Raw genomic sequence first — 72,089 nt, 5'->3', positions numbered from 1 at the left:
AAATAAATCTAATAAAATACTATTATTTTAATTATTAAAATAAACTCTAATAATTTAATCAAACTTTACTAGCCTCTAATTACTCTCCATACTCTCACGTCAATGTCACACACCCTCACCACCCTTATTTATTTAATTAATATTACCCAATATTCAATTAAATACACAAAAGTCATGATAAATCAAATAACTTCAATAAATAAAAAATTGGGGTATTACAAATACCACCCACCCGGTTGGGCTCTCATTGTCCTAATTACCCAACAGACATGGGACCATAATAACTAACTAAAGAGAGTTAGTCAAGAGGGGGAACCCCTTCCTCCATGTTTATAGGAAGACTAAGTCTTCCCTTGACCATTTCCTTGGTCAAGAAGGTGGGGCATAACCGCCCACTAAGTTTACAACCTATGGCCAAGAAAGCCTCTATAAATATCTCCCCTCAGAAGGGAGAAATGGACAAACTCTCAAGGTATACACACTTGCTACTACCCATTACTATTTGGAGAGAACTTTTCTCCTAGTAGCCTTATCACCATTAATCGAATCGTCAATCTGCAACCCAACAGAGCCAATCGCCAACAGGGTCTCTCACCTCACGTGAGTTGATCCCTTAAACAACCTCAAAAACCATTGTACATGGCTACTCACTGTCGTGACCTAGACTTCATACCAAAATGTATAATATAACTATTAGGACATCTGAGTCTCCCTTCTATATATATAGACACACACTTGGTTCCAAGTTTTGACTTTTGCGTAAACTGTTGTTGGTTTCTATATGTTGAATTTGTTTGAGAAGTTGAAATATTAGAAACTTAGAAATCAACATCTTATATGAATTACTGCCCAGTAGAGACAAAAATTGAGAAATACATAATCTTAACACTCGTGATTGGATTGCTGCTAATTTATCATAATTTTGTTGTATGCGTGTATGCATATTAGTTAACAAAAGGATAAGATCACCTTTTATAAAAAAATGTATATTTTGCAACATGACTAGAAACTAATATGCTTCACAATCACACCTCAAATACACATCAAAACTATTTTTTTAACGAGACGAGAAGGAATTTCATTGAAGAAGGAAATGTTAAAAAATGAAAAATGATATTAAAACTAACAAGAGAACTTTAATCATGAAGAAGGTGACCGAAACAGAGCATAACAATGGTGTCGACAATAATAGAGATGGCGGATGATGAAAGCAACAGTTCGGTGAGAGAAAGTCTTTTTGACTTATAGTTTGGTGGTTGTTGTGGTTTGGGTTGCTGGTTGTGTAAACAAAGAATGAGAAGGGTTGGGCCACTGTAAAATTTGGTCTTAATAATGGACTGAGTAAAATATTAAATGGGTAACTATAGACATTGGTCTAGTTCATCGGTTTGACAATTCTTAAAAATTAAATCGAGAACCGGTCCAAACCACCTTGATTTTTATTGGTTCAGTTCAGTTTTTAAACCGAACTATTAAAAATCATTTTTTTTTCAATTTGGTTTGTCAGCTTAATCAAATTTTTCTGATCCATTTACGTCCCTACCCGTAATCAAATTGTATCCTTAATTTATTAAATGACTTCCTAATTGATTAGGATGAAATCTCGATCCTTAAAGCTCTAACCAATTAGACATTGAGTTTATCTTCTATAATTGGTTATAATTTCGTCTTAATTGATTAAGCACTTGTAACGATTAATTTTTAGGAGAAATGAAGATTAGATGAAGAGATTCAAACTATTTTAGTCGTGTGTGAACCAAATTAATAATTTAAGAGCTATTTTTTTTCTTATTTACACACTAATGATCCAACATATACAAAATACAACATAAAGCACATGATCGCAAGTGATCTTGCATAAAATTTAGTTCCTTTGATGATGTTTTTAGTAATTGAATCTCTGGCTCCAAACACTGGAATCTTCTCTCTTTTTGATTTTCTTCAATCTTTTTTTCCTTGATGATGTTCACGATAGTTTTGCCATGACTCTTTTTTTCATTATCAAAACATCTTATACTTAGAGTCCCCCCCCCCCCCCCCCCCCCCCCCATTTTGACTATGATAAAGCATTTCTCCAGGAGGTGACTAAGAATAGAGTTTAAGAAGAAGAAATTGGAATATAATCCAAAGGGATAAGGTATTTAGTCCAAAAAAGAAGGCAATAGATCACTGTTGAGGGATGGCAATTATAGGTGTATAGGACTTACGAGTCATTGGATATGAACTACACTAAAGTCTATCAGTAAAGGTGAATACAATGAGCAACTAGGTAATTCATCTCGTACCCAAAGATATTCATAATGAGTTAAGAAATGTTCCACTCTCATTCCTTCTTTACTACTTAAGGCTCATGGCATGTGATCCTCACCATAACTGGCAAGTTGCTGAAGAAGACTCTTATTGTTGCTCCTTATGATGAAGACTTGACAATCATTTGATTCGAATGAACCTAAAGTCTATGAACGAAGGCGAATACCTTGAGAAATTAGGTCATTCGTCTCGTACCTAAGGATATTGTAGACAAGTTAAGGATGATCCACTTTCATCATTCTTCATTACTTAAGGCTCATGGTGTGTAACTCTTATCATGATTTACAAGTGTTGAAGAAGGTTCTGATTCCTGACCTTGTAGTGCAAAGTTGCTTATGAAAAGATACTTGATAATCATTTGATTCAAATTGTGCTAAAGTCTATAAATAGAGGTGATTAGGATAAGCAATTGGGTCATTTGTCCCGTGCCTAAAGATATTCATAATGAGTTACGAAATGCTCAACTCTCACTCCTTCTCTCTTGCTCATGGCACACAACTTGAATCATTATTGACAAGTGTTTACCTTTATTGTCCTTAAGAAGTAGTCTACTTTATCTTCAATATGAAGGCCTTATACTGATATGAAGTTTTAAACTCTTGACCTTGAATCTTGAGGTCTTGAGATCCAGTACAACTTGAACACAAGGGACTTGCCCTATCAAGTGATCAATGGTCTTTTGATCACTTGAACAGGCTTAGGGAATTAAGCACAATTCAAAGGATTTGGTTAATCAAAGTAAACTTTGATCAACAGATAATCAGTGGGAAAAAGTCAGTGGAATTATATACAACCTAAAGGGTTAATCAGTCAAACTAAACCAACTGATTATACACAATCCTAAACTAGAGGAACATACAATACGGTTCAATCAATGCAAAAGATCATATGTTCAATGGTATTTAAAGTTAATGAGAAATAAAATCAATCATGGACAATTAAATGAAGAGTTAATATAATCACATGATCATGGCAAAGGAGATGACATACAAGGCATACCTCAAACAAATTTAAATGGCATTTTCAATTCACAAGATAACCAGAGGTTCAATGGACCATTAAAGGAAATTAAATCTATGGATCAAAAATCATCCTAAGCATGGATTATGAATTAAACAAAGGTAATTGAACTCAAGTTCAACAATTAAAGAATTAATCAATAAAATACAAAGATGACTCATCAAACCCTAATCTAAACATGCTCAAATTGATCAAGACTTCATGGTATCAAACATGTTCATCATACTCAAGATCAATAATCACATCTAAAAATTAACAAAATAAAACTCCACGAAAATTCTAATAAAAAACCAACAAGAAATGTCAAGTTTATTATGCCTTTCATGGTAAAAAAATTAAGAAAATATAGTGACCAATAGCATAAAAATAGTGCAAAATATATCAAGAAAAAACACGTAAAAAAACATGGAAAATGGTATTAATATTGCATAAAAGCAGGGGGTTAGATTTGTAAAAAAAAGTGTAAACAAGGCCCTGGCGCATGGGCCAAAACGGAGGCCCAAACCACAATTCAACTCTTCACTCAGGGGTGAACTAGCACTACTAAGGGCGATGTTTCAGCATAAGCATGTAGGACCAACAATACAGGCCCGCATGGTTCAGCATGGCAAACATGGAAATGGATAAGGTCAAAAAAATAGAGTGGCGGTGAGTCAGCAATGACCTGGCTATTGATGAGTATGATTAGTAAACCTAACAAAGAATTAATGCGCGTGCAAAATGTGGCAAATACATCCAAATGAAATAACACAAACGCGTTATCTCTCCTCTCCCATCAGCTCATTCCTCTCTCTACCGCACCAGAGGCCTCTTCGGTGGCGGAGTCACCACGAAATCTCAAATAAAGAACATCCCCCCACCCCGTTTTGCAACTTGAGTTCAAATATGACCATGAAACCTTTGAATTGTTCTTGAACCATGTGAATCGAAAGGGAACATCGATGAACCCTAATCTATTAAAGTTAAATTAAATACCAAGCAATGTTTAACTTGGCATTGGCTTCTTTGGACTTTTAAAAGTTGTTATGAATGCATGAGACTTGACTTGGGTTGCTTGGAATGTCTAGGATGATTTGGAGTACATCATGTGGAATTGAAATTTCATAGAGGTCACTTGGATTTTTTTCTTTTGCAGTGTTGTGGCTTGAAATAGGCTATGTAAATATGCCTTGGTCATGTGCATTGCTTGGTATTTTTATTAGTTCCTATTGTATTGATACATGTAATGTGAAGTGAACTATGTGTATTGTTTCTATTGATTGCATGGAAATGTTTGTATAAAACTTGATGTATGAATGTTTGTGACTTGTAAATGAACCATGGTTTGCGATTATGCATGGAAATGTTTATTTAATGAAAATATAACTTAATGAATCATGGTTTAACATAGTGATTTAATGTTTGAAAATTGGATTAATGATTGTATGGGATATAGCTTGAATGTATGTAGACAACTTGAAATTAAAATGGGAATTGTGGTCTAAATGTTAAAAAAAACGAAAAACTTAAAAAAGGCAAAAATCGGTAGGTCTAAAAGTTGGTCTGACCAGGTTTTAGACCTGGTCATGGACCAAGTTCCTTGGTCGAAAAGTTGGTCAGATCTTGAAATGGACAAAGCCCCAAAATCTTAAATAAACCAAGGAAAACAAGGATTTGATGATGAAATATGATAAAATGCATAGAAACAAGTCTTAGAGGGTCAAGAATGATGAGTTGACTTTGGTCAACTGGTTGACCAAAAGTCAGCTTATGCAAAAATGATGTAATTTGTAATCTTTTTTCAATGCAATATGGAAAATGAATGGAACATGAATGCAAGCATATCTCTGATCAATCAGATGGCACCATGAACTAGGGTTTAAATATGTCAAACCTCAAGTCAAACAACAATCAAACCTCAAACCAAGTGAGCAACAAATCATCAATGCCATGGGTCAAGCTAAGGTTTACAACCCCTCAAAGAAAACCACCAAATTCTCCAAACTCCAAGATTAAGAAACTAGGATTTGAGTAATGACTGAACACCATGATGCAACCTCCTAGGTCTCAAGCACCAATTATCCCTAATTAGGGTTTTGCATCTTTGATTGCCATGATGAACTCTCCATAATGACTATAGCATCACAACTCCTAGGACTTGATCTTCAAGCAAACCCTAGGTCCTTGTCAAGTAGAATCAGCCTCAAACCTTCGAATCTATGATGATGTTAGTACATTATATGATATGGATATTAATGAATGCATATGAACTTTAAACCAAAAGATTAGATAAAATAAAAAAAAGGGATGACAATTTTTAGGGTATGACAGGACATACATGAAATCCTTAGCGAAACTCAACAAATATGACAATGAGTTAATGAAGACAAAATATATCTTAAGTTGCAGTTCGACCAGTGATGTTTTGTAGGGGTCAATTGCCTCCGTGGATAACGAAACTAAGACTGATGTTTTAAAAGGAATTTTTTTTACGAGAGTGACAACAAATCCAACCATTAGCATAATAGAGATCATTCTCATAGGCAAGATACCTTCAAGCTATGTTGCTGACAGAGGTTGGATCGGGTTCTAGGGAACTAGATTTGAATACAGAGCTGGAATCCAAGAGGAAGAGTACACACATTTTTAGTGAGGACTAAATGAGTGCTAAATTATAGAGGTTGAATGCATGTATCATAGTGTGTTACATATCAATATGACATAGCTAGCAACCTAGATAAATATGTAAATACTTCGATCATTATTTTTTGTATCGCATATTTACCATCCAAATTTAATCATGGATTCCCAGCATTTACACAATTATTATACTAAGATAGATAAGAATTACATTAGAATAATAGATTATAGAATCAAACTTCTATTTTTTTTTTTTATAATCACTTGTATTAATACGCACAAGGGGTGCAACCCAATACAAAAGATATCATAAAAAATACCTGAAAATCGTGAGGTTTCTAAGTGAAGCCGCTAATTTGTCTTCAGCAGGACATATCATGTTAACATTAGATGAAATTAATAGTTAACTATCTTCATCATATTCTATTCCAAGCTCCTCCTGCCATGTTTGAACAAAATAACAGTAATAGTAATAGGTACAACAGGCATAAACCTTAAATTCTTTGGGATCCTTAGGTGAGTTCTCTGTGAGGATGTCCCATAAATTCGTGAACATTCTTTTGCGCTTCCTCCACTGACTTATTTTCTCTGACAACATTTTCTCAACTAACTCGTGTTCTTATGGCTTCACCAAAGTAGCACCTCCGTGTAACTTGTTCAACTTAGTCTCCAATTCTTGAGCCTGAAGCAGAATATAAAATTGATCATGCCGATTTTAAAATTGAAACTACGGATTTTAAAATTGAAAAAAAAAGTGAAAGTTGTTACCTCGTTCACGAAGTTCAACACGATCGTTGTATATAGGGTATATATAGTCTATGCGTGAACGACAGACGGCTCTGCTAAAACCGGACAAGAGAATGAATTTTGAGATTGCAGAGCAAAATACATTCAGTTACAATGGGAAGACTTTTCTCCTTTTTTTTCTTTTAGAATTAAATATATTTAGATATAATATATGAATGTACATTTCTATTAATATTTAATTAACAAGATTATATCCACCCAAAAACATATATTCATTTGAATAAACAGTACATCTTAAAAAGATATATACCAGTAGGTTATTACATTTAATTTATACAATTTTACTTAAAAAATTTATTTTATGAAAATAGGTTGTTTTTAGTTCAGCATAACTTTTTAATGATATTTATAATTTATTGATAAAATGTTTAAATGATTCCAAACAAACAAAAATATTTAAGTTTTAATAATTCAAATTTTTATTTTATAATATACAATATAGATACATTCATTGATTTTTTATTTTTAACAACTAATAAATATAAATAGTAAAAAAAAAATTTAATTAGTTTCCATAAAATAAAATAAAGGTGGGCACTAATTATCAATTAGAGTTTCAAGATCTAACTATCCTTTAAAGTGATGCTCGCGATTCTTCCTCCTCCACACCGGTGGCACTTGTGGCAAATACTACCACACATTCGACCGATATGTCTCCTTATTCCCACCATGTAAACAAAATGCACATCAGACCTGTTGCACCCCTCAACATTGATGTTTCACAAGGAGGAATTCTTAGTCCAGTGCCACAAGCAACTCTTAATGTGAATGCACACAACCCAACTGATATTGAGAATGTTATTCACACTCTCAGTCTTGCTCAAACAGACCAGTCTTCGTATATGGACATTGGTGCTAGTTCTCACATGACATTCTCGCAAGGTAATCTCTTGTCTTATTTCAAATTGAACAAAAATAATAAATTCGTAGTAGAAAATGGCCATTTAGTTCCAATCTATGGCCTTGGTAGTGCAAGCATACTCTCAGCCCACCCTCATTTTATTCTAAAAAATGTCCCACATGCCTCAAACTTGATTAAAATTATAGCATATGTTAGAAACTTCACTACAGATAATAAAGTTTCAATTGAATTTGACATGTTTGGTTTTTTTTGTGAAGAATTTTCAGAGGGAGATGACTCTAATGAAATGTGGGAGTATAGGCGACCTATACCCCATCACCACCAGCACAAATTTCAAATATAAAGTTGAGGCTACATCATTCTTTGCAGCTTTGCCATCTTCTCTTGGGCATGTTCGTTTAGGTCATTTAGGAGAAGAAGTTTTAAATTCTCTTAAACAAAATAAACGTAAGAATAAGATTTGGTTTTGCATCTTGCCTTATGTTTTGATGATAACAATTCATAGACTCTTAGAGAATAATTTTGTACCCTAATCAATTTGTTTAGTGGACAGATACTAGATTCATGTTCTGACTCTGAATGAATGACATGTGATGTCATCAGATTCTAAACCTATTGCACTCTGACTCTAAGATACGTGGTTTACAAGATAATCAAACTCTGAACCATGTACCTCAATGCTTCTGACTCTACCCTCATCCAAAGGTTTATTACTCTGATGCTTATAATGTTGATATGCTCTGAAGCCCTGCTCTCTCAACAACTCTGAACTGTATAATCAGACTCTGAATACTAGGTTTTGATGAGATGGATTAAGATTTTAAATATCAAGGTTCTGAAGTTTCTCTCAACAAGACTCTTAATCTTCTCTTATGCATACTTCATCACCTAACTATCAAAAGCCTCTGAATATTGAAGATAAGATCAAAAGGTTTTACATAAGGAAAACAATACACATACAAGATCAAATATTCCTTCCACTAAAATGATTTTGTGGGCTAAGGATTGTACTATTGTACCATTTTGCCTCCCATTTTCACAAGTCGTTATGCAAGGATACAACTACATTTGTCTATATAACGGAGACTTGGAAGAATGAAATAGAGCTACACATTCTAAGAGATTATTATTACGTGAACAGTGCACTTTGTGAAATATTTTGAGAGAAAAGAAAACACACACTAGAACTTTTGTTCATACTCTTCATAGAATATATTTTGTGTGAAAAAATTATATTCATTTGTGTATTCTGCTTTCTTAGAAGCATTTTGTAAACACACATTTGTATCTCAATATGTTTGATTGTATTTTCCTTGAGTGACTAAGATTTAGTCATAATACTCAAGAAGACATTAATTGTAGGTATTTGTGTTGTAATCAGTTTGATTATAGTGGATTAAGTCATTGTTGATAAGGCGGAATCATCTTTTCGAGTGGACTGGAGGTAGCTTGGTTAATAGTGAACCAGGATAAAAATAATTGTTTCATTATTTTTGTTCTTTGTTTTCTACTTGTTGTGTTGGGTTAAAAAAAATTATTTTTAGAAACTCAACTCAAACTTCATTTCTTGTGTTTCTCGTCACCTTCAATTGGCATCAGAGCTCCGGTTCTGGTATTTATTGCGTATAAAACACTTCACCGTGTCAGAAAAAGATCTAGTTTGTGAAACACAATGGATGCTATCCCACCTCCAGTTGCTCATGTTGCTGATAGATATCACTATAATGCAAAACCTCAAGTTTTTGATGGAGACAAATTTGATTACTGGAAATATATAACAAAAAATAATATAAAAAGATAAATGAGTAAACATAAAACATTTACTTACTAGTTTTCCCATACCCTTTCTTGATGATCGCGACGAATAGTATGCACATCATCGTCAGAATCATTTTCTTCATATGTGAGACATCTGTGTGTTGCAAAAGAGGGGGTATCAAAATTTAAATCTTGATTTTCATCACTATCAGAAATATATTTTCTTGGGATGCCATGATGAATGGTTCGTTGATATAATGCATCTTTCAAATATCAGCCTGTGTGAATCCTAAGTCATCGGTTTCTACATTAGTGTTATTGTCAATCCACTTGCACTTAAATAAAGGAACTTTAAAAGTAACATGAAGTGAAAGTTTTGTCATGAAATATATTATTTGTAGTAGTTATCAAAATTACTCTAATATTTTTACAGTACTCTTACCACTCAGACGCAGACCAAGTAAGCTTTCACACTTCCTCTCTTTCATAATATTTGAAGCTTCAAGATCCCTTCCTTTAGTCACCATATAATTTGAGACTTGGCTTATTATAAAAAATGAGGCTTGATAAGGCTACTTGATAGATACGATCATCAAAGATTGCTTGACTTAATCATCAGGGATTCCACCGAACACTGTTTGACATTAGGTGATGTCCTTAAGATAATGACTTTGACATATTGATCTCACAAGCATAAAAACTTGATCATCTTAATCATGACTTTATATGTATAGTTCACATTATAGTGTTGTCATCATCAAAACCATCACATGTATCTGACTACTTCGGACATTGTACCTGAAAGCACAAATATCCACACATGCCACCACCAAGTAAAGAATGGAAAAAGGACTGTTTATCTTGAGCATCGAATATTTCTAAGATCCAATCATCCATACCATAGATTTCATAAGGCTTTTATTGAAGAGAAGAAGTTTGATGTTACTCCAAAACCCTTAATTGGGAAGAAAATTTATCAAGGACAACAACACATTTATGTTTTCTTTGGAAGTATTAGAAAAATTCCGTAGAGAAAAATATATAGAAAAGGAGGTTGGTGTTCTTTTATCTTCCATGTTGGTCTATCCTCGATGTAAACTATTAATATGATGTGATGCATGTGGAGAAAAATGTGTGTGATAATGTAATTAGAATTTTTTTTTCAGGATTTAAAATTTTTATGATCTAAAATTCGTTTTTTTCATGATTTTTTTGTATAACCTTATAAGGATATCTCACACAAAAATTAAATTTTTTATTTACTTGAGATGAATTAAATATTAATTTTTTAACCGATTTTTCATGAAACTGAATCAACGTAAACATTGGCATATGATTGAATTTTGAGATAATCTTTTGCAGAGACCTATATCATAACACATTAAATGGGTCTGCAAAGTTTCATGGCATTTTGAATAAGTCTTGATTTATTTTAGTATTTCGACCGAAACATCAAAAGTGTGTTGTTTTAGTCGTTAATAAGAGGGATCAAAAATGTAGATGAAAAATATTAGGAGGATCCTTCTTAAAAGAAAAATTTTAGAGTGACTAAAATTGAATATTGACATATTTATAGGGACTAAAAACATATTTAAATTATGGTAAAAAAAGATATTTAAACCTAATATTTATAGTTAATACTATTATAAATGTATGCCATTAATTATTTTTTAAACAAATAGATTTTTATTATTCTAACTACTTTTACATTCCATTCAATTTATAGATGTTTAAAGAACAAACATCATTCAAAGAATAAGACTTATATAGTATATATATGTTTACATTGAGAAATTTACTTTCTTTAGTTTTATGAGTTCAATTGAACCAATGATATGTTTGAGTTTTGTTGTAAAAATTGAATATGTATAGTTTTTGATTAGCCTACTTGATATAAATATGTATAATTTTTGTAAATATGTGTAGTTTTTATTTTGGTACATAATATGTGTCATTTTGGTTTTGATGTAAATATGCATAGTTTTTTTTTTACTTGTAGCCATTAAATTTAGGGTATAAAATGTGTCAATTAGGTTACATTTAAAAAAAATGTAGGTAATGATCAAAAAAATATGTAAAATTAAAAAATAAAATAAAAATACAAGAGATTCTACATCGATTAATAGTTCCAACCGAGAGAAAAATGAGGGAGACTTTACCTCAGTTTATAGTCTATGTGAAAGGGGTGTAAATTTTTCCTCGATTTATCTCCCAATCGAGGAGAAAAGTGACACACTTTCCAAAAAAAAAAATTTGAGTCAATGGTCCAAGGTCAAAATGGTGCACTTTCCATAAAATCTTTCGTTACCTCAGACCTCTTATCGATGTGAGAGTTTTTTCCTAACCGGGGTAAAAGTTCTTTTTCTTAGTAGTGCTTGTTTTTGTTTTTTATTTTCTTAGAATGAACGATTGTGATAGCAAAGGGACGGAAGAAATATGTGGAGAAGATATTTGAGAAGGAGATAGTCATAATATAGAGAAAAGATAGATATAGGTTTCCTATAACTTGAGATATGGGAAGAAGAGTGAAGAGATGAGAAAAATTAATTGTAAATAATTATATAATAAGTTATGATGTATTTCATGGTCTAATGAATTTTATTTCTCAACTATTGTAGAAAAATATTCTACTTTTACGTGTTAAATGCCACCCCCGAAGTCAAATAATTTAAAAATGTGTGCACACTTTAAATCTACTCACAATCTTCTAACAAGAGGGACCAATATTTCATAAGATAGAAGTTTAGGGACCACTTATTTATTAAAATTTTAATAAAATTAGTGTAACACCTCAAAATTTGCCCTCCTCTCTTGGGACTAGCTTAGCATATTGCATTTCATTTTGTAGGGCATTAGACATTACATCTTTGCATGTCATGTGAAATAAGCAAGTCATCCTCCTAGGTCTTTCTCAGAAGATGAAGAGGTTAAGAGATGCAAGTCTGAGGGTCTTATTGAATTGATCACCAATCATCTCAGGGTTGTGCTTCTATTAGGGTTTTTCTTGGCCCTTCAGGAGATGGGGTATTATCTTTGTTGAAATGGTATATCATCATCATCATGATTCATTATTTCTGATCAGACTCCTTGGGATTAGGGTTTTGACCTCTGGTCAACCCTAATCAGTTGCATTATACCAATCAAGGTTTTTCAAGGATATGAGGTCTTCAATGAGTTGGAGATCAGCATGTGATGTTATTGAGCTTGTATAAGCTAGGGTCTCATTTTGGTGCCATTTCATCAAGTGGTTGAGGCTCAAAATCATCTGTGCATGATCAAGTCATCTATCAACCATAAAAGTCAACTACAAAGTCAACTGTTGGATTTGGAGGTGGGAAGTGATTAGAAATACTTCATTCATGTTCAAACAAGTCTCATTTGACATTTCAAACATCAACATTGAAAAATTTGAGGTCAGATCAAAACTTGCCAAAAATAGAAAGTGACCTGTAATTTGAACTTGCCAAAAATGGAAAGGTTTTCAACTCAAGATTACATCATCAGGAAAGCTTCAAATGAAATTTTGTTCAACATGAAAGTTATAGATCTTTCTCTCCCATTTCCAAAAAGTCCAAGATCATGAATTTCTCATGTGTGGTTAAGGAGATATGATCAAAACTTGACAAAGTGTGCATTGAACTTCAAATGGGCATAACTTCTCAACCAAAACTCCAATTCAAGTGGTTCTTTTTGCTAAATTTTCATTTTGACCTCTAGTTTCCAAAACATGCATTGCATTGCACAAATTGTTATCACATAATCATTTGCAAATTCTTGCATTTTTGGAGGGAAAAATTGAAGTTTAAAATTGGTGCATTGTTTAAGCATTCTACCATTGCATTTAGCTCCAAAATGACATTTTGAGTGAATTTGAATCCAAACCCGTGCACTGTTCACCATGCATTTCATGCATAGGGTGAAAATCATAATTTTGCACATACACCACATTCTTGCTAATTCACTTACCATTTGCTTAAACATGATTAGGAGCATGATTAGTAGGAGGTATATAACAGAAACCCTAACTGCTTTTCACTAACAACTTTCATAATTTCAGATCTAGAAAAATTTTCACAAAATTCTCTCTCAAATTTTCTTTCAATTTCTTCAAACAAGTTGCATTTCCTTTGGTTGAATCATCATCTGGAAGCATCATGGAGCAAGATTGAACATAGATCCATAGCAATTCGTGCCTGTTTGAAGCATATGCAAGCTTGAGCTCAACAATGGTGAATCCAAATTCTGGTTGAATTAAGTGCAATCGAACCGCAATTTCTCTTCCAATCACTTGCACAAGCATTCTAGAGGAACATTAAAGCCATTACAAAGCCTGAATCTCTCCAATTCTAGATTTGGTCTTCAAGAGGTCATGAATCGCATCTCATAATTTTGATTTTTCTTGCTATAATGTTGTAGATCTAAGTACACTGATCACTCTGAGCTTTAAATCATGAAATTCCATGCAAAATTGAATGAGTTATGGTTGTTTAAAGTTTTGTGCATGAATGTTGTTGGCTTCGATTCTCTCATGATAATTGGAATTAGGTTTAGTTGTTCATATATTCGTGACCTAGGATGAAGGATCTACACATTGGTGTACTTGATTTGGATTTCTGGAACAAAAGTTCTTGATGTTCTTGAGATGTTGGCACTGTTCATACGCGTGTGATGAAGAAGATGATGTCCAGTTTTTGGCAACGGTTTGATCATTTGCTGCTACGAAAATCCGTTGCCTAGGGTTGCATCGCTATTGGCTCATGTACATGGCCATGCAGCGTTTCTATTGGCTGGTTTTGTTGACCGCGAGCGCTGACCTCTTCCACTTAAATGAAACGCTGCGTTTCATTTGTGGAGGCGCCAAATTTTGAATGCCTACCTAGTTCGATCCTCAGCCATGCCGGTTTTTCAAATGTCATTTTGTTTTTTCTATTTCCCTCCATTCATTTCTATATGCTTGCTTCATCATTTTTTTTATTTTTTCTTCAACTTGCAAAATTCATATTAAATAAAATAATTATCCAAAAATTGCCAGGTTTTTTGCATTGTGTTGCATTTTTTGTCTATTATTTTTTTATTATTAAAATGAAAGTTGTGCTTGGCTGGATAATCTTTTGCCCTAGGATATTTGAACATGTATGCTATTTTGGCATTGCCTTGCTTATTCATTTGTGAAATGCTTGTTCTTTATCCAATGAATGTGAAATTTTGCACACTATTTCTAGGCATGTTGAGTGTTGTTTTGTCTTTGGTTAGAGGTTTTTACCATGAACCATTTCTGTTTTATGCCTATGCTAACTTGGTGTGACAATTTGTGTCACACATGTGCTTGTTGTGCTTGTCTTGACTTATGCAATGTGATTGCCATGCCTAATGATGTCCAATGCCTCTAATTTTTTGTGTGATGATCATGTTGTATGTCATGTTTACTCATGAATTTTGTCAAGATTATTTGAATCATTTTTGATTTAATGTGCATTTGTTTCTTCTGATGTCACAATGTGGTCACAATTTGCATACCTTGCCATGTTTGGTTCATGAAATGCATCTGGTTAATGATTTGGATATGGGATCTTTTGGATTGTGTTCTTGATTGAATGAAGTTGATCCATGTTAAATTTCATGTTCTGTTTTGAATGTTTGACCCTCTTTTGACCCTAGGCTTTGACCTAGTGGTTTGGACTCACTGTTTGGGTTGTGGATTTCAGGTTAAGCACCTTACCATGATGGAGTTGCTCACTCATTTGAGTTGATTAGTTGGTGGATGTTGGCTAACCTTATGTTGTTTTGTAGGTTGATGCCAAATTATTTGTGTTGTGCCCATTGGCTTATGGCTTGCACATTGTTGCTTAATGCCTTATCTGTCTGATTCTGTGATTGACTGTTGTTTGATTGTCTGAACTTTGTACTGATTTGTCTGATGTTTCCACAGGTACTTAAGTTGCTTTAAGTTCATTGTGAACTTTGCTTTGCTTGGTTGCTTAACCACTGAGGTATAACTCCTTTGACTTCATGTAGTCTGGAAGACCTGTCCTGTTATGTGGACAGGCACCTGTCTGAAGTCCTCCTTAAGAGGAAATGCTTGTGTTTGTTTATTTTTGTGCCAAGCAGGAAAAGTCCTTTTATGAGGCAATTGGCAGATAAAAGAGATGTGTAATCCATCTCCTGCTAGTCAGTGTGTCATCCACTTTGCTCACACACCTTGTGTTGATGCATTGTGGATATTAACCCAAGATCTATGTTGTGTCAGTCTTGTGGAGAAGAGTTCCTACTTTCTGAACTCCCACACCTTCTATTGTTTAAAAGCTCTCCCAGGCCAGGGATAAGAGCTGTGAGGTCTTACCCTCACTTCCTATTTCATCTGCTTCACCCTAATTCTCAATGTTAGGGTTAAGAGCTAACACCACCCTGTTACAGTGGCTTGTTTGTCGAGGTTGACATGACCCCTTGACTAAAGCCTAGCCTTGTGTGAGCCCATCTGTTTGTATATAGTGTGTGTGCTTGTTTTTGTGCTTGTATGTGTTTGCTTGTGTTGTTTAGGATAGCTTGCTGCCTGTGCAAGTTAGATAGAAACCTTAACCTAGGACCATTGTGGATTGCATGATGACTATTAGGCTCGAGTCAGTCTCCCTTCTAGTTTGTCATTTCCCAGTCTCTGGTTAGGAGAAAGTTTCTCCCCTGTTCAGGGGAACTACGTTGCCCTGATCCTCATACCAGATGAGGTACGTAGGCAGGAGATCGTACGAGATCTCTCCTGGCACCCTTTTCCTTTTTGTGTGTGTTTGCTTGACAGTTATTAGGCTCGAGTGCCAGACTCCCTATTAACTCGTTTGGTTGTTAACCTTCTTGTGTGCGTTAGGAGATGGATATAAGACCAGCGATTGGCAGTCCGTATCCTATTGGTGTTTGTTTGTGTGGAGTCTGACGTAAGTCCAGCGATTGGCAGTTGGTTTCCAGTGTGTGTTTGTTGGTTCGGAGTCTGATGTAAGTCCAGCGGTTGGCATTCGGTTTCCATGTTTTCCTGTTTGTGTGGAGTCTGACGTAAGCCCGACGATTGGCAGTCGGTTTCTTGTGTGTGTGTTTTGTTTCGGTGTGTGTGAGCCGAACTACGGTAGCTCTGATTCTCATTCCAGATGAGATACGTAGGCATAGGATGCGATATCCTAGCGAGCCCGTTCCCCCCTTTTCTTCCACCTGTGTCTTATTCCAGTGTGTGTGTGCATTCTTTTGAGCAGTGTTTAGCAACCTTTCTTCTATTCTTTTGAGTGTGGATCCCGTCGAGTACGACGGATGCGTAGGGGTGCTAATACCTTCCCTTCGCATAACCGACTCCCGATCCCATCTCTCTTTGGTCACGAGACCATGTCTTTTCCAGGTTTACTTCGAGCGTTTCCTTTCCCTCTTTGGGATAAATAACGCACGATGGCGGCTCTGTTTGTTTTGCTTTTTCCCGCCGATTGTTTTTCGCGGATGCGACAATTAGGTCATTTAAATGTAAGTACTATTAAAACATATTTAACTCTTATTTGAAAAAGTTTAGGAGAAAAATGTTTTTCAAAAATGTTGAATGTAATTCAACATTCAAGATTTGTTTCATTTGCATTTTGTTTTGTATTTGAATAAGAGTTTAGTTTGAATTTGATTTTCACTTGAGTCTTTGTATAAAATTCAAATGAAAGTGAATTTGTAACAGAATCTTACACATTTCCAACTTGAGAAAGTTAAAAAATTGTGTGTTTTCTCTCTCTCTCTCTCTCTCTCTCTCTCTCTCTCTCATTCTTTCAACTTCATCTTCATCTTCATCTTGTTCGTTCTTGCATATTGTTAATGGAGATTCATTATTGAACTCCAATAATTCATATCCAGGGCTCCGATTCGATTCACAGGGAAACACGAGTGTAGTGTGGTGTGTGATTGATTTTGTTCCTAAAATTCGCGTTGAATTAAAGTTCGAAATTAAAGAGAATCACAGATCTTGATTCTCGGGGTTTGGGAAACATGAGTGTTGGTGAGAACTAAGTGATTTACACAAGAACGAAGATGAATAGCAGAAAAGGTAGCTTGAACACAAAACTTTCAGTATTCGACGAAAAGAATTGGAATCGATGGTCGATTCAGACGTGTTTGTTGTTTGGAGCTCAAGGTTTTCTTAATCTCGTCAATGACAGTTACACTTCGGTTGCAGAAAATGCAACAAAAGTGAAAAAAAATGCGCAAGATAAAATATGGAAGAAGGATCATAAGGTGTTGGTTTATATTTATCAGTGTGTGGATACGAATGTATTCGAGAAAATTATTTATTCGACAACGACGAAGGCGGCGTGGGATACACTGGTACAATTCTATGGTGGTGACGCATCAGTGAAGAAGGTCAAGTTGCAGTCCCTACATAAGCAATATGAGAACCTCGGTATGAAGAATAATAAGAATATGTATGATTACATCTCCAAAGTGATTATGGTCACCAATGAGATGATGTATTATGGAGAAACTTTCTCTAAACAAGTAATCATTGAAAAGGTACTGAGATCACTTACTCCTCAGTTTGATTACATAGTTGTAGCTGTAGAACACTCTAAAGATACTTGCACCATGAGAATTGAAGAGCTTCAGAGTAGTTTAGAGGCACAAGAGTTGCGTATGACTGAAAGAAACTCTGAAAAGGAGATAGAACAGGCTCTGAAAGATTCTTTTGGAAAGAATAACCATAAGCAAGCATGGAAAGAGAACAAGAAAAATTATGATGGTGGTGTTCTGAAGTCAGAACTCTTCATTCTGATAATGAACATCAAATTACCTAACTGGAAATAAGCAATGGCTGGTTGATTTTGACTATGGTAAAACGACCAAGATCATATGTGTTAATGATGAGTATCTGAATGCTAAAAGAATGGTAAATGTGATAGTTAAGTTGAATAATGGAAAAATTGTACTGATCAAGGATGTATGGTATTTTCCTAGCATGAATAAAAATCTAATGAGTGTAGGTCAGCTGATTGCAAAAGGTTTTTCAGTAACCATGAAGGAAAATCTCTTAAAGTTGTATGAGTGTAATCAAAAGTTGATTATGCAGTCTAAAATGGGAATAAACGGGACATTCAAGGTGAATCTTGCAACAATAAACACTTAATTCCTTAGTGCAAGAAGTACTTAAGGGGAAAGAGAGTTGTGGCACAAGAGTTGGGGCATCTGAAATACAGAATCTTAGGGCATCTGAGTTCAAAGAATCTGATACATGGAATTCCTAAGATTGTGGTACCAAAGAAATCATGTGACATATGTAACACCCCTTTTTATACCCTAAAATACTTAACATATAATCAGAGTGAGTAAGCACGCATATAAACAAAAGGGCGTCACATCGATGTTTTCAAAAACTAAAAGCTTTCAAAAACCAACATCATTCATCATCAATATACAATACACCTGGTCATTTAAAATAACACATTTCAAATATCATGAATATACAAGAATATGCGTTCGCAACGGAGAATAATGAATACTCATGTATTTCATAAAATGATTCATGTCCCATACCATGATCATCTCTCAAAATCTTCTCAAGATAAAATAAAACCATATCCAGAATATTTGGCACTCTGGCCTCTCAAACAGCAAATGCAATTAAACATGTTCATAAGTGAAATTCTAGTGTAGTCAGAATTCAGATGTTCTACTCCAAGTCATGACATCTGATCTAACATTGTAACTAATACAGCAAGACAATTATTAACCATTGTACTAGTATGCACACGTTCACAGATGTCACGACATCTCATTCTATGTCACCCTAGAATGGATGAACACCTGGTTCTGTGCATCAGGAAGAAGGACTCAACAGAGATCAATCCTAGCACTCACTTCTGTTGTTTTCTTACACAGTTATCAGCATGATGTCTTACTGTTGATTTTGGACATCATCTGTTACATTGTTCCAGTGTGTTTGTCTTTTACTTGTATTTCCTGAATTAAAGGTTGAACACGTTAATCTAATCTCCACTTATTAGATTGCTAACAACTAGGCTATTTGTTAGGTTCATTAATTGTAGGTTAGTAGTTGGTTTCCTGGATTTTGGCTCAGCTGTTGAATCCCTGAAGAATAGCCTGAGAAAAATACTGAAACAGAAAAACCAATCATCCTACACTTTAGCACATGCTGTTGGGAATGAATGTCACAACATTCAATTCGACAGCTAGAACATATGCTGATTTTGCTATGTTCCTGGAAACGGACTGTGCTAAGTTTGCAGTACTGTAAAAGACCAACTAGTCTCTACTACAGTATCAACCTTCAGTATCAACTGTCAAAGCATCCAGTTTGACAGTTTCACAATGATCCTTCAGCCAGGTCTGTTATCCTTGAAAAGAACAGACTTAAATAAATACTGAACTGAACCTAACCTGCTTATTATTCAGTATACGCTGTCACTGATGAATGTTACAACATTCTGATTGACATTCAAACAGAAGGCTATATACCAGGTCTGTTATCATCTTGATAATTTGACTGGAAAACCAGCTGAGTTATGACAGTAATAAAAACACATGCAGAAGGAAAACAAACACAGGAAATTGTTAACCCAGTTCAGTCCAACATGACCTACATCTGGGGGCTACCAAGCCAGGAAGAAGATCCACTATTAGCAGTATTAATTCAGAGTTAAACTCCCCCGTTTACAACTCTTCACTTAATCCCTACCCAATGCAATCTATACCTAGGAACTCTTAGATAGAAACCTCCAGTTTCCATTCCTATCACTACAAATACAATGTAATGTTAACACACCTTGAACTTGCTTCACAGCTTCATTCAAGAACAAAATCACTCTTGCCTACAGGCTTTGAGTTACAAATACTCTCAGCTTTGACCACTGAGAAACACATGGTAACCTTCCCACAGATTGGGAGGTTTACCTCACACACACCCCTAAAAATTCATTCTAAGAGGCTTACAAAAACTAGGTTACAATTAGCTATTTATAACCTAATCACCAAACTGGATTTGGGCCTTCAGAAATCGCAGCAGACTTGTTCTTTGCTGTTACAACTTCAGCAGAAAAATTCTGCTACAAACAAGGTCTTCAATCCTAGAATCTCTCCATATATATCTCCATATTTAGAGCCTATATATATTCTGATTAAGTCTTTAAGACCTCCACATGGGAGTTAGGATATTCACCAGACATCCTTGCTAATCCCAGAATATATACTGAATTAATTAATTCAGTTTTCTACACATGTGCGATGTCACAGGCATGATGTTGTGACATCGTACATGACATGTTGGTCCAGATGTTGAACTTCTTCAACCCAACATATTAAAACAACAGAGATGATTACATTATTTGTTTTACAAAATTAATGCCAATCCTAAGGTATTAACAATCTCCCCCTTTGGCAAATTTTAGCTAAAACAAATAAACCTTACACTGGACAAAACATCCCAATATGGGTATGCTCTTCATCTCTGTCATTGACTCCACCACCACAAACACCAAAGTTGGTGTACATGAGGAAGTAGAGGTACACGGATCAGTTGTACCAGAATCCTTCCTCTCAACAGGAGAGCTTCCGGAAGAATATGTAATGCTGAGTACATAGATAATGTAACTCAGATCACAAGACACAACTGTCCTCTTAACTCAGATCACAAGACACAACTGTCCTCTTAACTCAGATCACAAGACACAAGTGATATACCCAGTTGGTGGATTTTGTGCCTGACACCAACTTCTGTTTGCTACCACAGTTAGCTTGCTTCTGGTATATTTTCAACCCCAGGACTGTATTTCTCTCCCCCTTTTTAGCTAAACATTTGTAAAGGCACCCCTCACAAAACCAGATCCAGGCGCAGCTTGCCCAAACCTTAACATACCCCATGATTCTGAGGGAATGAAGTGTTTCTCTTGTGAGAAGAAGAGGGCTATTACATCCTTTAAATAGTCCAGCCCGTGCTTAGGAATTAACGGTAGGAATAAATGCTTGGTCAAGATTCATTAATTTTTGCTGAGAAACAGTCAGAGAATCACCAACAAAATCTCAGACTATCTTTGAATACCTTTTATAGCTCTTGACTGTTTCTTTTCCAAAACAGCAGTTCCAGTGCATGGAGACTATTCCATATATGCAGTCAGACACGTTGCACGCGATGTCTTAACATTCCACGCGGCTTGTTCCTGCATTCTGCCAGTATTCAACATTTCCCAAGACCCCTTTCAAACCTCCAGTAGAAACTTGACATCTGGCACTGCTATAGCCAAATTCCCACACTTCAGCAGATGGTTACTCCCCCTGTACCACACAGCTGTAGCCATCAGGCTTATTCTAATGTATCAGTCTTAGACACATCACCTTCATAATTCCTACTGACTTTAAGATTCAGAAGGAATTAGCAGCATTGTCCAGGGCAATGTCATGACATCCGGTCAAACATTCTTCTGCTCACTCAGCCTTGACATACATCACAGCATCCTGATAACTGACAAGGTGCCATACCTAGTTATCTGAGTACACATAGACCACAAGCTTGATGATTACTTGCAGCTTCAAAGACAGAACTCCCCCTGTCATGGACACCCTACTCTCCTCTTGAAACTTGGAGGTCACACCTGAGCATATCCAACACCCCAAAGTTGGATCTTCACATACTTCCTGATTCAAAGAGAATCCAGACCACTTGATGAATGGAAAACATAAGACGCATCTTCATGTCTTCAAGAGCACACCCTCTGTTCAACCCTCTTAGCTGAACACATTCACACTCTGTGTCAATCTCTCTTCTAACCAGAACAGAAGACCACTTCACAAGATGTTCTAACATCAGCTGGGACATCCTTCATAACATGACAAGGAACACCATCTGATAGTCTTCAGATATCACTGAGTCACCGGCTTGATCCAGAAGAACCCAGACATACATTGGGACATATACATTCTCATCCCATTGCAAGAGATAATCTTCCATAGATAGCTCAGAACTCCTACCACAAGCTCCAAGAGATGAATAGAAAACACCTCCTTTTGTCTTCAACTTACTACTTTTCTGCTCAAAAGTAATTTGTCTCAGACTTCCCTCAAGGATAATCAACTGCCATAAGTTGATTATCTTGATTCTTCGAACTCACTTCTGAGATAGACCAAATGCCACTGGTTGATTACCTCCTTCATGAATCCTCCTATGAAAAAGTCAAATGCCATTCTTTGACCTCTCCCAAAGATATTCTGACCTTCCAAGTGAGACTTGAACTTCAAGCTACATGTTGAACAAGACTTAGATTTTCTAAGACATGAACATGTACCATCCTTTCTATCCAGCAACTCCAAAGAACTGCAACGAGGACGACCTTTTTGAAGTATCCAATCTACAACCCTGTAGACCCTTCTATCTCAAGTTGATGTGCCACTTCACCAACTAAGAATCTGATGTTGAACCAAATGTCACAACATTGTGTTTTGACATCTAGCTGTTGAATTCAGCTCCTTCTTCTGCCACTTGAAAGAACTTCCTCCCTTCACAGAACAAGAGTTCAATGTTCTCATAGACTTGATTGTGGAACCAAGTTTGAGTAAACAACCTCCATCCTGCAGGTTTGCAGTTAAGTCATCCAAGCTCACACCTTGATGAATTCCAGCTTCTTCTCCAAAGACATCAGACACTCTGATGCATGAGTCTTCAGAAGGACCAGTTAGAAACTAACCCTTCAGCTATACCAAGGATTCCACTTCCTAAGGCAAGGTTGTTTCCATGATGTCAAGACTGCTGCCACTTGTTCTTGACTCCACAGTGTGCATAAGCTAATGCACTTCCTTACCTAGATCAAAAATAAACTGATCCAAGTAACCACCATCAAGACTATGATGTCTTCTTCTTCTTGTACATACCAAGGCTGAACATGTTTCTTGCCAGGAAACCTTTTCAGAGATCATATGCTTTTGCTACCACCAAAGAGATAGATCATAAGTCAATGTACTATCCTTCCTGTGATTCTGCACAGGGTCTTGAAGAAGTGATGTTCCAACATCTTTAAGAACATCAGTTATCTTGAGCTCCAAGGATAATCAATTAAACACTTGTACTTGGCACAAGTAGACATTGATCTTAAATCCTTTCCCAATTATCCTTTTAGATACTTCCACCATAAGAATACTTTGAAAGTACTCTTCTTGTGTCAACATCTTCTGCTTGCAAGCACCTCGACAATTTTGAAAGTCTTCCCAGATTAAATTCACCCTTAGGAATGATAGAGATGAATTCTTCCTTGCAAATGTGTCACACAACCACCAGAACACATGTGACACAGGTCAACAGCCAACCAGACCCTAGGCTGACCAAATGTGAGGAGGTTAACCAAAACTCCTCCTCAAATTAACAATCATGGAAACTTCACACCACTATCCATGCATTGTACAAACATGTCTCAACATGACATACACCATCCCTACCAGTGGCACCTAACTCTATGAGTTATACCTATACATACTCCAATCACACCAATCAGACTTCAGCTGACCATAAGTACTAGTGAAAGACAACAACACCAGTCCATAGTAGATATGCATTGCCAGAGCATACTACCTCAACCAACCTCTGAATCTTCATATTCTCACTCCTTGAAAGAACTGCCACTTCTGAACGTGGTGTTTGAATAACAAGATTCATGGTTCCAATCCTATTAAATGATATAGCAATCAGGTTACCCCAATATTGACTTCTAACATTCAGGGGACTTGTCTTCCACCACTACATAGTACTTCAGGGAACAACTATCCCACCCTGATCAATCTACAGGAGTAAGACACCCAGCAGGAAATTGCACAATGTCACACCTCAACCAGCTCCACTTCTAGAGGCCAGACTTCTATGAGTGACCTTCTTGAGCATACACCCAGTTGATCATATCCTTGTCAATTGAGCACACACAGATGTCTCCTCTTCCAGGTCAGGAGTAGGTTCCAAACAAGGTCTCCCTTTGTTTGACACCTAGAAACATCTGCTCTTCAACCAGTAGCTGCATACTTATTGAACAACATGTTCTAACATCACATAGAACATTAGTTTAACCTCCTTGAAGCAAGCCTTCCTTGAAAGTCTTCAAGGTCTTCATATACACTACCCAGGAGAGTACAAGAATCAGTGATCAGGTGATTCTTACCAAGAAGAGTGGACTTGATGAGACTCAAGTATCTTTGACATCGTCACTAGAATATGATGAAATCTTGAATACAGCATTCTTTCATCCACATGAGGGGAAACTACATCAGAGTTTGAGTTTTGCCAGGTATTATGCAGCGGAAATCATAATACAACTCAACCTATGAACACACATTTCACCAGATCAGCCTCCAAGACCATACCAAGTTTGAATGTGATTCAATACTGGCACAGCTGTCCCACACACAGGCCAATTGCCAACCTCCAGAGACAGGTACACACCATTCCCGTCATGAACAGTCCATCCACCTACTTCAAGGGACCATTCAGGGAAAATACAGAGCCTTTCACAGGTTCCAGCATCAGTACTAACATAACTCCTTGCAAGATACCAGAAAGTATCACCCATGGATCTCATCCAGAAGCAGAACAGGATGCCTGCTCTGATACCATTTGAAATTCTGGTGTAGTCAGAATTCAGATGTTCTACTCCAAGTCATGACATCTGATCTAACATTGTAACTAATACAGCAAGACAGTTATTAACCACTGTACTAGTATGCACACGTTCACAGATGTCACGACATCTCATTCTATGTCACCCTAGAATGGATGAACACCTGGTTCTGTGCATCAGGAAGAAGGACTCAACAGAGATCAATCCTAGCACTCACTTCTGTTGTTTTCTTACACAGTTATCAGCATGATGTCTTACTGTTGATTTTGGACATCATTTGTTACATTGTTCCAGTGTGTTTGTCTTTTACTTGTATTTCCTGAATTAAAGGTTGAACACGTTAATCTAATCTCCACTTATTAGATTGCTAACAACTAGGCTATTTGTTAGGTTCATTAATTGTAGGTTAGTAGTTGGTTTCCTGGATTTTAGCTCAGCTGTTGAATCCCTGAAGAATAGCCTGAGAAAAATACTGAAACAGAAAAACCAATCATCCTACACTTTAGCACATGCTGTTGGGAATGAATGTCACAACATTCAATTCGACAGCCAGAACATATGCTGATTCTGCTATGTTCCTGGAAACGGACTGTGCTAAGTTTGCAGTACTGTAAAAGACCAACTAGTCTCTACTACAGTATCAACCTTCAGTATCAACTGTCAAAGCATCCAGTTTGACAGTTTCACAATGATCCTTCAGCCAGGTCTGTTATCCTTGAAAAGAACAGACTTAAATAAATACTGAACTGAACCTAACCTGCTTATTATTCAGTATACACTGTCACTGATGAATGTTACAATATTCTGATTGACATTCAAACAAAAGGCTATATACCAGGTCTGTTATCATCTTGATAATTTGACTGGAAAACCAGCTGAGTTATGACAGTAATAAAAACACATGCAGAAGGAAAACAAACACAGGAAATTGTTAACCTAGTTCAGTCCAACATGATCTACATCTGGGGGCTACCAAGCCAGGAAGAAGATCCACTATTAGCAGTATTAATTGAGAGTTAAACTCCCCCGTTTACAACTCTTCACTTAATCCCTACCCAATGCAATCTATACCTAGGAACTCCTAGATAAAAACCTCCAGTTTCCATTCCTATCACTACAAATACAATGTAATGTTAACACACCTTGAACTTGCTTCACAGCTTCATTCAAGAACAAAATCACTCTTGCCTACAGGCTTTGAGTTACAAATACTCTCATCTTTGACCACTGAGAAACACATGGTAACCTTCCCACAGATTGGGAGGTTTACCTCACACACACCCCTAAAAATTCATTCTAAGAGGCTTACAAAAACTAGGTTACAATTAGCTATTTATAACCTAATCACCCAACTGGATTTGGGCCTTCAGAAATCGCAGCAGACTTGTTCTTTGTTGTTACAACTTCAGCAGAAATATTTTGCTACAAACAAGGTCTTCAATCCTAGAATCTCTCCATATATATCTCCATATTTAGAGCCTATATATATTCTGATTAAGTCTTTAAGACCTCCACATGGGAGTTAGGATATTCACCAGACACCCTTGCTAATCCCAGAATATATACTGAATTAATTAATTCAGTTTTCTACACATGTGCGATGTCACAGGCATGATGTTGTGACATCGTACATGACATGTTGGTCCAGATGTTGAACTTCTTCAACCCAACATATTAAAACAATAGAGATGATTACATTATTTGTTTTACAAAATTAATGCCAATCCTAAGGTATTAACAATAAGTAATAACATAATACATATCCAAATAAGACATGAGTTCAATACTACTAATCTACCCAGTGTTACATGACCAGAGCATTGACTCACTACCTAGTCTCCAAACTAAAATACGGAAACTCTCCGGCTAAATCTCGAGTAAGCTACCTTCCACTTACTCCAGCAATACTACTCTTGAGTATCTGCACGATGTGCATGTAAAGGCAACATTCAAACAGAAGGGTGAGAATTCAAATCATTATGAAGAAGTATAATAAAGCACAATGATTAAATCAACAATTAATGGAATTCATCACACCTTGTATAACCATGTAAATAATACTAACCAACATTTATTTCACATGTTTCAAACATCCATCAAAACTCAAGGAGTATAATATTAAAATCCAATACTATATTCCCAAACATACACATAACTATAATTATCACATAATCACATATTTTACCAAGTTATGTATCCGAACACCACCAAATTCAATTACCATATCTCATACACACATAACAATCACATCAATGCATATATTCAAATATCACATAACCACACATTTTACCAAGTTACGTATCCAAACATCACAAATTCAATTACCATCTCTCATACACACATAACAATCACATTAATGCATATATTCAATTATCACATAACTCTAATGTGACTCAATGCAAGACATGTGACTCTATGCATGTGGTACCGTAATGTGAACCCAACGTTTCACCGCTTTCCGATTCAATATCTAGAATCCAAGCCACGCTTCCGATCCGGACAAGATCAAAGCCACTGTGTCTATTTCCAATTAAGGATCAACGTCTGCTACGCCTATTTCCATTCAAGGATCAACGTCTATTACCATGTGAACCCACGGTTTCACCGCTTTCCGACTCAATATCTAGAATCCAAGCCACTATGTCTATTTCCAATTAAGGATCAACGTCTGCTACGCCTATTTCCAATTAAGGATCAACTTCTATTACCATGTGAACCCACAATTTCACCGCTTTCACCATAAAGCCGACCATGCCATGAATGAATGTACAAATACCAACAACATATGCAATTAAGATCATCTCTACCATCTTAACATTCCACATATCACCATAATTCAACTCTATGAATTATCCACCAATGGTACATATACACATTCATAACAATTATACTATTCACATATATAAGCTAATTATCAAATACACACACTTAGATTTCATTTCAGAATGATTATAGCATTTAAAATCCTCAATTTTCCCTTTTTCAACAGCAAGTAACCAATTAACGTATTTTGGGTAACCCGTTACTCAATTTAACAGAATTCAATTCCTAGGCATTTTTAACTAAGTAACCTGTTAACGTATTTGGGGTAACCGGTTATCCTGAAAACAGAATACAATTCTGGGCAGATTTTTAAGTAAGTAACCGGTTAACGCTTTTAGAGTAACCCGTTACTCAGTTTACAGAATTCAATATTGGGCAGATTTTCAACATGGTAACCGGTTAACGCTTTTAGAGTAACCGGTTACTCAGTAAACATAATTAAATTCCTGGCTCATGTTTCGCATGTAATCGGTTAACACCTTTGGGGTAACCGGTTACTCAGCCTAAAACTGGAATTTTTCTTAACGTTACCTGTAATGTAATGGAACTTAATAAAATAAGTGGCTTCTCAATCTATCACTCAATTTCACCCATATATCGATTTCCAAAACGAAATTACTCATCACAAATAAAAGATTACTCATCAAAACCTAACAATTTCAAACAACCATACAAAATTAGGGATTTTAACCTAAACATACTTCTACCCATTGACCCAATTATACTAACCCATAATAATAAGGATTCTCCCCCTTACCTCTTCAATTTTCTGGAAACCTTATCTTCTCTCTTGTTCTTCCCCTTTTCTCCTTACTTTTCCTCTTTTCTTTCTCTGTTGCCGTCAAATGACCAAATGAATCCTACTTCTCACTCTCCTCACCTCTTACTATTCTACTATTATATTTGGGCTTAAAGAACGATACCTCTAATTTAATTATTAGGCCCAATAAGACCTAGTATTATAATATCTCTATTTAGTTCAATTAAATTAAACCAACACAATATACACACCAAGTTAATTAATATAATCAATTATTATACTACCTAACAACCAATTAATTAATTAACACTCCAAATAAATAAAATAGAATATAATAATAATAATATAAGAAATAAATACTAAAATTGGGTTGTTACAATTCTCCCCCACTTAAAAGATTTTCGGCCTCGAAAATACCTCAAACGAACAACTCCGGATACGATTCCTTCATTTTATCCTCGAGTTCCCAAGTGATATTGCCATTGGCGGCTCCGCCCCATATCACTTTCACCAAAGAAATCTCCTTACCACGAAGCTTCTTCACTTCTCGGTCTTCAATCCGCATAGGTGATGTATCAACCGTCAAATTATCCCTCACTTGAACATCATCTAATGGAACAACATGCGATGGATCTGCAATGTACCTCCTCAATTGAGACACGTGGAACACATCATGAAGATTAGAAAGAGACGGTGGCAATGCGATCCGATATGCCACTTCACCTACCCTCTCGGAAATCTGATAAGGACCAATGAAACGCGTCGTCAACTTACGCGACTTCAAAGCTCTACAAACACCCGTTATTGGCGTAACTCGAAGAAATACATGCTCATCTTTCTCAAACTCAAGAGCTTTCCTCCTCTTATCATGATAACTCTTTTGACGACTCTGAGAAGCCTTTATCTTCTCTTGAATCATCTTAATCTTATTCGTAGTCTCTTGAATCAACTCGGGTCCAACAACAACACTCTCTCCCGATTCGTACCAACACAAAGGAGTTCTACACCTTCTACCATAAAGAGCTTCAAAAGGTGTCATTCCAACACTCGAATAGAAACTGTTGTTATACGTAAACTCGATCAAAGGCAAGAAACTATCCCAATTTCCTCCTTGTTCCAAAACACAAGACCTCAAAAGATCTTCAAGTGACTGAATAGTCTTCTCCGTTTGACCATCAGTTTGCGGATGATATGCCGAACTCAAACGCAACTTCGTACCCAAAGCACTTTGCAAACCTTCCCAAAATATCGAAGTGAACCTCAAATCTCTATCCGAAACAATGCTCGACGGAATACCATGCAAACACACAATCCTCTCGATGTACAACTTAGCAAGTCTCTCCATCGAATAATTCATCCTCATCGGAATAAAATGAGCACATTTCGTCAACCTGTCCACAACGACCCAAATCGCCTCACAATTACTCGATGTTCTCGGCAAACCTGAAACAAAATCCATAGAGATACTATCCCACTTTCACTAGGGAATAGATAACGGTTGCATCAAACCAGAAGGCTTTTGATGTTCAATCTTTGACTTTTGACAAGTCAAACATGAATACACAAATTCCGCTACATCCTTCTTCATACCTTGCCACCAAAACATCTTCCTCAAGTCTTGACACATTTTAGTAGCACCAGGATGAATACTCAGACCACTTCTATGCCCTTCCTCAAGAATCCTCTTTCTCAAATCCGTAACATCCGGAACACAAACTCAATCACGACACCTCATGATACCATTCTCATCAATCCGAAAGTCACCACCTTTGTCTTGATTAATCAATGTCATAACATCGACTAATTTCAAATCTGACTTCTGACCTTCTCTAATCTCGTCAAGAATGTCACACTGTTAGATGCCCAAAAGTGCTTCTTTGAGCTATCAAATGTGGGCATCTTTCACTCCTTTTTGTTGCTAAAGTGTTCGAAACCACCTTTGTTTTGGATAAATTGCAATACAATGTTAAATGATCTTGGTACCTTTAATTTGTGCGTTATTGTGCAGGAATTAGGCATGAAATAATAGAAAATGAAGGCACAAGAAAATGGCAAGGGACCAAGAAAAAGAATGCATTCATCAGCTTGCTCGCTAGGCGAGTGCTGTGGCGAAGTGCTCGCTAGGCGAGCACCCAGCGAACATCTCCAGTATTTTACAGTAGCAAACATCAACAAACTCGCTAGGCGAGCAGCCAGCGAAGGTGGTAGCGAACACGCCCAGACTTGGTCAAAAGCGCAGCCAGCACTCACTCGCTAGGCGAGCCATTAGCGAGCTCCCAGCGAGCAATTCCAGTACCAAAACCTCCTAAGCTCGCTGGAGCGAAGGTTGAAGTGTGGGCTTCGCCTAACGAAGGTTCTGTTCACCTAGCGAACATGCAAATCTGGAAAAGGATATTTTCTGGGCGCAGGTGCCTCTAGTGCCTTATTTTGGGGCTCGCTAGGCGAACCATTCTGCTCGCCTAGCGAGCATGACAGCTCAGACAACAATACTATAAGTAGCAGGGGCTACTTTTTGGGACCATACTTCCATACTTTGTACTTTTACTTAGCATTTTCTTAGATATTTTCCAGCATTGCTCTAGAGATATTTTGTAACCTAGAAACCCATTTTTCTTCATCTCTTAACATTATTCTACAAAAAGAAGGTGGATTCCCATCCAATCTCGATTCTTCGACGTGGATGTTGATCAACCTTCAACCGAGACTTGTCGTGCAAGCCACCATGAAAATGAGTGGCTAAGTTCTTCATTTTGTCAAGGTTAGATGTAGATGATCATAAGCTTTGTGTGTAAATGGGATGATCTTCAATTGTAAACTCTTTAATGATGAATTTATGGTGAAAAGTTTGTTTTATTGAAAACTCTTTGTGTTGGTTTATGATCGAGAGATGTTTACCAACTCTTTACCTAGGTTTTCATCCAATCTTGTTTGTTAGCTAGAGATAGTAATGAATGATTTTGTTCACCATAAAGTTGAACCAAAAAGTTGTCATTTTGATAGATTGTGTTAGAGATAAACAATGGATCAAAATGGGAAAAACCCACAATGTGTGTTAGAGAAAAACACATTGGGAGGACTTTGTGAAATAGTTTATCATCTAAAGGATTTTATGAGTTTGTTGATCGAACACATACATGCAAAGTGATCGTCGAGCCCTAACTTTGACAATCTTTCTCAAATAGAAAAACCAAAACTTTTACCGCATTTTCTTACACTTTTATGCAAGCTACCGTGACTAAAACCAAAACCCCTTGTTACTTTGAGTTAAGAATTAAAACAACTGTCGAACGGCGGCGATATCTCACAATCCCTGTGGAGACGATAACAAAAACCCGACACTCAAAACTATTCCAACACACACGTAAGCTTCAACATACCAAGCTTAACACACGAAGACGTCACTTCACAAACCAAACTCAAATTTCTAAATTTCTCCAACAATTCAAACTCTCGAATCATCAACATAGACATGTGCAATGACTTCCTACTCAATGCATCGGCTAGAACATTCGCCTTTCCAGGATTGTAATTCAAACTAAAATCATAATCTTTCAAGAATTCCAACCATCTTCTTTGCCTCATATTCAATTCTTTCTGATCGAACAAGTACTTCAAACTCTTGTGATCACTAAACACATCAAATCTCGATCCAAGCAAATAATGTCTCCAAATCTTCAACACAAACACAACGGTGGCCAACTCTAAATCATGCGTCGGATAATTCCTCTCATGAACTTTAAGTTTCCTTGAAGCATAAGCTACCACTTGCCCTTTTTGCATCAAAACACCTCCCAAACCCAACAAGGAAGCATCAAAATACACAACGAAAAGTTCTAACGGATCCGGTAAAATCAAAATAGGAGCCGTAATCAATCTTCTCTTAAGCTCTTGAAAATTCGCTTCACACTGCGAAGTCCAAATGAAAGCTTGACCTTTCCTAGTCAACTGCGTCAACGGTAACGACAACTTAGAAAATCCTTCAATGAACTTCCTATAATAACCAGCCAAACCAAGGAAACTTCTAATCTCAGCAACAGACTTAGGAGCTTCCCATTTAGATACAGCCTCAATCTTCGTAGGATCCACAGAAATACCACCACTTGAAATCACATGCCCAAGAAAACTTACTTCACTCAACCAAAACTCACATTTAGAGAGTTTAGCAAACAACTTCTTCTCTTTCAACACCGATAACGCAACCTTCAAATGCTCGGCATGAGCCTCTTCACTCTTAGAATAAATCAATATATCATCGATGAACACAACAACAAACTTATCCAGATAATCATGAAAAAATTCTATTCATATACTCCATAAATACACCAGGTGCATTAGTCACACCAAAAGGCATCACGGAGTACTCGTAGTGACCATACCTTGTCCGAAAAGCAGTATTTTGAATATCCTCAGCCTTTACACGAATCTGATGATACCCAGACCTCAAATAAATCTTGCTAAACACATAAGCTCCAACCAGTTGATCCATCAGATCGTCAATCCTCGGAAGTGGATACTTGTTCTTAATCGTCACTTTGTTTAGTTGTCTATAACCAACACATAATCTCATAGAACCTTCTTTCTTCTTGACCAACAGAACAGGTGCACCCCACGGCGACACACTGGGACGAATAAACCTCTTCTCAAGCAAGTCTTTAAGTTGACTCTTCAACTCTTTCAACTCAGAAGCAGACATTCTATAGGGAGCCATCGATACAGGACTAGTTCCAGGAACTAAATCAATCGAAAACTCGACCTCACGTTCCGGCGGTAAATCACTTATATCTTCAGGAAATACCTCCGCAAACTCACAAACTATTGGCAATTCTTCAATCGTCCTCTTCTCACGAATATCCAAAGTTGCCAACAACATAAACAACTCGGCACCATCTTGCACCGATTCATCAACTTGCTTAGCAGACACAAACCAATCTTCCTTAGCACCAACCTCAGGAAAAATAATTGTCTTCTCAAAACAGTTGATATACACCCGATTAAATTCTAAACAATACCATCCTCGAATCCGACCTCTCTTCGGGTTCAGGAAAAGCACAACATTCAAAAAATAGGTTAACTAGCCAACACTGCACTCTTGCAGGCAACAACATAATGTCCAAGCTCGATACAATTGGAATACTCAAGATAAGCAGCCGCTTCTCCCCCACTTATTTCATTCCCAACCTGCCAATGGAAAATAAAACAAGCATCGACAATGTTCTCACACACATGTCGCATACTAGGGAACAAACATAATTAAACAACCTGGACGGACGGACCGACCTGCTCTGACACCACTAATGTAACACCCCTTTTTATACCCCAAAATACTTAACATATAATCAGAGTGAGTAAGCACGCATATAAACAAAAGGGCGTCACATCGAAGTTTTCAAAAACTAAAAGCTTTCAAAAACCAACATCATTCATCATCAATATACAATACACCTGGTCATTTAAAATAACACATTTCAAATATCATGAATATACAAGAATATGCGTTCACAGCGGAGAATAATGAATACTCATGTATTTCATAAAATGATTCATGTCCCATACCATGATCATCTCTCAAAAACTTCTCAAGATAAAATAAAACCATATCCAGAATACTTGGCATTATGGCCTCTCAAACAGCAAATGCAATTAAACATGTTCACAAGTAATAATATAATACATATCCAAATAAGATATGAGTTCAATACTACTAATCTACCCAATGTTACATGACCAGAGCATTGACTCACTACCTAGTCTCCAAGCTAAAATACGGAAACTCTCCGGCTAAATCTCGAGTAAGCTACCTTCCACTTACTTCAGCAATACTACTCTTGAGTATCTGCACGATGCGCATGTAAAGGCAACATTCAAACAGAAGGGTGAGAATTCAAATCATTATGAAGAAGTATAATAAAGCACAATGATTAAATCAACAATTAACGGAATTCATCACACCTTGTATAACCATGTAAATAATACTAACCAACATTTATTTCACATGTTTCAAACATCCATCAAAACTCAAGGAGTATAATATTAAAATCCAATACAATATTCCTAAATATACACATAACTATAATTATCACATTAATCACATATTTTACCAAGTTATGTATCCGAACACCACCAAATTCAATTACCATATCTCATACACACATAACAATCACATCAATGCATATATTCAAATATCACATAATCACACATTTTGCCAAGTTATGTATCCAAACATCACCAAATTCAATTACCATCTCTCATACACACATAAGAATCACATTAATGCATATATTCAATTATCACATAACTCTAATGTGACTCAATGCAAGACATGTGACTCTATGCATGTGGTACCGCAATGTGAACCCAACGTTTCACCGCTTTCCGATTCAACATCTAGAATCCAAGCCACGCTTCCGGTCCGGACAAGATCAAAGCCACTATGTCTATTTCCAATTAAGGATCAACGTCTGCTACGCCTATTTCCATTCAAGGATCAACGTCTATTACCATGTGAACCCACAGTTTCACCGCTTTCCGATTCAATATCTAGAATCCAAGCCACTACGTCTATTTCCAATTAAGGATCAACGTCTGCTACGCCTATTTCCAATTAAGGATCAACTTCTATTACCATGTGAACCCACAATTTCACCGCTTTCACCATAAACCCGACCATGCCATGAATGAATGTACAAATACCAACAACATATGCAATTAAGATCATCTCTACCATCTTAACATTCCACATATCACCATAATTCAACTCTATGAATTATCCACCAATGGTACATATGCACATTCATAACAATTATACTATTCACATATATAAGCTAATTATCAAATACGCACACTTAGATTTCATTTCAGAATGATTACAACATTTAAAATCCTCAATTTTCCCTTTTTCAACAGCAAGTAACCAGTTAACGTATTTTGGGTAACCCGTTACTCAGTTTAACAGAATTCAATTCCTAGGCAAATTTTTAACTAAGTAACCCGTTAACGTATTTGGGGTAACCGGTTATGCTGAAAACAGAATACAATTCTGGGCAGATTTTTAAGTAAGTAACCGGTTAACGCTTTTAGAGTAACCTGTTACTCAGTTTACAGAATTCAATATTGGGCAGATTTTCAACATGGTAGTCGGTTAACGCTTTTAGAGTAACCGGTTACTCAGTAAACAGAATTAAATTCCTGGCTCATGTTTCGCGTGTAATCGGTTAACACCTTTGGGGTAACCGGTTACTCAGCCTAAAACTGGAATTTTTCTTAACGTTGCCTGTACTGTAATGGAATTTAATAAAATAAGTGGCTTCTCAATCTATCACTCAATTTCACCCATATATCGATTTCCAAAACGAAATTACTCATCACAAATCAAAGATTACTCATCAAAACCTAACAATTTCAAACATCCATACAAAATTAGGGATTTTAACCTAAACATACTTCTACCAATTGACCCAATTATACTAACCCATAATAATAAGGATTCTCCCCCTTACCTCTTCAATTTTCTGGAAACCTTAGCTTCTCTCTTCTTCTTCCCCTCTTCTCCTTACTTTTCCTCTTTTCTTTCTCTGTTGCCGTCAAATGACCAAATGAATCCTACTTCTCACTCTTCTCACCTCTTACTATTCTAGTATTATATTTGGGCTTAAAGAACGATACCTCTAATTTAATTATTAGGCCCAATAAGACCTAGTATTATAATATCTCTATTTAGTTCAATTAAATTAAACCAACACAATATACACACCAAGTTAATTAATATAATCAATTATTATACTACCTAACAACCAATTAATTAATTAACACTCCAAATAAATTAAATAAAATATAATAATAATAATATAAGAAATAAATACTAAAATTGGGTTGTTACAACAACATATGCATGAGAGAACGCAACCAAGATTGCCATTCTAATCAGAAATGCCTCTAAGAGCAACTCATATTTTGGGTGTGGTGCATTCTAATGTATGTGGTTATTTTGAGGTACCTTCACTTGGAGGGAATAAGTACTTTGTGTCATTTGTGGATGAGATCACATGAATGACATGGGTAGCACTCATTAAGTTCAAAGATGAGGTGTTTGTTGAGTTCCAGAAGTTCAATGTGAAACCTGAAAATCAAAGTGGACAATGGTTGAAGATCCTCATAACCGATGTTGGAGGTGATTTCAACTCAAAAAAGTTCAAGAAGTTATGCGAGAAACATGGTATTGAGCAATGAGGTGACTGTTCCATATAATCCACAACATAATGGTCTTGCTAAAAGGAGAAATAGAACTCTACTTGACATGATAATGAGCATGCTGAAGGAGGAGAATCTACCTACGCAATTGTAGGGTGAAGCAATTGACACATATGCATATGTGCTCAACAAATTTCAAAAAAAGAAGTTAAAGAAAGTAGTTCTTATTGAGAGGTGTACTGGTAGAAAGCAAAGTGTCAACCATTTCAAGGTTTTTGGGTTTGTATGTTATAAACACATACCAGATGCTACTAGAAGGAAATTGGATGGCAAAAGTAAAGTTATGTTGCTTATAGGGTACTATAATACAAGTGCTTATAAATTTTATTACCCATTCACCAACAAAGTTGAATTCAGTAGAGCTGTCATAATGAAAGAATCAAAAACATGGGATTGGAGCAAGTCTCAATCCAACTCTAGTGCAATGTCAACACTAGAATCAAATGTTGCCTCTGAAGGTGATTCTAGCTCTAAAGGAGAGTCTGAATCTGAAGATGACTATGACTCTGGAAGTGAGTCTAAATCTGAAGGCGACTTTGACTCTGAAGGTGAGTCTGACTCTCATGATGGATCTGACTCTGAAGGTGATCCAACATCTGAAGGTGATCCAGTCTCTGAAGGTGGTCCAGTCTCTGAAGATGAAGTTTCTCAAGATGGTCCTACTTTTGAAGGTGAACTTCCACATTTCCAGAGACCATAGAGAGTTATACAGATACAAAGGAAACTTGTACATTTTGAGTTGCTGCAAGATATTGAGATTGACTATGAAGGGGAAGTCATACAGGGTGTCATGATGGTTGTTATTTTTATAACTGCAAATACGAATTGATCTTTGATACATTTAGATGTAAATCCAGTTTTTCTTAATGGCCCATTGCAAGAATAAGTTTATGTGTTACAAACTCCTGGATTTGTGAAAGATGACAAAGAATGGATGGTGTTTAAGCTACATAAAGCCCTGTACGGGTTGAAACAAGCTCCAAGGGCTTGGAATATGAATATTGATTCATTTGCAAGCATCTGGGAATCAAAAAATAAGAAATGGAATATGGTGTGTATGTGCAACATACTTTTGAGGACAATGTGATTTTGGTGTGTCTTTATGTGGATGACATACTTCTGATAGGGAATTATACTTATGAGATAAACAAGTTCAAGAAGGTGCTGATGAATGCATTTGATATAATTGACCTTGGAAATATGGTATATTTTATAGGGGTGGAGATTTTACACTCTGAGAAAGGAATCATTGTGCACCAATTAAAGTATGAACTTGAGCTACTGAAGAGGTTTGAGCTAATGAAGTATAAGTCAGTAGTCACACTTGCTGAAACAAATCATAAGTTAGAATATGTTCTGATGGTGATGATGTAAATGCTACAATCTTCCAATAGTTTGTTGGTTGTTTGAGATATATATGTAACACCCGTCCTAACATATGTTATGCAGTTGGAATAGTGAGTAGGTTTATGAGTAAACCAAAGTGGTCACATTACCAAGATGCGATCGAGATTATGAGATATGTAAAAGGGACTCTGAGGCATGGAATTTTGTTTCCATCTAGAGTGTCAAATGATGCTAAGTTGATATGGTACTCAAACTCATATTGGCGTGGTGACATAGTAGATAGAAGAAGCACTACAGATACATGTTTATGTATCTATAAGCCCTCATTTATTGATGTTCTAAGATGCAACCAATGGTTGCATTGTCAACCTATGAAGCTGAATACATAGTGGGTGCTTTGTAAGTTTATCAAGTTGTTTGGTTGTTGAGTTTGGTGCATGAACTGAAGGTCAAGGTGAGCAAACCAATCAGATTGATGATTGACAACAAAGCTATCATAAGTGTTGTTAATAATTCAATGTTGCATGGAAGAAGTAAGCATATTTATATTAAGCACCACTTTCTGCACGATCATGTCCGTAATGGATTACTTGGGGTTGTTCATGTCAGCACTCAGAAGCAACTTGCAGATGTGTTGACCAAGACAATCAAAATTGAACACTTTATCAATTTGAGAGATGGAATTTGTTTTGTTGATTTTAGCTTGTATGTGAATTAAGGGATGATGTTGAATGTAATTCAAAATTCAAGATTAGTTTCATTTGCATTTAGTTTTGCATTTGAATCTGAGTTTAGTTTGAATTTGAGTTTCATTTGAGTCTTTGTATAAAACTTAAATAAAAGTGAATTTGTAATAGAATCTTAGACATTTTCAAATTGAGAATGTTAGTTAGAAATTCTCCTTCTCTCTCTATTCTTGTGCACGGTTAATGGAGGTTCATTATTGAACTCAAATAGAAAATATCATTTTTCTTGTAGTATCATTTTCAAATATAATTTTTAAGTATTATGTTCTTTAAAACAAAAATTATTGTAAAAGTTATTATTATTTAACAATTGTTTATGAGAATGTTTTTCTTGAAAATTATTTCCAACAAATATTTTCTATTTTTGTAACACAATTGAGTTCTTCACAAAGTTCCTCCAAAAATATTATTCCCTTCATTTTTTATTATAAGTCATTTTTTACTTTTCACATGTATTAAAAAATATAATAATTGTGGTACGAAAAAAGAGAAATTATGAATGATTTTACAAAATTGTCCTTCATTAATGGTATCGAAAAGATAAATTAACATAATTGAAAGGAAAGAGAATAATAAATATTTAAGGGTATAATAGAAAAAATAACATTATTAAATTATTATTATTATAAAATGACTTATATTATGCTACAAAATATTTTTGCAAAGTGACTTACAATAAAAAAAATGGAGGTAGTACTTTTTAGAATTTTTAATTTATTTTTCAGGATTTTTTTTTCTTAAAAAATATCATTTTCCTTTTGTATTTTTTAGAGATTTACCAACCCACGCACTTGCATTATCGTTTTTTCTTCTTCTTTTAATTTATAGGACAAGGTATACTATTTTTTATTTTACTTTTTTCTTGGTAAAAAGAGAAGTAGTGTTTTTTTTTATAAATGAAATAAAAAGTGAATTGACTCAATTCAATTGAGTTTGATTATTATTATTAATGACAACTTTGAAATTTGAACATAAGTGTAAGGTGTAGAAATAGTCAAAGACAAAAGCCAATGAATTTCAAAAATAATGCTTTAATTAATAATATATCTTAAAACATATTTGTTATTTCCTAATTCAAGTTAGACAAAAGCCACGTTTCAATTCAAAAGAAATCTCCTATTTTTATTATAAGAGGCTTCAAAGAGTTTTGTTTTTAAGTGATCTATTTAGAAAAAAAGACAAGTAATTTTGTTTTAGAGAGTTGAAAGAGAGAGAGAGAAGAGAAAGAAGAATGAAAATAGAGAGAAAAGAAATTATTGAAGAAGCAAAAAAACAACTATGGCTAGCAGGACCAATGATATTTGTGTGTGTGTTTCAAAACAGCTTACAAATGATATCTCTCATGTTTGTTGGACATTTGAATGAGGAAGTGCTTCTTGCTGGTGCTTCTTTAGCTATTTCATTTGTCAATGTCATGGGCTTCAATGTATTGGTATGTTTACATCATTTTCTTCATTTTTCATTTTTCATTTCTCATTTTCATATTTATTGATGTTTATACATGTATGAAAGTCAAGGTAGACATGTTCATTCTACTACTAAAATATTTTTAGTATCATGTCAACTTGTGTTTTAAAACACTTCATGCACCATTTTTAAGAGATTTTTCTTTTACATATTATATATCTTATGTTTAGATCTGGAACTTAGAATGTATAAATTGATTTTTATATGTTTGATGTTTCAAAACACCTGTTTAATTATTTAAAATGTGTTCTTAAGGTAAATGTTAACTTTTTTCTTACTTCAAAGAAAAACTAATATTTTTTCAACATTATTAATAGAAATAAACTAATTCTAATTTTAAAATTATTAATTTATTACAAGTCAGACATTTTAATATATTTTATATATTGAATTAGTTTCTTAACAAGTGGTGTTACTAACAAATTACAATAGTTGCCAATATTCTTATGTTGGTGATTTAGTATCACCCATGATTTTAGTAGTAATGAGATTTACTATAGGCCGATGCAATTATGCGTTAAAGTTTGGAAACGAGTTAGGAGTAGTGCGGAGTGCACGCTCGTAGAGCCAACGTGTAATTGACTGCAAGTAATTGAAAACGGGATTCCAAGGGACGTAGTCCCTGGCGGGGTGCGGGGCAGCGCCCCGAAGAAAATTTTCTTTTGAACGTTTGAACCTTCCCAGCCGTTATTACCGTTTTTCTTGAAAATGTATGACTTTTCGTTTTCAGTTTTCGTTCTCCTATAAAAGGGGAAATCTGGCATCGGTTTAGGGTTACACACAAAAACCATTCTACGTTCCAGAATCTTTCTTTTGCCAGAAACATTCTTTCTTCAAGAATTATCCCCACAAAGATTTCGTGAACCCAGGCATAAATAGGGTCGAAATACTTTGTTCGGAAAGTGAACGAACACGATTCTTCGAAGATTATCCAGGATTATCAATTAATTATCTAACATCTTACACTATTGTAAGACCAATATGTACATTACTATCAATTTCTAGATTGTAAAATTTATATTTTTGGGAAACATAAAACTTATATCACAATGATAATATTATTTTAAAAAATTAATTTAGAATAGATTATTATTATTATTATTATTATTATTATTATTATTATTATTATTAATTTTGTTCATATTAATAACTAATAATTAAATTTTTGATCTGTTGAAGTTTTAATAATAACCTACTAAACTATATAAAAAAAAGATATTATTTTTCTTTTGGTCAAAATACTATATTATTCTTTTGTAACCAATGTTAACATTTGTCTAGATGGGTATGTCAAGTGCACTAGACACATTTTGTGGTCAAGCATATGGAGCAAAACAATATCACATGGTTGGAATCTACACACAAAGAGCAATGTTAGCTACCACTCTTGTTAGCATCCCCTTATCAATCATTTTAGCATACTTAAAACCCATTTTGATTCTCCTACATCAAGACAAAGCCATTGCATCACAAGCTCAACTCTTTGCTCGTTACTCTATTCCAAGTCTTTCTGCCAATGGCCTTCTTAGATGCCTTGTTAAATTCCTACAAACACAAAACATTACTTTCCCTATGGTGATTACTAGTGGACTCACTACGTTGATACATGTTGTTCTAAGTTGGGTTTTCATTATCAAATTTGGACTTGGTATTGGAGGAGCTGCTATTACAATCTGTATCTCGAATTGGATTAATGTGATACTATTGGCATTTTACGTCAAGCTATCGTCTTCTTGTAAAAATACTTGGGTTGCTCTTTCAATGGAGTCTCTTCACAACATTCCTCAGTTCCTCAGACTTGCTTTTCCTTCCGCAGTCATGGTTTGGTATGATATGATATTTTCTCCAAAAAAAAAAAATACTTTCTCTAATTATCATATTATAAGAAAAATCAATTTTTTATAGTATTATCTAATTGCATGCATATTGTATTATTGCATATGTTATAGTTTGGAATCATGGACATTTGAAATTATGGTGCTTCTTTCTGGTGCTCTTTCTAATCCAGCATTGCAAACTTCAGTGCTTTCTATATGGTTAGTTGTTTCTCTTAAGGAATCATGTCACTCCATGCATGTTATGTATATTATATTTATTGCTTTTTTCTTATTTTGACAAAGTTTATTTGTTTGTTTAATGATTTTCAGTGTAAATATAAATGGTATGTTCTGGATGGTACCATTTGGAGTTAGTGTTGCTGGAAGGTTAGTCTTTCATGCTAAACTCTATTATATTTTGATTAATCATATGCTAAACTCTATTATATTTTGATTAATCATATGCTAAACTCTATTAATAATATAATGAGTCTCATTACGTTTTTCTACACGACAGTACAAGAATCTCAAACGAACTTGGAGCTGGATGTCCAAACACTGCATATTTAGCCGTAATTGTAACCTTATTCATGGGTTTAGCCTTTGGAGCTCTAGAGTTTGCTTTTCTTATGTCGGTATGGAAAGTTTGGGGCAAGGCTTTCAGCAACGTACGTGATGTAGTCTCTTACGTGTCTTCCATGACACTGATTGTCGCAGTCTCTATCTTTATCGATTCATTTCAAACAGCATTCCAAGGTAATAGAGACTATGATTCATTATTCTCTGGCGTTAATATAGACCAGATACTCTGATTATTTAATGAATCTAAAAAGTAAATTTTCTCTTATAAATCGAATCAGAGGAAGTAGTACATTGTTGATGAATGTTACATGGACAAAAAAACTAAGTAATTGTTTGATTGTGAAAAGGTATTGCTAGAGGATGTGGTTGGCAGAAGTTTGGTGCATATGTTAACCTAGGATCTTTTTATCTTGTGGGAATTCCTTGTTCTGTTGTATTTGCTTTTGTCCTCCACATGAATGGACAGGTAAGAGTTAACTAATTTTTTTAATCACTTTCCTAAATTTGCTTAGAAGTTACTAAACTAGTTGATTTAGAACTACTAAATTTGAGATTATCTTGATTTTCTCATAAACACAGGGACTATTTTTAGGTCTTATAATAGCACTTATTATTCAAGTGGTGTGTTTTATTATCGTCACATGGCGCACCGATTGGGATAAAGAAGTAAGTCTTCTTAGTTTCAAATGATTTTTGTTATCAACTATAGACGATTTTAATTATTTATGGTTATACTTAGTGTTATCATCAAGAAGACAATCGAGTTGATGTCTATTTGACAAAAACAAAGAAAAATTTATGAGTTGAATTTTGAAATATACCATATTTCTTCTTTGTTTTTGTCAAATTAGTATCGAGTTGTAGAAATTTCGAACAATTTTCAAGTACTGGTCCAAGGTTAAGAGTGTATTAAGAACATTATGTTACAATGGACAGGCAAATAAGGCTGCAATAAGAGTAGGAGGCAATGGAGTTCAAGTGAATGCACTTCCACTTGAAGAAATTAATGTTGCTGCTAAATAGTTAGAAACATACACCTGAATTTTATGAGTAGAAGATTGATGTAGAAAATAGAAATAAAGCTCAGCATCATGTACTCAATGCAAAACCATAATTATTATGCCTGACTATATCATCAAAGGAACCACATTGCTCTTACACCTTTTTCACTGTCTCTCAAGAATGCATTTTTGCTAAATAAAATGTGGTTATTTATATAACTAGGTTAGAATTTTTGCTTCAAATATATTATATAATTTGGATGATGTGAAATTTTGTTCCTATCCATACATTTTTTCTTAGCTGTGAATTTTTCAAGGGATGGTTTGTGTTTATTTATTTTGAGTGATGAGAGTATTTGAAAGGTTGGGTGTGTATTTGCTTTTGAGAGTATAAATTATCTTTAATTGGAATATATATATATATATATATATATATATATATATATATATATATATATATATATATATATATATATATATATATATATATATATATATATATATTGTTAGTCAACTTGATTTTTTTGTTAAATTTATTTTCTATTTAAATGTTTTTTTTCAATTGACATTACGAGGGTCATTCATACGTTTACATGGTAGTATGTAACTCAACAACCTAACATATTTCATCTTTCTTTTATATCATCGTTATCCAAACTAGACTTTTTAGGGTTTGAATTTTCCTTTGTGTTCGTCTTCATCTCAAGGATTTGAATCTTAAATCCGCTCTCTATATCTCTTCTTTGTTGAGTTTGAATCCTAATTTGTGTTCATCTTCATATCAAGAGTTAGAATCTCAGATTGTGTTTATCTTTATTAAATTTGAGTTCGAAGTTTAATCTTTAAAATCTAGGGTTGTATTCTATTTCCAATATATATTTAGTTTACATCCATGTTCAACATGTCCACCTTATTCCAGAATTTGAGAGAACCTGCTCTAGTACAAATAAACACAATTAATTATTTGGTTTCGTTGGAACTATTCTACGAAAACACGAAAGAGAAGATAATTTTATTGTCAAGAGGATACAATTTTATGATGTCTCAGTGGCATTACAAATTTGAATTTTAAAAAAAAAAATTTGGGTTGTAGAAATTATAAAAACTCCAACAAAAAAGATGTAATTTCTTTAAGTGGTTCGACGATGACATTGTTGATGAAATAGGTTTGAACATTGAAAGTAAAAAAAATAAAAATATAAAATTGAAGAATGAGTTGGCCAATATAAAAAATGGTTGAAGAAGGAGTCAATGATATTTGTGTTTATCTATTTATGATTGAATTTAGTGTTTATCTGTTTATGATTGAATTTAGTGTTAGTGGCAATGTTGTTATCTAATGAAAAAGCATATTGTGGTCCAATGTATTTGAAATTGTTGAGTAAAAGTAAATAGTTTTATTTGATTGTGGTATTTGTAATGTCGTTTGAAATTGATATTGTATTTCTTCAGTGAATTCATGTTTGGAATTGATCTAATCATGTGCTAAAATTATGTGCTTGTAAACTTGTTTAATGGTATTTTTAGTAAACAATCACGAGTTTAGTTCACTTAATAGATTAAATTCAAAAAAAAATCTCAATGACAATTTGCATCAAAAATTGCAAAGAAATGTGCGTGCTATTGAATCTTAAGTATTTGAACATTGATAAACTTGAATATAAATTCTAAAAACAGTAAGCTTTTGGATAAAGATGATAAACAAAAAGTGTGACAAAAGTCATTAATGTAACAATGCTTTAATTAAAAATACTTCAAGAATTTAAAGAGTGGACGTTGAATCATACATTATTTCAAAATTGTTTCTCTATGAGACTTAGGTACTTCAATTCTATAGAGAATATATAAAATTTACAACCTTGACCCCAACAATGAGATCGGCCATATATACTAATACAATGATAATCGTGGACAACGGTTATTTTCACAAGTTTTAACATGTATCCCACTACGTGGGCTCAGCGCTCTAACTGACTTCTGAAGGTGGTAAGAAACACAAGAAATGGGGTTTGAGTTTGCTTTCTAAAAACAAAAGTTTTTCAAAACCAACTCAATAATGCAATAACATGAACAAGAAAAATAACAAAGTTATTTTTATACTGGTTCGCCATTAACGAAGCTACATCCAGTCCACCCTACCAAGGTGATTTTAGACATCACAAAGACAAATTATCTTTGTCTTCTTGAGTCTATTTGACTAAAACCTAGTCACTCAAGGAAATCACTCAAACAACTTTGAGATTTACAAGTTTGTGTTTGCAAAGAATGCTTCTAAAAAAGTAGATTAACACAAGATTAATACAAAGAATATCTCACACAATAACGAGTAAAAACTCTTACGTGTTTACAAAGAATATAGACAAAAAATATTTACTTCACCAAGAGCGTGTGCATGTTCAATAGCGTGAGCATTAGCATAAGAGCATAAGCAACTAGCAGCTTGTCCAATCTTCCAAGTCTCCTTTATATAGGCATATAAAAGATTCGTTGGAGGATATAATTGAAATAGCGAATTGCAGTTGTTTCCTTTCATAACAGTTTGCATATAGGAGGAAAAATGGTACAATATTATTGTCCTTAGCCCACAAAATCAGTGTAGTGTAGGAAAGGGTGATCTTGTACTATATATTATTTTCCTGGTGCAAAACTTTTTGATCTTATATTCGAATCTTCAGAGGCTTCTGATGAAATGTTGTTGAATCATACTTAGAAGGATCAAGAGACAAGTTTACATAATATTTAAAGCCTCAATCTTTAGAGTTTTGATATAGTTCCTCAGAACTTAGTCTTCAGAGTCTTCAGATCTTGTTCTTCAGAATCTTTAAAACTTGAGCGCAGAATATTGGAGGTTGGCAATCCTTCAGAGGCTCTTCAATCAGAGTCACGGTCAGAAGCTTTAGCACAAATGTTCATCAGAACTGTTGTATAAGACCTTTCTAGAACTTGACAGTATTTTGTAAAGCTCTTGTATTTCTTCAAAGTCAGAGTATGTTGATTCCAGAATCTGATGACGTCACACGTCAATGCTTCAGAGTCACAACCTGTTACCAAAATCTACACATTAGACAAAAATGATTAGTGTACAAAATTGTTCTCTAAGAAGTAATGTGTTGTTATCATTAAAAATAATGGTCATATGCAGAACCAAATCTTATTCTAACAATCTCCCTCTTTTTGATGATGACAAACCCATGTATTTTGATGAACAATTTTTATTTGGTTTAATCATATAAAAATATCAGAGCGAGGTTTGTAAGCTCCCCCTGAATTTTATATAGTTAAAAATATTTTTTAGTTTAGAGTATCAGAGTTAGCTTTGCAAGTTTCCCCTGAATTTAAGACTTAAAATAATCTTAACATATATAAAAATCTCAATCAGCATGAAAGAAATAACTTTCCATAAGGCAGAAGCTTGTTGTTACTATCTTCCCGTAAGGCAGAAGCATGGTTACTATCTTCCCATTAAGGCAGAAGCATGGTTATAAGGGTTGAAGTAACTTCCCGGAATGCAACAGCTTGGGTACAGAAGTATTTCATTCAGATTCCTTGCTTGAGTGTCAGAAAGTCTAGTTATCAACCTCGTCACAAAACATGATTTGTCAGAGCTTTCATATGCCTGGTTCAGAGCTTGTATACACTTGGTTCAATAAGCACCTTGTTCAAAATGAGAATATGCCTGGTTCTTAAAACATAAGTCTGGTTGCTATGAACTTAATTCGGCTTGGTTAATGCCTTAGAACCTTAAACACTTGGTTAACATGATGAAGCTTTTCAAAATTCTCAGAAAGGTTACCAATATCATAAACATATAAAACATGTTTGGGTTTCAGAATTAGAATTAGATATATCAAAATCAGTCATTCTTTCTCCCAATTTGTCATCATTCAAAAAGAAGTAAAGACAAAGTAAACCAAAATAAAATAAAATTTCATTAAATTAAGAGAATTCAGGTACAAAAACGAGAAGAAAAAACAAAAAAAGATAACACAAAATATTAAAAACTAGGGTTTACGAAGGGTGGCAGTCTTGATAAGATCTCTCTAAGAAGCCCTTCTATATTTGTTGTCCTTTCCTTAACTTCAGAATTCTAACAGATGCTTCAAAATGTATTTCTCAGAAACCAAAGTCTTCTTGACGCCAGGGTCACTTCCAACTTCAAGAGTAGTCTCAGAAACAATCATTGTATTCTGAATTAGAGAAGGAAGTGAAGTCACTACTAGAGCAGGAAGCAGAAGAGTATGAGGAACCTTCTAAAGCAGAGGTTCAACTAAACCAAAGAGTCTGGCATGGAAGTTCCTTTTAGATTCCTTTAGGCACTACAACAAACAAGACCTTAGACAACGCTTTTTTTAGCCTTAGACAGCGCTTTAAAGCGCTGTCTAAACCTCCGCTGCTAAAGGTTTAGACAGCGCTTTTTTAAATCTTAAAAGCGCTGTCTAAGCCCCCCCCCCCCCATAGACAGCGCTTTGGCCAAAAGCGCTTTATAAGACCCTCTTATTTTAAATTTTTTAGGTATACCTTAGACAACGCTTTTCAAAAAGCGTTGTCTAAGCCCCCCCCTTAGACAGCGCTTTTTACAAAAGCGCTGTCTAAGGTATACGAAAATTTTTGAAGCTTTTGTTTTAAACCACATTTTTTCCAGGTTTATAAACCAGAATTTCTACCTGTTTTCAACCAGATTTTGACAGACAATTATCACATTTTATATATGCCATTTTGGCCTTTTTTCTACCAATTTTTGGCTAACAAATATATATATACCAATTCAAACCAATTTTGCCTTAAATGTATCAAAATATATACAAATTTATAATTTTATAAATAAAATCAATTTTATAAAATTGAATAATTCAAAATCAAATTTTACTATACATAGACTACAATTACAACTACACTCAGGTATCTATTTCTCACAAATCAAAAACTAACATAGACTTACAACCAGTACTTTGGGAGGCCACAATTGTCACACATACTTGTGTTGTTGTAAGGCCCGAATCATCAAAGAAGCTGCAGAGTTCTCTGCATCCTTCACCCGAGATTTCTCATCTCCAGACATTTGGAGTGTGGCAGATGGAGTAGCTATTTGTACAGCAGTGACAAATTTCTTATCTTGAGGAGTACCTTCATCTTTCACAATGCTGTAAAACATCATAGAGAAGCAAGAAATCAGTTTACAAGCTCGACACAAGCAAATCAACTTAAATAACAAGGAAGATTAATTAGATAGTAGAAAATTTCAACTCCCCAAAACAATTATTGTTGAGTTTCTCTTTGTAGATGTATAAAACTAATAGCCCAAAAGAGGGCAGAGGCATAACAAAATCTCTCAGTCATGGATAAGGATGTAGAGAACCAAACACCCAACCACCAGGATCCAATTAGGATTACACCTAATAAAGGCGTTATGTAGGCCAGGCCAGGAGCATCAGAGTACAAATTGTTTAGGAGAACCTCATGTATATAACATTTAAGGTAAAGAATAATTGAATCTTGTTTATATAGCTTACAACTACTTTGATTCAGATTAAAAAGGAGTACAGACTTTTCTTATGAATGAGTTCAAAATATTAGGTTGATTGGTACTCAAGTTATATATCGGGCATGACTAAAGTAATTTCTCTCAGTGTTAAGCAATATACTCAGAGTAAAGAACAATGTAGCATTGATCATCTATTACAGTTAAGAACTGAAGAAGGAAAAAAATAGCATCAGTTATATACATTATTGTTGCATATATCAAGTTTCTTATTTACTTTTGAATACTTAGAAATCAACCAAATTTATGAAGAATTCACTATTGATCCTATGATTTGAAGTTTGTCTCCTTTTGGTTAGATGAAATAATATCTGATTTTTCTTATAATTAAGGCAGATTTTATAAATGGATGTGAACCATTCACCGGAAGGGATCAATAATATTTCAATTTGAGTTGTATGCCACAGGCAGGTTTCTACTGTGTCCTAGACCTTGTGACTAGGTATATGAAGGCAATCTTCAAATGCAAGCAATAACTTAACTGTCCCAGCTAACAAAAACACTATTTTTAAAAAAATAATACACTCTTCATCCTCATCATTTTTTGGTTTCTCAAACCTGCCATATAACTTCAAGTTATTCTAGCAAGGAAACCAGAAGACAGGTAGACACACTTTTATACACAGAAAATGAAATCAAGACTATAAATGAATTATAGTGCCAGGCTAGCCGTGTTTACCTGTATACTGGTTTAGGCCACTTTTTTATCCCACAAATTGCATATAACTTCTGCTTTGCAGCTTCAACTTCAAAGGTACCATCAATGCCGACATAACAGTCACGTATCATGGTAGTGGCAGGCAGTAAGCGTTCTAGTTTATGCAAGGCAGCCTTGGCAGCTTCAAGCCTTGCAATATCCTTTTGGTCTGAGGAAGCGGATGCAACCAACTCTCCGTCAACATAGACATTGGCCGTGCTTTTGGCACCATTTCTCTGTTGTTCTATGTCAACTTTTTTACCATTCTTTTGGCAGATCTCGTAAAGCATTGTCACCGGTTGCGGTTTTTGTTCCAGATCTTGCAAAGTAACTATCGGCTCCAAAACACCTCTTATTATCTGCCAACAAAAATTACAAGCATTTATCAGGCAGTGACAAAGTTGTTGGGTCAAAACAACTACACGATTTCATATTGAGTGCACAATATTAAGCAAGAATAGGTTCAAGTTTAAACAACAGGAATAATGCATAAACTCATCATGTACCAAACATAAAATCATCTAACATATTTACAAAATGTGCCTAAAAAACATGGTCATTAACTCAAATGCACCAAACATATTTACCAAACAGTGCCTAAAAAACATCAGTTGCATACTTGCAATGGTCATGATAATATGTCATCGTTGACTCAACCAAAGACAGAATATGTTCATGCACACATTCAACTCCCACATCATGAACTCCAAAGCCACAGCTTTGGGGAGCAACAATACACCCCAATCCAACCAACCAAACCCAATGTACAAGCTATAACAAACATCTGTAAATCTAATCATCATAATCAATTAATTAGGTCTAAATGTATCTTAGTTTTAGGAATTCCTAGTCATTCCCTTTTCTAATAGAGTAAATCTGGTCCAAAAATTAATGTTACTATCCAGGTAAACTTGGATTGCAAGTTTGAACAATGCCATTGAAATTTCACAAACTGAGATAACAGAAGCTTTTCTTGCCAAAATTTCACATAATTTTAAAAATGCTAATAAATCTTTCATATCACCATGCTCATTTTAATTGCTATGATCCTTTCTACTATCATCAACAGTTCAACACAGTGAAAAAAACAACAATTGAAATGCTAACAAAAAAAAAATCTAGAAAGTTCAGAAATAGCCCTACCACCCATAATTTTTTAAGATCAAAACCAACATCAACATAAACAGCAGCAGCAATAGACTCGACAATATCAGCAAGAATCTTCGGAGCTTTCACCGATCCACCATACTTAACAACAACACAGTCATCCTCACAATCAACCGCTTCAACAAACTCGTTAATCGCATCAACAATTGAAAATGTATTGTGACGTACATAACGGTGCAGACCGTTACGCACGGCAGCGCGAGCGAGTTTCTCGGTGCTAACATTAGCGGCACGGAGGAGGGAGAGTGTACCAGGATCAACGGAGGAGTAAGCGAGGAAGAGGTGATTGCTGATCGCGAGACCTAATACGGCGTCGCCGACGAACTCGAGACGCTCGTATGAAACGGCTTCAGGGTAAGAAGTATGGGTTAGGGCTTGTTCTAGAAGCTTCTTGTTTTGAAAAGTGTAACCGATTATTTTCTCCACTGCTGAAACTGAAGCTTCCATCTTCATCTTCTCTTTACGTGTTGTGTGTGAGATTCGGAGATTGAAATAAGCAGAAAACAAAAGTTGTGGCTTTGGAGTTCATGATGTGGGATGATTATGATTATTTTTTTTTAATTGAAAGACTTTAAACAGCGCTTTCTCAAAAGCGCTGACTAAGGTCTATATTTAAAAGCGCTTTCTAAAAGCGCTGTCTAAGGGGGGGTCTTAGACAGCGCTTTCTAAAAGCGCTGTCTAAGACCCCCCCTTAGACAGCGCTTTCATTATTTTTTTAGAACATTTTCCGTGTTTTATTTTTATTTTAACCTTAGACAGCGCTTTCTTTTAAAAGCGCTGTCTAAGATGCGCTGTTAAAAAACCTTTTTGGCGTAGTGAGGCAAGTAATCTCCAACTTTTCAGAGCTGACTTCTATCCAACTTCTAAAGTTATTGATCAGAGCACACACTTAAGAGAGATTTATGTTAGAAGTGCAAGCCTTAGTGAGAGCGTTGAGTATGTCAGTAGCCTCACCTTCAAACTGAGTAAACAATTCATCCAAGTGTGTATGGTGATGTTGGTTTGAGAAGGTGTTTGAACATAGTAGGGTTGAGGAGTTCTATATGGGAGGGGAATGATCTCAACATATGACTTAGTGTCAGAATCAATGTCTGATTCGCAACAGAAGTGTCGGGGTGAATGGAGATTGATGGTTGAAGTTGTAATGGGTGATTTTTTGGTTGAGGGAGTTGGGATAAAATAAAAGGCGGTAAAAGTGGTTGAAATTATGGTATGATATTGGAGGTTAAAATTTCATAAAGTGATGGTGACGGTGGTGGAATGATGACATTTGGATTTGTGGTTTGGGGAGCAAAAAGGATTGGCTCTAGAATATAAGGAACATCGTAAGAAAGTGTGGTTGGGATGGATGAAGTGATGGTTGGGGGGATAGATGAATTGTTATCAATAGTAATCAGGCGAGTATCATAAGGAACAGTAGTTCCAACAGAAGTAGCTTCAGAAGTTTTGGATTCTTCAGCAGAGGCATCCTGATTTTCCTTGGAAGCCTTAAACCTTTTGGTCATCCTCTGAGAGTGATTTTTAGAAATCTTCCTCTTCTTCTTGGAAGTAGATTCAGAAGTTGCAAGAAGAGCACTTACGTGACACTTCTCTAGAAACTTTACCACATCATCCAGAGAATATGGCTTTGAGAAGATAGGAAAATCTTCCAAAGGTATCCTTCTACTATGGATCACTTCCTTTGGCATATCAGCAGGAGGACTTATCATTTCAATAATAATCCTCATATTCTTCAGGCCTTTGGCGTTAAGAATCTTTCCAACCAGAGGTTGTATGCCTATGGAGAACTGATCATCTATTAGATAGTCAATCAGTTTACTCTCCATCAGAATGTCTGAGATCAGCCTACCCAAAGGGATGTATCTCTTTTTCCTTTTGCTACCATCTTTGGTGTCCCTTACAGTATCCCTCAGATGTTGAAATAGAAGTGCAGGAAGATTCACCTTCTTTTCAGTTTCAATATAGTAAAGGATATATTATTGGTCATTGTTGATGTAGTCAGATGAGTTGGTTGACGTTCTGGGATGAATGCATCCAAGAAGAATTCTAGCTCAACCCTTCAAATGTGGAAGAAGATTTTTGATCTTTCTAGAGTGTTTTCTAGAGGCGAAAATCACTTTAGAAATCTTAGTCAAATTTGATTCTTTTTCCACCATTTTTTCACACCTTATTCCAGATCCATCATGACCAATGAGCTTGGCAATAAGCTTCTTAAATATCACTATCTTCTTTCGAAACACAAAGGATGTAACTTGGAAAGGAGAATATTTTGCATGAATCCAAAAATCTCAAACCAGATTGAAGAAAATTGGGCCTTGAAGAAAGTTGAAGAAACTTTCCCAACCTTGAAATTTGACAGCAGGAAGAAGGTAAATTCCATTGTCCTTCATATTGTCAAACTCGACCATGAGTTCACATAATACTTCCAGTTTCTCTGCTTGAGAACTCAAGGTAATATCAGGAACATCATGCGTATCTTCAGGACAAATAGTTCTCCTGAAGAAGATCTTGATGAAACAATTTGAAGCAGATGAGGAATTTGAGGTTGTGGTTGCGAAGATAAAGAACCACGGCTAGTTTGTTGAGAAGTTGCAGTGCCTTGTTATTGAACTTGTTATTGTTCTTGAGTTTGCTGAGCAGATTGTAAGGAAGTCATTATTGATGAAGAACAAAGGGTTTTTAGGGTTTTCTTTAAATTTTTAACTCAAAGAGAGAAAGTGTAGGTTGTAATAGTAGCAAAAATGTGTGAAGTGAGTGAAGTGGATTTATATAAAGGTTTTTGAAATCATGACAAAAATAAAGCAAACATCAAAAATATGACAAGGGGGTAAAGCGTGAAAGATTCTACCTAATCCCAAGGTATATTCATCCAACATGCCACATCAACGTTAGAAACAGTTCAGTTTTGTCTTAATAATTGTTCCATTATTCGAGACTGATTGACAGCTATTTAAAGAAAAATTGTTCAATATCCATAGCTTAAACCCCATCTGACTCAACATTTTTTATTGTTGGGGAAGTCGATATCCAATTTGAGATGTTTGCCCATGTAGACTTTGGCTTCAAAGTCATCGTTCCACAGGGAAGGCATCGTCGCACCCTTCGAAGAAAGCCTAGATAGTGTACCACATGAGAGACCCATCGATAAGATTATCTTCCAAGTGGTTGGTATTAGGAGGTTAAACGTATTTGTCTTTGTCGCTTCAGGTGTGTGAGGAAACGATTTCAATCTATCCTGGTGTAATGAGTTTGATAGGCATAGGAAAAAGAATAATATCCCATTTGTGAACCTCTTATTTCCCTTTGACTATAAAGTCGCTCGAGTAAATTTTAGGGTTGTCAAACCAATTTTTGCCTCGCCTAACTTTTTTCTTGGCGTGGCGAGCCTTCCACTCAATAATATCCGTCAGAGCCATTCTTCATGCAAAAATAAAACATAATAACATTAGAACCAAGAAGCAATATTATTTTAAAATTGTTAGCTGAGATTTCGACGCCAAGGTTGGATTAAGTATGATGGGCAAAAGAAATATTTTAAAGATGTTTTGACTTCGACAGATAGTACTTTAGGAGATCTTAGTCGAAGAGGTCCTTTGTATAAGAGGGAAATGTTGGGTTTAGGACTTAGAAATATTTATGAGTTTAGACTGCAAATTCGACGGAAGCAATACTGAGATTGCGTTCACGAAAGATTTTGAATTTTGAATAAGGATGAACCTGTCTTTTGTCCTTATCCATTTATCTAAAATGACATGTGTAAAGCTACAGCGAAGTGAAGGCATGCAAATGAAACGTGTCATTTTCTGGAGAAAAGACTGTTGATAGTGGTTATTTTCGACTTAGTATAAATATGGGTCTTAGTGTATAGGATTTTTGGGTGTTCAATCATTGTACAAATACTCACAAATTACTCTAAGTATCTAAGTGTGTTTGATAAACGAGTTCGTTGAGAACGTATGTATGAGTCACCATATTTTCATTTCAATTGAAGTTATTTGCAGTTTATCAATTATTCTTGACTTAAATAGTATATTGGTCCCTCTAGAGTGTTTGAATTTGGTCCCTATATCTTTTTTTTTTGTTCCCTATATCTCACTTTTGTGTTGACGTTATTTTCTGAGGTTAAAATAATATTAAAAAAAGTTAATTAGACTAACGATGCACACGTGAAACTGCTGAGTTGGTTAACATCGCTTAAGTGGCAGGCCTTTTTCTTTCTTTTAACATTTTTTATACCCAATATTTCCACGTTAGTTTTTTTATTATTATTTTTTGTTTTGATATTAAATCCTAAAATGAAGTGTTTAAAAAGTGATGTCAAAAAGATATGAATGCACAACCATTACATTATCATGGTAACACATAACCACTAGATCAACCAACCAATTTGCTAAATCTCTTGCAACAAATATATATATTACATAGCTAGTATAGAATTATCTAAATAGTTTATTAATTAGTTTAATTATTTAATATTTCAAAAGTTTATTTCAATTATTTAATTTATTAAATAATTAATTTATTAAATATTTCAATTATTTAATATTTTAATATTAAAAAATTTAAATTAGTTTAAATATTAATCTTTTATATTTCAAGTATTAAACTATTTCAGTTATTTAGTTTATTAAATAATTAATTTATAAAATATTTCAATTATTTAATATTTCAATACTAAAAGTTTTAAATTAGTTTAAATATTAATATTTAATATTTCATATTTCAACTATTAAACTATTTCAATAGTTTATTTCAATTATTTAGTTTATTAAATAATTAATTTATTAAATATTTTAATTATTTAATATATTAATATTAAAAGTTTTAAATTATTTTAAATATTAATATTTCATATTTCATATTTCAACTATTAAACTATTTCAATAGTTTATTTCATTTATTTAGTTTATTCAATAATTAATTTATTAAATATTTCAATTATTTAATATTTCAATATTAAAAGTTATAAATTAGTTTAAATATTAATATTTAATATGTCATACTTCAACTAAATAATTGTTTAATAAAATAAATAATTGAAATATTTAATAAACTAAATAATTAAAAAAAATAATTAGTTTAAATATTAATATTTCATATTTCATATTTAATATTTCATATTTAATATTTCATATTTCAACTAAATTAATTATTTAATAAACTAAATAAATGAAATAAACTATTGAAATAGTTTAATAGTTGAAATATTAAATATTAAATATTAATATTTAAACTAATTTAAAACTTTTAATTTTGAAATATTTAATAAATTAATTATTTCATAAACTAAATAATTGAAATAAACTATTGAAATAGTTTAATAGTTGAAATATGAAATATTAAATATAAATATTTAAACTAATTTAAATTTTTAATATTGAAATATTTAATAAATTAATTATTTAATAAACTAAATAATTGAAATAAACTATTGAAATATTAAATAATTAAACTAATTAATAAACTATTTAGATAATTATATATCAGTTATGTAATATGTATATTTGTTGCAAGAGATTTAACAACTTTGTTGGTTGGTGTATTGGAAATGTCTTACCATGTTAATCTATTGGTTTTGGGTTCAAATCCTCTTGGCATCTCGATTTTAACACTTTATTTTAGGATTTAACATCAAAACAATAATAAAAAAATTTGACATCAAAACAATACTAAAAAAAGTTGACGTGAAAATTTTGGGTTCAAATCATCGTAACTCTATTTAAACATTTCATTTTATGATTTAACATCAAAACAAAAAACAATAATAAAAAAAGTTGACGTGGAAATTCTGGATATAAAAAAAATGTTAAAAGAAAAAAAAATAGGCTTGCCAGGTCAGCGACGTTAACCAACTCAGCAGTTCCACGTGGGACCGAGACCAAAAAAAAGATATATGGATTAAATTTAAAAACTCACTGACTTATAGGGATCAATAGACTATTTAAGTCATTATTCTTTCTTATTGCAATTTACTTTGAAGTTCTTTATTACAATTCCTTTACAAATTCTGCATTTACTTTTAAACTTTAAACAACATTCTCAAATCATGGACATTGGACATTGTCAAAGTGTTCATAGACTTTCAAATATAATTTAACAAGAGCACATGTTCTAGGATTCATTGGTTGATCCTGTAAAGTAAACCATTTTTGGAGATCATAAATTGTTTACCAATTTTCACATCAAACAAGTTGGCACGCCCAGTGGGACGGTGCTATTGTTAAAACATTTTTCTTTTTGAATTTTTTTGTATAAGTTCTTCATTTTACTATCTCTCTAACTTCGTTGCATGAGACTAAGAAGTGGTAAAACCACCACAAACAACGAGGAAAGACTAAGAAGAGGATATGTAAGGAGGATGGTGAGTCAAAATCCACCAAATAATAATGGAGAACCACCCCTTTCATCTTCGACAGGGTGAACTACGGTTACAGCGTTTGTATCTGAACCCGTATCATCCACGGCAAGTACGATGCTTGTGCAGTCGATTACCCAAAGTGGACCCATTTTGTCTTATGTAAGGACGCATGGACCACTACAAGGATCCGGTTCAGGAATTAATAATATGGTTAGAATGAGTCAAGCCTTAGGGATGGGATTTCCTATCCAAACGTCCAATCTTACCAATAATTTTGCGGCAGTAATAAGGTAGCAGATGAATGAAAGCAACCATGAAATGGTCCAAATGTTGGCTAACCAAATGGGTACAATATTTAACCCTTTGGTCCAAAACACTACCCAAACGAACCAACAGATGGCAGCACAAATAATGCGCATTGTTGATTTCTTTGGTGTCCCACAACCTCCTCGATATCCCCAGAGGGAGTGGATAATAGAAAATCATGGGATATCCCTTGAAGAAGACCCCACCATTAACCAAGTCCAACAAAACCAAAGAAGTGTACCTCAGGCGAACATGGTAAATCAAGGAGTAGGAGTCGAACCCCCTAGATTCGAACCCTTAGCTCCTGAGCCACAAATCCCAAGGGAGAGACAACCAAGGGTAGTAATGGTGAATAGGAACCAAGACGCTGACGAAGTCATACATCATATTCAGCGTGATGATATGGCGACAGACAATAACCTGGCATCATGGTCGAAAGGATCATGGCGTGAAATTGAAATTCTGGTATCAGATATAAGATGTCGAAGGTAATGTCACGACACTAATATATGTTAACACAAATAGGATAAAGATACATAATGGTAAAGCCAATGACACAAGCAATTGTTAACCCAGTTCGGTGCAACTCACCTACGTCTGGGAGCTACCAAGCCAGGAAAGAACTTCACTAAAATAGAATCAGTTCAAAGACTCTCCGTACACTTCAACAAGTTACAGTCTTTCTCACCTAATCTCTACCAGTGCAATTTCTACCTAAGCACTCTTAGATATGAGAACCCACTCACTTCCCTACAATCACACATGTGATCTTAAACAACAATCCCTTGAGAAAAGAAAACACTTTTCAATAACACACTCTTGATTTTACTTCACAATTTCAATCAAGAAGACACACACTTGATCTTACTTCACAGCTTTGATCAAGTAGACACACACTTGATCTTGCTTCACAACTTTGATCAAGTAGACACACACTTGATCTTGCTTCACAGCTTTGATCAAGTAGACACACACTCTTGCTTAACAGCTTTATAGTGACAAATTACAACCACAAATCAATCCAATTCAATCATCAAAAGATGACTTGAATGGCTTACAAGTCTCACGACTAAACAGACACAAACCCTAGCTCTCTCTCTATATTTCGCTCAGTATTGGTTGTGTTGTAAAACAGGTTTTCTAAGTCCCTTTTTATAGAAGCTTTCAGCTGGGCTTGGACATTTTGAAACCCCTAAATCTATTTTCCAATTAAATCTTTTCATAACAGCTGGTTAGATCTCCTTGGAAAATAAGTAAATCAGGTTGTAATCCATGATTAAATGCGCCTTCAAATCAGATCTTCAATCATACATAGATTGCCATTAATTGTGCAATCACAAAACACCAGACACTCATACTGAATGTTCTGTGTACAGGATGTCATGACATCGGGTCTGACATCCTGGAAAAATCCTGCATAATTCCATAATTCCTTTTATAACTTCCAGCAGATACAAACATATCAGATGCCACGACATTGTGTATGACATCTTGAAACAATTCTGCATGATCATGTCTTTCATTTAAACTCCAGCAGGTACACATTATCAGAAGCCATGGCCTTGTATATGACATTCTGAAACAATCCTGCATGATTATGTTCTTGAACTCCAACAGGTACATAGGATATCTTATGTTAAGACATCACACATAACATCTTGTGAACTCTCTTTGTTTTACCAAAATTGCTGCCAGCACATAGAACCAACAGAAATGGGGTGAATGTTGGCCTTCATATGCCAAATTAAACATCACCATTATCTGAATATATTCTGCAATCAGAATTACCCCCTAGGTGAAAAGTCCAAAGGTTTACTAAGTTTTATGGGGACACTAATGAGTCCACTGTCGAACATGTGGCGAGGTTCCTAATTGAAGTCTGGGAAATTGCTAATAATGAGAGCCTAGAATAAAATACTTCCCAAGTTCCCTTATGAAGAATGCCTTAATGTGGTTCACCATGTTTCCAGTGAATTCAATCCATGATTGGACTCGACTGGAAAGATTGTTCCATGAACAATTCTACATGGGACAGTCAAAGATCAGTTTGAAGGAATTTGCCAGTGTTAAACGAAAATTCTCTAAGCCAATAGATGATTATTTGAATAGATTTCGTTTGCTTAAGGCCGGATGTTTTACACAAGTTCCTGAGCTTGACTTGGTCAAAATGGCCACTGGTGGCCTTGATTATTCCACTAGGAAGAAATTAGATACTCAATATCTAAGGGACATAGCCCAATTGGCTGACAGAGTTCAACAGGTAGAACACCTGAAGGATGAAAAGGCTAGGGCAAATAAGAATAACAGAAGAGAAAGAGTAGCCTGTATTGAATTGGATGAAGATGATCCAAAAACGTATAATGGTACTTTAAATTTTGACGAAAGTGAAGTTGACCTCCCTGAACTAAAGCAAGGACCACCTTATTCCTGCAAAGTCCTAGCGCCTTCGAATGGGAAAACCCAGTCGAACCAGAAAAGAGTGATAGTTTCCCTAAGAAAACATAGACCTTCGACGTCACCAAGTGTGGCGATATTTTTGATTTATTAGTTAAATATAGTCAGATGATAGTGCCTCCTGGTGCCAAAATACCTCCTCTAGAACAAAGAAAAAATAGGGTTTTTTTTGTAAATATCATAATTTTGTGGGTCATAAAAATTTGCAATGTTTTTTATTCAGGGATCTTGTGCAAAAGGCTATCAGAGACGGAAGGCTCAAGTTCGGAGACAAGTCGAAGTCTCAAATGAGGATCGACTCATATCCTCTCCATGTGGCAGACACTCATTTGACTGAACCATCTTTTCTTAATATGGTGGAAGTGTTTGAGGGTTGCGCCAAGAAAGTTGTAATGGTCGAAGCTACTGAAGGCTTCAACCAAGGAGTCACTGAAAGCTTCGACAAGGGAACCACTGAGGGTTTCATTCAAGGAGTCATTGAAGGCTTCCACAAGGGAATCACTAAGGGTTCCAGTCAAATGATCACAACAAATGAAACTACTGAAGGTTTCATACAGATTAACAACATAATGGAGGCCACTGAAGGCCTTAGAGTCAAGTTACAGGATTTAGACATCACTAAGGGTGTCAGCTTAACGGTTAACATGGTCGAAGCGACCCAAGAGACTGCAATGGAGGTTGACAAACAAAGCCTCGGGAAAGAGGAGTATGTTAAAGTAGCCTACCTCAAGCAAGATGAAAGCTTGGTCGAATTCCTCCACCGGTGCTAGAGGAAGAAATCTGAGGTGATGATGTGCCCAAGATGCAGCTCAGTCTTCGATAGAAAGGTAGCATAGAACATCGAGGGGGTTCGACTAGCCAAAAACAGGAGAAATTGGAGAGATGCTAACAACCGGTTTGCTTCCGACGGGAGGGGAGTACCTAGGAAGCAAGAGCAAGGAAGACCAGGACCCCGTGGCAACAAACCATCCACCTTCAAGCCTGCGACTGATGCCCCTAAGGGTAAGTGGGTGAAGCATGTCGAAAAAAGGGAGAAAGGCGATAAGAAGTGGAAAAACTTTGAAGTAGATAGAGGTTCCTCACTGGCATACCGTAAAGAATTTCAAGCTTCAAAACAATTAGCATATCGCTCAGAAAACTAAAAAGGAAAAAACCATATTTCAAAGTCTCAATGAAGGAGACAACAAAGAAGAAGAAAGGTTGAGCAAGAGGCTGGAGAAAAGCCAAAGGCTGAATCAATTTGTAATGTACCCCTAAAGCGGGACAGGAACGAAGAGAAGAAGCATGTCAAAAGGAAGATCTTTTCCTCTCAAAAGGAGGAATCTGGAGAGAATCTGACCAAGCAGCAGCAGAAGATGATATGATGACGGATGATTTCGACACAGATTCAGAGCCATCATTGGATATCACTTGTAACATGGTGTCTGTGTTGCCCGAGGAATACGACCAAGTTGTGGAGATAGATGAACATGAGGATGCAACTGATTTGGAAATGGACAAGCATATGCCAGTTTGCTACTACGTAATGAACAATGGAAGCGTGGAAGAGCAAAACACCTTTTTTGAAAGGCCCGACGAAGGAATGAAGAACCACTTAAAACCTCTGTTTATTAGGGGCAAAGTGGAAAACATCAGAGTGAATAAAATCTTAGTTGAGGGTGGATAGGCTATGAATTTGATGTTGCATTACATGTTGAAAAGAATAGGAAAAGATGATACTGACACTAAACCCCATAATATGGTTCTATTAAACTATAAGGGAAAGTTTGGTACTACAATGGGGGTAATCCAAGTGGACCTCACAGTTGGCACCATTATAAGACCAACTATGTTTATGGTCATAGCGTCAAAAGCCAACTATAATCTGCTTTTGGGTCGAGAATGGATCCACGGTATTGGTACAGTCCCTTCTTCACTACATCAACAGATTCCAATATGGCAAAATGATGGAATTATGGAGATATTGAGGCAGACCAAAGTTATTACATGGTGGAAGTCAACCAGGTGGATAGAAGGAACTTCGGCAAACACCTGGCACACATTGCCCCTTGCAATCCTGTAGGGTTCGACTTTACGCCCACTGACAACGCGTTCTGTTCCCTTTACCTACACCCAACCCATGGTTTCCAATAACATATGGAGGTAGTAGGTGAGGAAGATTTGGGATTTAGAGGAACATAAGGAATCCAACCAACTGGTTAGAGAAGTGAATTTGATGACGTTGTCTGAGTCAAAGACATTGAAAAATATTTCAACTTATATAGCCGAAAACAAATTAAAAACGTCCTTAGAGGCTGAAGTCAAATACATGGTTCTCGATGCCAAAAGGAATGAAGCGCACTTAGAGGGTCTTGGTAAGGAGTTCAAGCCAGAACCACATGATAAGGTTCAAGATGAAGTGCAAGGCTAGAGGCTCGACGCCATTTATGATGATGAGCCTCTGGGTTTCGAAAAGGAGTCGTTGGAAAACGACATAAAGATGTTAGCACAAGATTCTTTTGAAGAGATTGACCTGGGAGAAAGGGCAACCAAAATGCCAACATACGTAAGTGCCAACATTAGCCAAGAACTCAAGGTTGAAGTAATCTAGTTGTAGGAGGAGTACAAGAACTGCTTCGCCTGGGATTACAATGAGATGTCGGGTTTAAGCAGGGAACTGGTCAAACTAAAGTTGCCTATAAAGCCTGGGAAGAAGCCAATCAAACAGACTCCAAGGGGTTTCGCACCTGAAGTTCTATCAAAAATCAAGAAAGAGGTCGAGAGGCTTCTCAAATGCAGTTTCATTCGTACGACCAAGTATGTCGAATGAATTGTTAACATTGTACCAGTCATTAAGAAAAATGGTAGTTTGAGGGTTTGCATTGACTTCAAAGATTTGAATGTTACAACCCCAAAGGATGAATATCCAATGCTCGTAGCAGAAATGCTTGTTGATTCCGTTGCATGGAACAAATATATTAGTATGCTCGATGGATATTTTGGGTATAACCAGATTTTCATTGCTGACGAAGATGTGCCAAAAACGACATTTCGATGTTTTTGAGCCTTAGGCACCTACGAATCGGTGGTGATGCCTTTTGGCCTAAAAAATGTTGGGGAAAATTATCAAAGAGCAATGAACTCTATATTTCATGACTTTATTGAAACTTCCCTGCAAATTTATATTGATGACATTATGGTAAAGTCTGTTTCAGGAAGAAGACATATAGACCATCTTCGACAATCATTCGAAAGAATGAGGAAACATGGCCTAAAGATGAATCCTCTTAAATGTTCTTATTGTGTGAAGGCTAGGGATTTTCTAGGCTTTGTGGTCCATAAAAAAAGGAATTGAAATTAACCAAACAAGACCAAGGCCAACATAGAAGCAAAAGCGCCATCGAAGAAGAAGGAACTGCAGTCGCTGCTAGGAAAGATCAACTTCCTAAGGAGGTTCATCTCAAACTTAAGTGGCAAGACGCAAGCCTTCTCACCTCAACTTAGACTCAAGAAGGAAGGTTTTGAATGGGGGCAAGCGTAACAAGAGGCTTTCGACAAGATCAAAGACTACCTTGTTCATCCTCCAATTTTGGCGCCTCCTTGTAGGAATAGAAGTATGAGACAGTATATATTTGCATCTGATGTGACTTTAGGGAGCATGTTGGCTCAAGAGGATGAAAATGGCGTCAAAAGAGCCATTTACTACCTTAGTAGAGCCTTAAATGATGCAGAAACTAGATATAGTACAGTCGGAAATTTATGTCTATGTATATATTTCTCATGTACAAAATTGAAGCATTATATAAATCCAGTTGATGTTTACGTTTCGTCTGACTTCGACATTAGTAAACATATGTTATCGAAACCAACTTTACATAGTCGAATTGGTAAATGGGCATTGGCTTTAACTAAGTATTCTTTAACCTACATGCCTTTAAAGACTGTTAAGGGACAAGTGGTAGCATACTTTATAATCAACCACTCTATCGTTGAAAACTCCCTAAACTATCTGGAGCTTGAACCCTGGTAATTATACTTTGATGGATCTAATCATAAAGATGAAGCGGGTGTATGAGTATTGATTATTTCTCCTAACAAAATTCCAACAAAATTCAAGTACAAAGTCGAAGGCCTTTGTTCAAACAATGAGGCTGAATATGAGGCTTTGATAGCCGAACTTGAGATCTTGTTGGAATTAGGGGCAAGTCGAGTCGAAATAATGGGTGACTCAGAGTTAGTTATAAAACAAATTACAAAGGAGTATAAGTGTGTTAAATAAAATCTTATAATGTACTTTGTAATAGCCAATAGACTATTACGAGGGTTCGAAATGGTAAGCATTCGACACATACCTCGATTTGAGAACCAAGAGGCCAATGACTTGGCCCAAATTGCTTTTGGATATAAGATTTAAAAAGAAAAATTGCAAGATAAAATCAAAGTCAGAGGAAGAGTTGTGTCAACTATATTATCCCCAACAGATTTGGAAACAACAAAGTTAGGGTATGGTGACGAAGAAAATTTTGAGATACTAGCCATAGATAGTTTGGTAGACGAAGATTGGAGAAAGCCAATAGTATAATACTTAGAAAATCCAACAACATTTGTTGAACGAAAATTCAGGTATCGCACTTTAATTTATATTCTTATGGGGAACGAATTATTTAAAAAGGCGCCTGAAGGAGTCTTACTCAAATACCTTAGTGAATCTAAGGCATATTTAGCTATCTCTAGTGTCCATAGTGGGGCATGTGGGGCACATCAGGTAGGCCACAAGATGAAATAGTTGTTGTTTTGATAAGGGATGTATTGTGCCTACCATGCATAAGGATTGTATTGAATTCTCTAAAGGGTTCCAAGAGTGCCAGACACATGCAGGCATGCAACATGTCCCTGCAAACGAACTACACTCCATTTTGAAGCCTTGGCCCTTTAGAGTTTGGGCGTTGGATCTAGTTGGAGAAATTCGACCAGGGTCATCTAAGAGTCAAAGATACATTCTAGTGGGTATAGATTATATCACTAAGTGGATCGAGTATATACATTGGTGAATGTTAATCAAGAAGAAGTGACCGAATTCATCCAAAGGCACATCATTTATAGGTTTGGAATCCCATAAACTATCACACAGCTGATCAAGGATCAGGTTTCACTGGTCGAAAGGTTCATGAGTTTTCTAAAGAAATGGGGTTCAAGCTATTGACATCTACACCTTATTATGCTCAGGAAAATGGTCAAGTCAAAGCAGCAAATAAGTGTCGCATCTCGAAAAATACGATTCCTCGCGATGGTCGTGGAAAAAATTACGTTCGAACAGAGTCACCACCAAACTTTATTTATCTCAATGAAGGGATAGGAAAATATCGATAAAAGCTTTAGGAAATGGTATAATGGTCGTCGCAACCATATTCGAGTTCGAGAGTGGATTACGTAAGGGGGAGGTATTAGCACCCCTTACGTCCGTTGTACTCAACGGAAATCTTTTAGTTCTAATTTGTGTTTTGAATGTTAATTTATGTTTGTTTGTTTTATTCGGGTTATAAATATATTGAAAATAGAAATGGATGGGAAACTTAGAAAGGGAAAAGGGGAGGTTTTTTATTAGTGTGCTCGCGAAGATACAACAATCTCCTGCCTACGTATCCTTAAATAAGGAAGTCAGAGCATTCGTAGTTCGGGGAACTACGGTTGGTTGGTGTTTTTTAATGAATAACTGTTTAGATCGCATTCTAAAGGCTAAACGTCGGCTTGTCTACTCTCGGCGGAGGCCTAAGCATTGGTTTGTTATACGCATTAGAAAAGATTAAATGGTGTTCTTTTTGAAAATAGTTTAGGTCACACAGAGGTGACAAGTTGGATTAATATGTTGGGTGTTTTGATTGGTTGAGATGTTTTTGGTTGGATGACGATCACTCGGATAGTTGAGTAAGACAACTAGTATCCTAACAGTCGGGAAAGGGAATAGAAGACTCTAGACCACTTTCTTTTTCATCCTTAATATTTATGAAGATGAGGTTGTATATGTGTAGCACCTCAAATTTGCACCTATCATTGTACATACCATCTCATATTAGGTCATAGCATGTCATGATACATTGCATAGCATCGCATTGTCCCCAGTTGCCTCAAGAGCAAGCAAGTCAAGAATTAGGTCAAACTGATCAGGAGATCAGTCAACCAATCAAGCAAGGGTGTTTCTCAAGGAGCCAAGGCCCTAGGGTTTGTCCAACAAGCTCACATGACTTGGGAGTCCTTTTGAAGTGTTCAAGTCAAGGGTTGAAGGCTCAGAGGTCATCAGTTCATGCACAATCAGTCAATTAGGTCAAAATCAGTCAACAGTCAGTCAAAGCAGTGGATGGTGGCCATTCCTGTGGAATTTGGGCACCATGATCAATAATCAAGAGTCCATACAACTTGGGACATCATTTGAAGTCAAGGTCTCAAGGAATTAGGGTTTGGAATTCATCAGAAGTGCACAGTCAGGCAAAAACCCTAGAAAAGTCAAAGTTGGTCAACTGTGGTTGATTTTGTGGATTTGATGGATGGAAATGTTGAAGGGATTCCTGACGAGATTTCCTGACTTCTTGAGCAAGAAAAGAAGATCACTCAGCTGCATCTCGAGAATCAGCAGAACAGCCAACTGGGGCATTATCAAAAAAAAAAAAAAGAAAAAAAAGAAAAAAGAAAGAGGAGGGTGCAAAATCAAAAGAAAATCAAAAGAAATCAAAAGCAAAATCAAAAGCAAAATCAAAAGAAAAAAAAAACAAAACAAACAAAAGAAAGATAGCACCCTCAAAGTCCCAAGTTGGCTGATGCTGAATTCGATCGAAAAAGAGATCAACTGCCATGGTCAGTTATGTCAGCAGAGAGTGAAGAAAGCATTCGATAAGAAGGTCAAGCCTCGTGTGTTCCGAGAAGGTGACCTTGTGCTCAAGAAAGTCTTGCCTTTCGTGCCCGATTCCAGGGGCAAGTGGACTCCAAGCTAGGAACGTCCATATGTTTTCAAGAGAGCCTTTTCAGGCAGTGTTCTGACACTTACAAACAATGAATGAAGAAGTTCACTCGTCTTGTGAATCCCGAATGCAGTCAAGAAATACTTCGCCTAAAACAAAAAAAAAAAGCAAAAAGCTCGATAAGTCGAACACCCCAAAGGGCGACTTAGGCAAAAAGGAGCGTCTCGGTGGATTGAAAACCCGTAAGGGCGATCCAGGCAAAAGTTAGAGACATTGGAAAAAAAGAATTTGCATCCCGCTAGATTGATCACCTCACACTGGGGCAATCTAGGCAAAAATTAGGGATTTGGCAAGTAACTGCATCTTGACAAGACTGGGCTCTATATCTGTCATCCGTCAGGAATTCTCGATTCGTCATCGACTGAAGCTCTGAATACATCGAAAATTCAGAATGGTAGAGGAAAGGTCATTATGTTCAATGTAGCCCTCTCCAATATACATCACCGATTTCAAACTTGTACAGATCTATGGAGTCTCGCCCTTTGCAGACTACCATTCCATCACATCTATTTGAGCTTTTATCCACTTATTTGCACTCTTATTTGTTTCGACTCAACAAATGTTTTGCATGTTTTAATTGATAAAGTATCATTGTTTTCAAAATAAACAAATTTTTCAAGAAAATTGTTCTTAAACAAAGTGAACATTCACAATGATGGAAGAATACTTAGGAGACCCGCAGTGCTCTCCCGGGGTGGTATGATTACCAACAGGTAAGACAATTGTTCGTATCTCGAGCATGACTATATCTCTGTCCTGCAGAGCCTCGTATGGACTCTCCTCAGTGAAGTTGCCCGATGCAGTGTTGTGTGAAGTTGTTCATCTTCATGTTCCCGGCAGGACAGATTCTTCCTCCAAGTCCCTGTTAGCTCTATTGTGGGGCATCCCCAGTAGAGTGCTGTCTGAGCCTTACCTTGGGGCATTCCCAGCAAGGTTGCTGTTGAAATACTTTTGTGGGGCAGTTCCCCAAGCAGAGCGTTTACTGAAGACTTCAACTTTCGCCTCTCCAGCAGGCCAGTCTTCCTCTCCACCAGCATGGGTGTTTTTCTTTGAAGATTCAGTATCCGGAGGGTCGACATCCCCGTAATCCGGCATTCCCTCAGATGGATCCCCCAGCGGAGTTGTTGGCATGATGAGCCTTATCAATGCTTTTGTGTTTCTCATCGGAGATCTGGTTGCTTCTCGGTATCTCAGATTTTCATCACGAGTTGTTGTGGCGCATACGCCTGTATGTTGAACTCTGTTCTCCGGTTGTGACTGACGATCCCTCCGGAAGCCTCCGATGGCTTCCTCCCCTGCAGGATGAGTGTTCCCAGTCCCCAGTGGATTTTCTTTGCTCTCTGGTAACTTTGTTTTTCCTCCGGAAGAGTGGTGCCGGACGGTTGATTCCCGGACTTGCGCGTTGAGCATGTCTGTTTGTCAGCATTCATCATACATTCATCATGCATAATGCATACATGCATAATCATAGCATTCGGATACTCATGTTGCAGCTGTTGCCGGGTATCTGTTGATTGTTACCTCCTGCTATTTGTTGATACAGATCTCTCCAGTAGATTTTCCCCTAGCAGATATGGGTGTGTCCGATCTCTCCATGTAGAGTATACCCCTTAAGCAGAAAGTGTCTATCCTTTCCTGCCATTTCCCCACTGAGATACATCCTCGTGGATGACGGTTGCTTCCGTTCCCTCCCTAATGGGATGGGTTTTCCCTATTGAGTTCTTTCCTCATTAGGATGAGTCTTGATTCAGTCTGCCTTTTTGGATCGATCCTAAATTGGCTTCCCGTCGACTGTCTCTTGTGCTTCCCTGGGGCATAAATGAATAGTTGCTCGCTAACCGGCACTCATTCATCTTATCCTCAGCGGAATTTGGGGGCTTCTACCTACGAACCGGTAGCTGTAAGTCCTATCCTTGTGGTTTTCTACCCACTAGCTGGTAGTTGTAAAATCCCACGTTCTCCCCTTGGTGGAGTTAACCCTTTGTGCTCATCCCGATGATGACTGGTTACTTTTCCATTGGCCTCTACCTACAAACCGGTAGCTGTAAGTCCTATCTTTGTGGTTTTCTACCCACTAGCTGGTAGTTGTAAAATCCCACTTTCCTCCCCTTGGTGGAGTTAACCCTTTGTGCTCATCCCGATGATGACTGGTTACTTTTCCATTGGCTTCTACCTACAAACCGGTAGCTGTAAGTCCTATCTTTGTGGTTTTCTACCCACTAGCTGGTAGTTGTAAAATCCCACATTCTCCCCTTGGTAGAGTTAACCCTTTGTGCTCATCCCGATGATGACTGGTTACTTTTCCATTGGCTTCTACCTACAAACCGGTAGCTGTAAGTCCTATCTTTGTGGTTTTCTACCCACTAGCTGGTAGTTGTAAAATCCCACATTCTCCCCTTGGTAGAGTTAACCCTTTGTGCTCATCCCGATGATGACTGGTTACTTTTCCATTGGCTTCTACCTACGAACCGGTAGCTGTAAGTCCTATCTTTGTGGTTTTCTACCCACTAGCTGGTAGTTGTAAAATCCCACTTTCCTCCCCTTGTTGGAATTAACCCTTTGTGCTCATCCCGATGATGACTGGTTACTTTTCCGTGGTTTTCTGCCTACAAACCGGTAGATGTAATCCCCTCTTTGCGGTATTGATATTCTTTCCCCTTTGGATACTTGCCTTGATCAAGCAGTATTGTCCCCATTGGGTCTGCCCTTTCTTTTGGATATTTGCTCCGAGTTAGCAACGTTATCCTCCTTTGATTGGTCATCTTTTGCATACCTAGTCCTGGTACCCAGATGCCTTTCTTTTCGGTCGATTATTCATTTAACAACCTACAACCCGGTTATGGATAATTTTCCATGCGAGTGTATTATCTACGTTTTGACGGCTATAGATAATATATCTCATGCACTCTTTGGTCAATCTTTTGATTGTTATCTCCAGCAGAGTAAGATTCGTATTCCTTGTGGAATCGAATGTTCATCCTCTAAACAAGACTGCTTTTCTAGCCTTCTTCAGGATGTTGAGTGTTTTGGAACACAAACCAATTCACGCTTTGGTCGGTCACCCGTTTCATACCTACAACCCGGTATCCTTGGTGTTCCTTCCTGTTTGCTCGCTGTCATGACCTTGATCCCCAGTGAGACCCCCTGCAAGTGTTCAGCCTTGCCCTGTCATCTTGTGGATGTCAGTATCCCGTCAGCACCCGCGTGTGTTGTTTCTTTGGTGTCGGTAAACACCATCCTTCGGTGATTTCCAGTCATGCGTAAGTGTCTGGTTTCTTTGGTGTCGGTAAACACCATCCTTCGGTGATTTCCAGTCATGCGTAAGTGTCTGGTCTTCTTTGGTGTCGGTAAACACCATCCTTCGGTGATTTCCAGTCATGCGTAAGTGTCTGGTCTTCTTTGGTGTCGGTAAACACCATCCTTCGGTGATTTCCAGTCATGCGTAAGTGTCTGGTCTTCTTTGGTGTCGGTAAACACCATCCTTCGGTGATTTCCAGTCATGCGTAAGTGTCTGGTCTTCTTTGATGTCGGTAAACATCCTCTTTCGATGTTCATAACGTCGCTCTCCCTTCCCTAGTGAAGTTTTCCTCCTCTCCGTTGGTGTCGATAAACGTGAGTCTCCCTTTCGTCCTATGACGTCTGGTTGAAGTTTTCCTCCTCTCCGTTGGTGTCGATAAACGTGAGTCTCCCTTTCGTCCTATGACGTCTGGTTGAAGTTTTCCTCCTCTCCGTTGGTGTCGATAAACGTGAGTCTCCCTTTCGTCCTATGACGTCTGGTTGAAGTTTTCCTCCTCTCCGTTGGTGTCGATAAACGTGAGTCTCCCTTTCGTCCTATGACGTCTGGTTGAAGTTTTCCTCCTCTCCGTTGGTGTCGATAAACGTGAGTCTCCCTTTCGTCCTATGACGTCTGGTTGAGTTTTCCTCCTCTCCGTTGGTGTCGATAAACGTGAGTCTCCCTTTCGTCCTATGACGTCTGGTTGAAGTTTTCCTCCTCTCCGTTGGTGTCGATAAACGTGAGTCTCCCTTTCGTCCTATGACGTCTGGTTGAAGTTTTCCTCCTCTCCGTTGGTGTCGATAAACGTGAGTCTCCCTTTCGTCCTATGACGTCTGGTTGAAGTTTTCCTCCTCTCCGTTGGTGTCGATAAACGTGAGTCTCCCTTTCGTCCTATGACGTCTGGTTGAGTTTTCCTCCTCTCCGTTGGTGTCGATAAACGTGAGTCTCCCTTTCGTCCTATGACGTCTGGTTGAAGTTTTCCTCCTCTCCGTTGGTGTCGATAAACGTGAGTCTCCCTTTCGTCCTATGACGTCTGGTTGAGTTTTCCTCCTCTCCGTTGGTGTCGATAAACGTGAGTCTCCCTTTCGTCCTATGACGTCTGGCTGAGTTTTGCTCCTCTCCGTTGGTGTCGATAAACGTGAGTCTCCCTTTCGTCCTTTGACGTCTGGTTGAGGTTTTCCTCCTCTCCGTTGGTGTCGATAAACGTGAGTCTCCCTTTCGTCCTATGACGTCTGGCTGAGTTTTCCTCCTCTCCGTTGGTGTCGATAAACGTGAGTCTCCCTTTCGTCCTATGACGTCTGGCTGAGTTTTCCTCCTCTCCGTTGGTGTCGATAAACGTGAGTCTCCCTTTCGTCCTATGACGTCTGGTTGAAGTTTTCCTCCTCTCCGTTGGTGTCGATAAACGTGAGTCTCCCTTTCGTCCTATGACGTCTGGCTGAGTTTTCCTCCTCTCCGTTGGTGTCGATAAACGTGAGTCTCCCTTTCGTCCTATGACGTCTGGCTGAGTTTTCCTCCTCTCCGTTGGTGTCGA

The 72,089-nt window shown here is 36.1% G+C and overlaps 2 protein-coding genes across 3 annotated transcripts; one reads left to right on the top strand and one right to left on the bottom strand.

The window, feature by feature from the left end:
* The first annotated feature begins 40,074 nt into the window (after positions 1–40,074).
* LOC127115419 (protein DETOXIFICATION 16) lies at positions 40,075–43,990 on the top strand. Of its 2 annotated transcripts, none has more exons than XR_007800721.1 (8): positions 40,075–40,336; positions 41,653–42,197; positions 42,321–42,407; positions 42,519–42,575; positions 42,706–42,944; positions 43,118–43,236; positions 43,363–43,436; positions 43,707–43,752. XR_007800721.1 is itself a non-coding variant. In XM_051046974.1 (8 exons), exons 1-8 carry the CDS (start codon positions 40,136–40,138, stop codon positions 43,791–43,793), a joined length of 1,422 nt encoding a protein of 473 aa, XP_050902931.1. In that variant the 5' UTR covers positions 40,075–40,135; the 3' UTR covers positions 43,794–43,990. The 2 variants fall into 2 exon arrangements, 1 of the variants encoding a protein (XP_050902931.1); XM_051046974.1 differs by having other exon boundaries at positions 43,350–43,436; positions 43,707–43,990.
* Positions 43,991–48,584: 4,594 nt separating this feature from the next.
* On the bottom strand, positions 48,585–51,679 carry LOC127110229 (ribonuclease 3-like protein 2). The gene is made up of 3 exons (XM_051046083.1): positions 51,151–51,679; positions 49,990–50,366; positions 48,585–48,912 (listed from the first exon to the last, which is right to left on the bottom strand). The coding sequence occupies exons 1-3, from the start codon at positions 51,625–51,627 to the stop codon at positions 48,738–48,740; spliced, it is 1,029 nt and encodes a 342-aa protein (XP_050902040.1). The 5' UTR covers positions 51,628–51,679; the 3' UTR covers positions 48,585–48,737.
* Positions 51,680–72,089: the final 20,410 nt, after the last annotated feature.

Source organism: Lathyrus oleraceus, chromosome 1 (assembly GCF_024323335.1).
Source record: "Lathyrus oleraceus cultivar Zhongwan6 chromosome 1, CAAS_Psat_ZW6_1.0, whole genome shotgun sequence".
NCBI lineage: Eukaryota > Viridiplantae > Streptophyta > Magnoliopsida > Fabales > Fabaceae > Lathyrus > Lathyrus oleraceus.
The sequence above is the reverse complement of the archived record's forward strand: the minus strand, read 5'-3'. Positions and strand labels throughout refer to the sequence as shown.

Coding starts and splice junctions, on each gene's coding strand:
- LOC127115419 (XM_051046974.1), top strand. CDS start 40,136: ATGAAAATAGAGAGAAAAGAAATTATTGAAGAAGCAAAAAAACAACTA. Junction 42,198..42,320: donor CCTTCCGCAGTCATGGTTTG/GTATGATATGAT, acceptor CATATGTTATAG/TTTGGAATCATGGACATTTG. Junction 42,576..42,705: donor GGAGTTAGTGTTGCTGGAAG/GTTAGTCTTTCA, acceptor TCTACACGACAG/TACAAGAATCTCAAACGAAC.
- LOC127110229 (XM_051046083.1), bottom strand. CDS start 51,627: ATGAAGATGGAAGCTTCAGTTTCAGCAGTGGAGAAAATAATCGGTTAC. Junction 50,367..51,150: donor ATCTTAAAAAATTATGGGTG/GTAGGGCTATTT, acceptor TTTTGTTGGCAG/ATAATAAGAGGTGTTTTGGA. Junction 48,913..49,989: donor TGGCCTAAACCAGTATACAG/GTAAACACGGCT, acceptor GATGTTTTACAG/CATTGTGAAAGATGAAGGTA.